General features: G+C 37.9%; 6 protein-coding genes across 6 annotated transcripts; 1 reads left to right on the plus strand and 5 right to left on the minus strand.

Annotated features, from left to right (window-relative positions):
• Positions 1 to 997: 997 nt before the first annotated feature.
• On the minus strand, positions 998 to 6507 carry kcnn1b (potassium intermediate/small conductance calcium-activated channel, subfamily N, member 1b). Its single transcript, XM_053322785.1, has 9 exons — positions 5377 to 6507; positions 4542 to 4964; positions 4323 to 4418; positions 3596 to 4014; positions 3250 to 3397; positions 2676 to 2786; positions 2375 to 2502; positions 2040 to 2109; positions 998 to 1382 (listed from the first exon to the last, which is right to left on the minus strand). Exons 1-9 carry the CDS (start codon positions 6505 to 6507, stop codon positions 1098 to 1100), a joined length of 2811 nt encoding a protein of 936 aa, XP_053178760.1. The 3' UTR covers positions 998 to 1097.
• A 3595-nt stretch (positions 6508 to 10102) lies between these two features.
• On the minus strand, positions 10103 to 13783 carry ccdc124 (coiled-coil domain containing 124). The gene is made up of 5 exons (XM_053322789.1): positions 13707 to 13783; positions 12686 to 12863; positions 10963 to 11161; positions 10749 to 10854; positions 10103 to 10591 (listed from the first exon to the last, which is right to left on the minus strand). The coding sequence occupies exons 2-5, from the start codon at positions 12842 to 12844 to the stop codon at positions 10387 to 10389; spliced, it is 669 nt and encodes a 222-aa protein (XP_053178764.1). The 5' UTR covers positions 12845 to 12863; positions 13707 to 13783; the 3' UTR covers positions 10103 to 10386.
• A 1564-nt stretch (positions 13784 to 15347) lies between these two features.
• On the minus strand, positions 15348 to 21074 carry cluap1 (clusterin associated protein 1). Its single transcript, XM_053322788.1, has 12 exons — positions 21019 to 21074; positions 20800 to 20911; positions 20308 to 20392; positions 20035 to 20214; positions 19576 to 19671; positions 19214 to 19297; positions 18983 to 19116; positions 18324 to 18465; positions 17795 to 17867; positions 17596 to 17706; positions 17035 to 17084; positions 15348 to 15595 (listed from the first exon to the last, which is right to left on the minus strand). Exons 1-12 carry the CDS (start codon positions 21038 to 21040, stop codon positions 15422 to 15424), a joined length of 1263 nt encoding a protein of 420 aa, XP_053178763.1. The 5' UTR covers positions 21041 to 21074; the 3' UTR covers positions 15348 to 15421.
• Positions 21075 to 25537: 4463 nt separating this feature from the next.
• Positions 25538 to 36771, minus strand: slc5a5 (solute carrier family 5 member 5). The gene is made up of 15 exons (XM_053322991.1): positions 36478 to 36771; positions 35040 to 35105; positions 34824 to 34875; positions 33950 to 34017; positions 33140 to 33294; positions 32326 to 32466; positions 31273 to 31402; positions 30615 to 30703; positions 29600 to 29712; positions 29291 to 29361; positions 28866 to 28952; positions 27534 to 27736; positions 27110 to 27207; positions 26749 to 26834; positions 25538 to 25657 (listed from the first exon to the last, which is right to left on the minus strand). The coding sequence occupies exons 1-15, from the start codon at positions 36769 to 36771 to the stop codon at positions 25538 to 25540; spliced, it is 1773 nt and encodes a 590-aa protein (XP_053178966.1).
• Positions 36772 to 43182: 6411 nt separating this feature from the next.
• On the plus strand, positions 43183 to 58566 carry jak3 (Janus kinase 3 (a protein tyrosine kinase, leukocyte)). The gene is made up of 24 exons (XM_053322784.1): positions 43183 to 43258; positions 46371 to 46574; positions 46814 to 46931; positions 47035 to 47152; positions 48051 to 48196; positions 48396 to 48699; positions 49206 to 49328; positions 49444 to 49601; positions 49686 to 49797; positions 50286 to 50466; positions 51133 to 51257; positions 51497 to 51628; positions 51733 to 51820; positions 52126 to 52250; positions 52449 to 52587; positions 52811 to 52962; positions 53882 to 54032; positions 54528 to 54652; positions 54949 to 55138; positions 55377 to 55498; positions 56141 to 56313; positions 56941 to 57058; positions 57191 to 57304; positions 57560 to 58566. The coding sequence occupies exons 2-24, from the start codon at positions 46379 to 46381 to the stop codon at positions 57677 to 57679; spliced, it is 3330 nt and encodes a 1109-aa protein (XP_053178759.1). The 5' UTR covers positions 43183 to 43258; positions 46371 to 46378; the 3' UTR covers positions 57680 to 58566.
• Positions 58567 to 67577: 9011 nt separating this feature from the next.
• On the minus strand, positions 67578 to 68720 carry LOC128362250 (N-acetyllactosaminide beta-1,3-N-acetylglucosaminyltransferase 3-like). The gene has a single exon (XM_053322992.1). It carries the CDS (start codon positions 68718 to 68720, stop codon positions 67578 to 67580), a length of 1143 nt encoding a protein of 380 aa, XP_053178967.1.
• Positions 68721 to 71272: the final 2552 nt, after the last annotated feature.

The following is a 71272-nucleotide window of genomic DNA, read 5'->3' on the forward strand; positions in this document are numbered from 1 at the left end:
CTGCGTTTAGATCAACATTAACAGATTTGTTGTACCATCTGAGGCTATATTCTCACAGGCAATTAACAGCTCTAAAGTCTTCCACGGATTAGTATTGCTTTGAAAGTAATCCTAAACATAAGAAAATCTATTCTCTATGCTGAATCACTTTTCTCTATTGGAAGCCTTTTCTGAGCTGTTAGTGCAGATGTAATTTACTATTCTATTGGAGCATGAAAAAAGAAAGTGATGAATTTGAGCAGAAAAAAAGATGTTTAAACTGATCTCTATCTTTTTTTTAAAATTGGGGGGGGGGGAAGTGAAAACAGATGAAGACTAAAAACTAAAGTCATCAGCTTTCTTCAAAAACAGCAGATATTTTCAATGTCACAAAAGTAAGGGGATTACAACTCTTTTAATGTTGCCTTTTAAAGCTGTTTTGTTACTTTATAATACTGTTCTGCTTTTTCTATCTAACATTTCTCACATTCACTCTTGGGAGCCAGTTATGCATCTGAACCTGCAGGCCAATTCTCTAAACCTGAGACTTCCATTAAAGCCTCACAACTTTAGATATTCAGAAAGGAATACTGCAATGTTATTTATTGGTATGCCAAAACCTGTGATGGTCACTGTGGGAGCACCAGAGTGTCCCAAGAAAAATATGGAGTAATCATTTCTTGAACTGCTCAGGGATTAACTTGATTATAATGTATAAGAATTAATTTAACCACCGACAGTTAAAATTCTATATGAGCCTAAAGCTTTACAAACATTATCCCATATGGAGTTTTGTTGGGCAAGATGAATAGAAGCTCTCTTGACTAATGTATATCTACTTAGAGGTGACAACCTGGTTCCTGCACTAACTGGGAAAACTTGAGCAGAGGAAATGAAGGAATAATGGTCTCCCCTTCCTCTACACTCTCCTGACTGAGGCACTTCCCCCTCTACTGGCATTGCTCATTATGAGACTGTAGTTGTAATTCCCAGGGGAGATTGTGTGTAACTGTATGAATGTGTAGTAAAGCAACACAAAAAAGCGTGTATGTTGAGAAAATCTTTCCCAACATGAATGAAATATACAGAGAAAGAGGAAAAGCCCTGAGTGAGGCCTTTCAGCTATATGGTGTCTCTGATGTAGTGGAGCCTGGACAGATCTGCCTTGCAGGGACTGAACAGCACTCAGAGCTCAGGGAGGATGACAGGAAGTGGACACGACAGGCTAAGTCATCCAGGAAATCTTTTTGTAGCTTTGTTATTGCTTGAGAAAGCACAACGGGCAATGACTGCACACTGAGGAGGATGGAGTCCAGTTTCTCTTCCAGAGCCACAATCCTCCGGTCCAGCTCCTCACTTCGATGTTGCAGCTCTGACACCAGATCATACATCATGTTCTGAGTCTGCAGAGCAACAGGGAGGACAGTTTAAACATCTGACTTTATAACATGCTGTAGTCAGTTTGAACAGACATCACACTGAGCGGAGTGGGGAACCTGTCTTTCTACATTCTTATACATTTTATATACAGATACAGATACAGATTACAAAATTAATTTAAGGCAGAAATGAGAAAGAAACAAACAAACAAATAAAAACAAACAAACAAAGAAATTGATGTTGTTTGGGAAGCATATACTGGGTCCTCTCCTCAGCCACAGAGCTTGTTTGCTGGGATACTGATTTGTTTATGGGATTACAAATATAGGTTTTTCAGGAAGCAAAAGTAAATTGGTGATTTTATCTAAAAATACAAAAGAAATACATATTTCCTGCATTAATGTGAAAAGATAAGGATCACACCAAAGCAGTTCCAGTGCTGGTGCTGGTGCTGGTTCGCAGTCGGTTCAACTGTGAACCAGCTGAGAACCAGTTTGCTTTCCCACTGCTCAAGGTTCTTGCGGGGCCAAGTAATGATGCGCTTTGCGCAGTCTTGTTTGCTGTGGTTGTGCTCAATAACCCCACCCCCTTCCCCTTAACGTAACCGGTTCCTTCTACTAGTCCAGCAAAGAACTGGTGCCACTCTGGAAAATTTGAAAAGTTACTGTTTAAGTACAAACCTTTGCAAGATCAGCAACTGTGTTGGCCTGGTCAGTTAGTTTCCTTTGCTCCATTTTTACTCTTCGCAGTCTAAAGTTAAAAATGAGAACACACGGTCACTTTCGTGCCAAGTCAAATAAGTGCATACTGCCCTTTATCCTGTTAACTTGCATAAGTACATAATTAAACAACCCATCGCATATTTCACCATAACAACACTGAACATTTATCAAAAGGAAGGAAGGTGCAAGAACTGCAATGTCAGCAAAGTATATCTATATATCACTGAAACTGTGATGGTGAGTTCTGTTTGTCTTAACCTTGCACTCATTGATGGTGACGCATTTATACCTACTCGTGGATGGCTTGCAGGAATTTGCGCTGATGGTGGCGAACTCTGGCACGATCAATCTTCTTCACCAACTTGGTGTTTTTGTAGATGAGCCACGTCTCCCTCAACACATTGGCTGCTGTGTTTTTTATCTGAGGATGGAATTACATGTGAATCAGTAGGAACATGATAATTAGTTTGAAATAGGATTTTAGTCATATTTGTGTCTTGAGAAAAAACGTATTGACCCAAAATGGTCAAAAGACAAAAAATAAATATATTTCAATGAATTTATATTTACAATACGGTTTGAGCATTAACAGACCTTTTTGTAGAGCTGTGTATCCATCATAAAGTTATGGACGTGCTTCTCAGCTCTGGTGAGCTCTGACTTTCTTGCAACAACAGCAACCACTAAAGCTGTGCAGCCTGCTCCCTGAGGAGAAGAGCAGTGATTAACATGACTATAGCACACTGTGGTAAAGAGCATTACATCTATATGGTCAGAAATCTTCAAGCAGACATAATCTTGTTAATAAGGTGACACCATAATCCAGATAAGTTTGTAGTCAATGAAACAGAATGCTGAGTCAGTGCAGCTGTAAAAATATGTTGCAGCATCCAGAACATAAATGAAACTAACAACGTAAACATTAGCGTCACAGATGTTTTATGTTTGTATTAGTTTTCCACTTAATATTAGTTTGTGCAAATTACTTATTGAACTGAGACTTATGAATATGACGTTATTACAATGTATACTATACATTTAAACACTGAAAATGTTGCTACACTGTGGTTTTAGTAATTAAGATGGTTGGTTGGTATAGGCTACTTAGTGGTTAGTGGGTTTACTTTCCACTAGATGCCTGATTCTACTGCATCTTTACCAATCTCACCATGATTCCAGTTAACAAGCAAACTCCTTTTCCACAGTAGGTGTGAGGGACCATGTCACCATAGCCGATTGACAGGAAGGTGATGGAGATCAGCCACATTGCTCCAAGGAAGGTGCTGGGCATCACCTCCTGGGTATCATGATGATACCTGTTGAGACATGATGCCTGACTGTAAGACCATTTGATGTTAAAGATGGAAAGAGACTGTGTTCAGTTATACCAAGGAGGAGATTTAACAAGTAAACTACCACTGATTTGATTATTTCAAAACAACATAAAGTGGAAACTACACAAACCAATTACTGGCATGGAAGAAAAGTAAGTCCTAATGTTTTTTTGCTGATACCTCTCACATACACGCACAGTCCATGCTGCAATGATCCAACAGGACACACTGAAGACCAGCAGGACAGTGCCGGGACAGATGGTCATCAGGGTCTTCATGACAAAGCGGGTGTCAAAGTTGATCTTGTTGAGTGCCCCAATGCTGCGGGAGGATGCATCTGTGAAGAGCTTACTGTGGAGCAGCATGACCCGGCCAATCAGGTAGAGGCGCAGGAACATCGGCACAGAGAGGATGATATCGACATCAGCGTCCGCTACTGATGCTGTGTAGCTGAAGGCCAATCGAGCCGTCCAGCTCAACACATACTGGCCTGGGATCGGATGGATGGCGCAGATGAGGAGCTCAAACACAACAAAGAGAATCCGCTCAAAGGTCATAGCTATCCTCCAATCATCTGCCCCATTGTCCACCATGAAGAGCTGAAGAAGAGAAGAGAAAAGAAGAGAAGAGAAGAGAAGTTTGCTTTTCCTCTCATGTAAAACATTATTTGGTTTGTTAATCTTATTTCATGAATCTTATCCAGCTCATTCAACAGATCAAACAACTGTTGTCTTAGGTGTAAAATGTATGATTTTTGTGAACCAGTTTGTACCACAAACCACATGACTGATTTATCAAATTTTTCCAGTCAGAGTACAAAGAGTACCTGGTGCTGAGTCACACAATATTAAGTGAAAAAGGGTAAATGGTAAATGTGGATTGCTGTTATCATCATTCATCCACATACCTGGATTTCCCTTGCATGGTACATCACAATGAGTCCAAGAAGAATAGCAGTAGAAAGGCTTATCAGGCCTTTCAGAACATATGAATATATGGAGTCCTGTAAATCATGGAGACAAACCATGAATATGGTGATTGCAGCTTATTGCATAAACCTCAAAACATATGCAGAAATATATAGGCATAATTGTACTATGAATAAAGTAAATATAAAGAGGACTACCTTGCTGTAAAATCCCCTTGATAGCTCTGTCTCAATCACCATGACTATGATGCCAAACATCCCGCAGATCAGGGCGTAGTCGCTCAGCTGTTTGCGCTTCCCAAACAGAGCTCTTCGCTGACCCAATCTATAGCTGATGTCCTTGCTCTTCTTCTGTGGTACACTACCTTCCTCCCTGGTCAGGTTCTCACTGTTGGCCTTGCTGGAATCTTCTCTGATGACCTTGGAGAAGGTGTCCTCGAGGATGGCACTGTGAATAAGCTGAAGGGGCTGATTGTTTGAGTGAAGATCTGCAAAACTGGATCTCACAATGTCATGGCTGGTCAGCGGATGCACAGCATCTCCATTGACTATGTCACTACTTTCTGTGGTGTCGGAGGACAGAGGATGTTTAGGGAGGGCGGGTTTCGATCCACTGAGTTGCTGAATGTTTGTCTGAAAATGAAAGTTAGACAGTCAGCACAGGTCATGTAATTTTTAGTGGGATATGCAGCTTATCCATTTGTAAGGAGTTTGCATGAGGTAAGATGGAAGAGCACCCAAGACTTTCAAGCTTTGTATTCAATCTAGTTGCTGAAAATAACTGAGACAATAACTGAGATTTTGGTTGCAAAACAATGCAAAAATTATTTCTGGAGGAGCATTCTGTCTGTTTTCTGTTTTCTTGTTTCTTTTGCCATCTTTCAGTGACAAACTGGTAAGATGTCCACCAGAATATTCTGGATAGTAAAGTCCACAATGCAGGCAAAGACTTTTAACCATAAAAGTAAACTGCATGGATTTTTGAAAGCTCAACAGAAGATCAAGAAACTATAGCATTTTTTAAAGAAAAAACCTGTACCTGACTTTGCCGCTGTCTTCCTCTCTCTTCCACTAACTCCTGGTTGACAAGTGAACTGTACTGACTGGTCGAGAAGGATTGGACGCTTTTACTGCTGGCTGGTGTAGATGACCTCGTCACCTGTGGAGTGCTTGTCAGAGGGCTGTAAGGGAGATGATGGCACTTGAGGATGATGGAGGGATCTCCAGATGACTTCCAGGTTTCGTCACCACTTGCAGAGCAGTGAGAGTCTTGCTTTTGACATTGCTGAACCAACAGTGGCTCTTTACCAAAAAGCTCTCTCCAGTTGTGGTCTGCACTGACAGCGGGCTGTGGCTGTCGGGGAAGTTTCTGATTTGTCTTAACACACTCAATGGAGTTCAGAGGAATGTTGAACAGATTTGGACAGATTGTTTGGCTGCTGTCTTTGAGTTTAAAATGATTGCAAGGCTGTTGCTCTTTTCGACCTTCTTGGTCACTGCAGTGAGGCATGAAATTATCCTGTGGATGGTTTGTTGCAGGTTTCAAAAGATCCCGTTGGTTTGTCTGGTGTGGGACAACCTGGCATGAGGTCAAAATGTGGGTGCTTTGAGAGAAAATCTTGGAGTGTGGTGAAGATGAAAGGCCTCTCTTGTTTGAAACTCTGGAGAGGCCATCTTGGACTGCACTGTGTTTTGAGTGTGGTTGAAAACTAGAACCCTTTGAATGTGCATCAGGACAGGAACAACCACATCTGTCACTGTGGTTTGGATGTCCCACACTGGTGCCTGGTCTCTCTGCTGAGTTTGAATCATCACCTACCCTGCTAACCTGGCCACAAAGCAGCAGCCAGTCCTGATCACTCAGCTGCGATAAGGTCAGGTTTCCACTTTTCAGAGGCGACATCTGGGCTGAAACTCTGGGAGGACTGATTCCATTGGATCTTTCGTGGGGGGCAGTAGAAACACAGCACGGACGCGTCTCCTGTGGGGATGAAGATGCTTCCACAGAGGTCCCTGAGTATCGATCACGCATCGTCTCAGGGCTTTTTGAGGGGGGTGACGGACCTCCTGAGGTGCAATGCTCATGGTCCCCGTCACGAAAGACTTCACCTGTTGAGTCAAGACGTCGCGTTGCGTTGGTGGGTTTAACCAGAATCAACCTCATGGCATCACTGCAGGGCTGAAATAGCATAACACACAGACAAGCAGAAAGATGAAAAAGAAGAGGGTGATGACATATAACACATGTCCTGAAACATATTTGGATCCAAGATGTCATTGTTGAATAATGTGTCCACATAAGCCATCTATTCGAGTTGTTTTTTTTTTCATGCTTTGCCACAAACATAAACCAAAAATGAGCATGTGGTACAAAGCCTGTGCTATAAAAGGATCCCTGAATGACCTGGCAGAGTAGACACTACATTTATGTTTGTTGCTCATCATAGAACATTGTGAAAAAACGGTTAATTAAACATTTCACCTTAAACTGTAAACATGAACATTGTCTATTAATTCACAGTCCTGAGCCTACACACAAGGACTTTGTATCCATTGAAAAATAATTACTTTAATAAAAGCAACAATTTGTTAATCCTTGTGGTGTGCTCAGCAGGTTGTGAATGTGAAACATGTCAAAAGCAGATGTGGCCCCCCCTCGAATTTGTCTACTGGAAATGGAAATCAGAAAGGCTGAGAAAATTATACAGATCTGTCTTGCTGATTAGCTATTTTGGTGGAAAGAAATCAGGATATTTATTAGCCAAAAAAGTGGATTTTGTCCTGTCAACCACTTTCCATTAAAGAAAAAGCTAAATCACTGTAACCTAAGGCTGGTCTAAAAATATAGTGACATTAAAATTAAAAAATATAGTTTTAGATTTGACAATGTATGTCAATATGTTGAAAGACTCACTAAATTAATCAAATTAAATATTGCAAAATCATATATATCCAGTTAATAACTGCACAATCTAAATACAAAAAGGATTAATGACACTGCATCAGTGATCATCACAACCCCTTAAACTAACAAATGTAAGTTTTGGAAAAGTGCTGATCTTAATAACGTGACTGATACTGCTTACTATGTTGCATACAATACATTTCAAGCCAACTATAAATAAATACTAACACAATTATTAAGCGATTAGTTAATGGCAGTTTAAACTGTTATCGAATAGTTAAAGTCTTACTATAGTTTACAACAACCATCTTCCATTGGTGCAAATAATTATTTGGGTTTTCTTATTAAAAATTCTTCCCTCTTTTGCAATTTAACACCTCAATTATTATATTCTCTTTAACAAATAATCCATAAAACATGAACAAATTGAACAGCTACCACAGGCGAGCCTTACCTTCTTCTTCCTAATGTTACTTTTCTCCAAACGCACAGAAGCAGGTGACTAAGAGGAAGTGTGCCCCGTTTGCAGAAGAGAAGTGTTAGAAGAACAGAGTGGGGGCTGGACACGGATTGCCTCCTCCCAGTGCATACACTTAATAAAGGAGCTTTGGAGACCCTTTCCTTTGAAAGTAATGATTAGAATTCAACATGAAGAAAGAAAAGGGCAGCAGCAGCTGGCCTGCTAAAGGGTTGCCATGCAAATGGACAGGGAGTGGGAGGGTACAGCAACAGGTTAGGATACAAAACCCCGTAACATCAGACCAGAGTGTAAAAGCGGAACATCACACGTACATGCTCAAAGATATCCCTATAAATTGGGAGTGGACTGATTGGTTGCTCAGGAAAAGAAAAGGAACTGGTCGCTTTCAATGCAAAGTGGGAAATAAAAGGTCAGTTGAACTTGTCATTGAAGCGCCACGGTTCAAAGGCCTTTGCATTCTCTTATCTGGTCCCCCACAAGAGCCTGGTTGGACAAAGGCGTCCATTTCTAAATCTAGTTCTGAATGCATCAAGCCAGGGAGAACAAGGCCTCATCAGACTGTCCAAGAAGATCTAACAAATGTTACCGCAGGAGCAATGTTGCAACAGATGCATTGAGTTATTTTGACAAATACAACTGTTTATCCAGAAAAAAGTATAAGTCCATTTCCTTAGATGTTTAAATTCTAGATCAGTCAGGGGAAGTCATGCTCTATTCTCAACCAAGAACTTTCTACAGTGTAATGTTTTGTTGCAGTAAGAACAGAAACATGAAACATGACTTATTTCTTTCATACATATCATATAAAGAATACAAACTGAGAAACAAAATTGTTTTTCTGGATAATTAGCCATGTTGCGATGTTAAACTCTGCCTAATAACATTTGATGAGTTAACTATGTTTTACTCCTGTACTTGTATTATTTTATGTTATTTATACTTAGTCTGCTTTAGCTCAGTTTTATCTGTGCTCACTGATTCCCCACCTGGCAACAGGCAAGCCTACAAAGCCTGAAGCTCTGCTGCCTCAGCAGCTCACTATATGAATGTTGCTGTGCTGGAGAAAACCTTTGTGAACAGCAGCAGCACAGGACCACTGTCGCTGGCCATATAAATGATACCAAACTCATTGAGAAGCAACAACTATTGCCATAGGTGTTATCAAAAACTAAAAAACAGTTTTGGAAATGTTCTAATGCAAAGAAAAAAAATATAGCATTTTCCTAAAAGTTGATTTACCTGATTGGTGTCTTTGACATTGCCTTCCAACTGAGATGTTAGACTCTAAATATTAGGGCTAAGACCCACTTCTGTACTTAATACGACTTATAATAAGATTAGTGACTAAAACATTCATACACTGCATGCATGAGTCCAAAAGTGTTAGGCTAAGACCCAAAGTGCTCTGTCAACATGCATGTTCATTTCACCAGCCCTCTATATTTGTGAAGCGAAGAGGACCTTAAAGCCAGTGGACTACAAACTACTCAGTCAGGTGAAGGGAGGTGAAATTCAGCCATTGTGTATGACCTGGAGATGTTTACAAAAGAAATAAAAAGATCTTGATCATTTTGTTGAAATAGAAAAGACTCTACAGTTTGTTATGTAAACCCGATGGCTTCATGATAAAGTTTTTTTTCCAGTTTCTTTTTTTTTTTAGTGCATCAGCCTGTAAACACGGCTGAATTACTTCCCTTATTTCTACAGGAGTTGCCATACACTGCAATCAATTTTCTTTTTCTACATTAAACAGACTCTACTCCAGAGCATCGTGGGTCCATGCTGTCTGGCTCACAGACCCAAGAATATATCCCTGAACATAACTGACCCCCCTGTCATCCTTTTGATTATATGAGTAACTGTTTATTAAAATGTGTAGACAGATGTTTTATGCCTGAAGCATTGTAAGGATGTCTTGATAGAAAGCACACTGTTCCTTCAGGGAAAGACTCTTCATCCACTGGCAACAGTGGCTTAAATGCTCAAGGCCACTGTTTTTTGCCCTTTAAGCAAACAACCAAGTATTTTTCAAAGGGAGGAAGAAATAGGTTAGTCAGTCTCATCAAAAACAGTCACACAACACATTAACACGCACAGCTATTTTAAACTGACTGATTTTGCAGGTGGTCTTTGAGCATTTCTGGTCTACAAAACTAGAGTCAACTACTTGCTTGCATATTAGGTAGAATCTGAATTGTGAACCTCTGACTTTTTTATGAATAAGCAACCACGTCAGCAGCAGTTGGCAAAACTTCAGCTGAGAACAATTTTGTATTTAAAAGGGACACGAGATGTTGATGATCGAGTGGTGAACTTTAATAAGTTACTCTCAAAACATCTGGTTTCCCACCTTCCCAGGAGTGCTAGAAAAAAAAAGTGTAATTAAATTTATTAGATGCTGAAATGTCTCATTAGAGGCCATGCGCACAGAAATGATGATCAATTGTGACCTTGATTGCAGAAAATTATTTTCTCCTTGCTAGTGAATGGAACAATGAAGCTGAGTCCCCTTGCACAAGATATTGTTTCTGTGCGAGCTGTGGTGAAGCTTTCATCAGCAACACTCAGTTTTAGATGAAATAACTGAATTTTCCAATATAAGTCTCCAATGTGCATAGGCATACAGTTTTCAAATGGAGTTTTGGGGGAAAGCGCATTCACTTTGAATTGAAGGTGGCAAAGCGTTGGTTCAGGGGGTTTTCTGGCGCCTTCATCCACTCCTTCTTCAGCTGCTGCTTCAGCTGAGACAACCTCATGTTGGGGTTCTCCTTTTTTAGGCGAGGCATGTTGACCTCCTCATAGGCAGCAAACGCTGCTTTCACCCTCCGCTCTGGGTGGCGATCCAGATCCTCAGGTCCCGTGCTAGGAGAAAGGAAGGAAATGTCAACATTCACAAGTCACGTATGCTGTCATTTTACAGTTCTTAAAACATCTTCATAGTGATGGCAAGGATTTTCTTCTGTGGAGATACACATTATTCTGAGATGCAAAAATGTATGTACATGGCAAAATGTGGTACCTGAGCAGAGCGATGGCATCTTCTATTGTTCTAGCTTCTTCAGTTCCTTCCTCGGGGATGATTCTGTTCACATTCTCCTCCAGTGGAGTATCCAGATGACTCTTTTCTGTGGGAAGAAATGTAATTCCAAAAAAGACCAAGATGGTGTCATGGGTAAAAGATGTTTACTGGTTAGACCTACAAAAACAGCTTGATTTTAACTAGCACACTTTACCTTTCGGCTTGAGCTGCTGCTGCTGCTGCTGCTCCAGCTCCTGCTGAAGTGTCTCCTCAATTTGGGCACGAGTCATTTTTGCTGCCGCTGCAGCCTCCCTCTGGGCTCTGCCCTTCAGCCTGGCATTCTCCTCATCCAGAAGTCGCTGGTTTTCCTTTTTCCTCTCCAGAAGTTCTAGCCTCTTCTTCTCCTTGTCATCCTGCAAAGGGGGAAAATTGTTCCATCAATTTGTAGATCTTTTGTACTTTAAAAAACAAACAAAAAAAACTACATACATAATGACACCTGCAATCACTTTACTATTATAATTGATTCACTAAGTTTCACTAACTCTCACCTGACATCACTGAGGATGAGAAAGTCAACAAATCGCCTGCAATACTCCAATGTAATACTACAGAGCCGTTGAATCCTGATAAGACTGTCCACTGTGGTTATTAACCTTCTGCATGTGCTTGATAAGAAGTGGCATTAGGTCAAACTCAAACTCAGGCAGAGAATGTCTAAGACCTTGACAGCAACAGTAAGTCCAGCAAAATAATTTTACATCTACCTCTCGCTGAAGCAAGACTAAATCTGCTTTGTGTTGCACAGTTGTTATTTTGTACAATATATAAACTTTTATATTTACGTTTACTTCAAACATTCTGACCTTGTTATTGCATAAATGCAGATTAAATAAGGCACAGCTCATTTGCTCCTTTTTTATTTTTCTGTTTTGTAACTGCTTGCTACTACAATGGCCCATTGTTTGGCTCGGGCAAAATAACACTTAATCTTTTCAATTAGACTTTAAAGTGTGAGACAAAAAAAGAAGTTGGTTGTTTTTCCTTTTCAAGTGTGACAGGTTCTGCCAACTTCTTTATCTTATTTGTGTTTTATTTAATTTTGAAAGTATTATTTTTTATATTTTCATTATTTAAAGTTAAAAGTATAGTAACAGCCTGTAAACACATCAACTTAGTACAGCCCATCCAAGGAGTGACATAGGCAGGATCATATCAAAACCTAATCAAAAACAGCAAGCTCTTGAACCTTAAAGGACAGGTTTACAACAACAGTCTTAAAAAAACAGTCAGATGTTCATATGAACAGTGAAAGTGGTTTTCCTCACTGTAATCATTACTCCTGTTCATACTGGCTATTAAAAGATCCCCTTCAAATGCACTATATATGCAAGTGATTAAAACTACAGCGCCCTCAAAGTCATTTTGTCCAAAAATGCATTTTAAAGTTGATCTGAAGCTTATTTGATAAGCTTTAACAGTCTGAGTTAGTCATATCAAGTGGATATCTGCCACATTTACAGCATGAAATTGCCTCCTTGTGTTTCTTTGGACAGTGTTTCTGTGCTGAGCTGTGGTGGAAGTATAGTAACAAAAAGAGGGACTTTGGCTCTGAAAAGACTGTAAAGTTGAAAGATATCTACTTGATTTGATTAATATGAATGCGTCATATTAGCGCCAGATAAACTTTCAAATATTTTTTTTCACAGAAGGAAGCTTGTGGATTTTTTCCCCCCATCACTTATATTATAAGTGCATTACGAAGGGGTCTTCTAATAGCCAGAATGACAAGGAAGAATGATTACAGCAAGAAAAACCTATTCAATGTTCAGTTTGGCGCCTGACTGTTGTTTTAAGACTTAAAAAACTTTGAACTTGTCCTTTAAAGTGTGCATCAACACTTTGACTGAAAAGTTCCAAATTTGAAGACAGCTCACTTTTCTCTGCTCTTTTTTGAGTACATGTTTGTCAGTTTCCTGCCACAGAGCATCGTCCTCCTCTTTCTTCTTGCGGGCGTCTGCCACTGCCTTGGCCTCGGCCTTGCGAGCTCTGGCTGTGGCCGCCTTGGAGTTCTCGCCCTGGAACTTCTTTGGCATCCCAGCAGCTGCCCCTCAGCTGAAAGAGAGAGAGGAGCACACACAGGACACCAATCAGAGACAAACAGTTACAAGGGTTAGGGTTAGGTTTATCAAGGCTGAGGATCAAACTAATAAACCTATATTTTAATATAATTTTATTTGACAGAGCCAAAACCTTACAATCATTAATCTTACCCTACATGTTACTTTTTGGTTGAATGGTCACGACTCCATATTTGTTCTTGTTTGCATGTAACATTTGTCCATATATATATATATATATATATATATATACATACATATACATACACACACACACACACACACACACACACACACACATATACACATCTATATATATATATATATATATATATATATATATATATATATATATATATCTATATCTATACACACACACACACACACACACACACACACATCTATATATATATATATATATATATATATATATATAGACGAATATTGTACAACATGCATTTACATTTAACTGGCAACAACTCTGTACGACTTAATTATTTTTAGGTGTGTAAATAAAGTGACACTAGCCAATTCAACCTTGTTAAACACTCTTATATGTAACTGAAGTAAGCGTTTAAAATGTGGCTTAACAAACACGGACAAGTAAACAAAAACACCCATTTTTTGCGATGAGATCAATAATTTAAGCAACAATTTCACACACGAGTGCAGTCTTGCTCGTCAGTGTGGCTAGCATTAGTTAGCTACAGCTAGCTCCAGATAAACAAGCCTAGCTTCTTATCAACAACACGGTCGTGCTCTCTTTTAATGAATTCGCCAAAATGTAGAATAACAATTACAAGAGACGAGTGTTCAAGTTATAAACACGATTTCATACCAGTACGAGAGGAAAATCAGGTCGTAACTAGACGACAGTTGCTTGTTGTTTCGAAGAGGCATCTGACACCTCCTCTCTGAAACCACCGCGCACTCTGATGACGCAGGCTCCCCATGGCTGCAGGGCTTCCTCAGCTGTACATTTAGGAAATATTTACTACTACTACTGTCTACAGTCATTAGATTAGTGTGGAAGTCCAGTTCCGCCAGTGTGATGGGAAAAAAATTATGGAAGTCATTATATTGAGATACTTTCTTAAAATAATGACTAATATCTCAAAATAATGACATAGAATCTCAAAATAATGAGAAAATATCTCAAAATATTTATTTAGTGTCTCAAAATAATGACATAGAATCTTAAAATGAGAAACTATCTCAAAATAATGACTTACTGTCTCAAAATAATGAGAAACTATCTCAAAGTAATGACTTAGTATCTCAAAATGAGGTACTGTCTGAAAAATATTGACTTAATATTACTTAGTATCTCAAAACAATGAGGTACTATCTCAAAATAATGACATAGTATCTCAAAAAAATGAGAAACTCTCAAAATATTGACTTAGTATCTCAAAAATATGTACTTAATATATCAAAAGAATGACTTAGGATCTCAAAATAACGACGTATGACTTATTAGTATCTCATTATTTTGACTTAGTTTCTCATTATATTGACTTACAGGATTTTTTTTCCATCACATTGGTGGAAATGGGCTTCAATAGACAAGTAATACAAGTAATACTCGGTGTAAACTCGCTGTATTTGACTCAATGTAAATAAATGAAAAAAAAATTAAGTTTTATTCTTAAGATCCCCTCTTGACATTTTTTGAGACACAAACAAAATAATCAGCTTTGAATATTATTTTTTTCTGATATGGGTTTTAAACAAACATACAAACAAAAGATTAACCAATTTAAAAGGTTCAAAATTAAATCTAGTTTATATGACAGTATTTTTAGTTGCAGAAGTTCAACTGCTGGACACAAGATGTCTCCAACTTCACTTTTAAAAAAATTCCATGCTAAGCATATGTGCACCATAGGCTTCACTTGTGCAAGTTGCATAGAACATGATTGGCTTCTAAACAAGTTGTAAAGCTACTTATCAGGCTTGTGGGTACACATTTTAATCACAGAGCACAGAGAAACTTTACCCCTTCAGCTGATTAACTTGGAAACAACCTTCAAGTGTCAAGCTCTGCGCATTCATTCAACTGATGTCAAGGCCAATCTCATGTTTGAGTGGAGAAGGACTTTAAGGAACATGTAATATATTTGTAATATATGTTAAGCTTTCTACAATTCATCTTTTGTAACCCAACTTTGAGTCAGTTACAGATGTGATAAATATGTGCAACACTCCTTTTTCTTAATGTTTATAAATTTAAATGATGAATATCACACATATGGGCCTAGTGTATATGTGAGTGGATTCAACACATACACACTCTGCAGTCAAATTTTGTGCTGCTGTCATACTTGAGTCAAAGGATACAGAAGAGCTGATATATTTTTAACATTTTATTAAGATAAACATTTTACATAAATATTAAAAATAAGGACTATAATAAGGACTATATTGATGTTCTGTGCTCCAATAACACCATGATATTCCATCATGGATGGTAATAGTCGGTACATATTTAATAAGAAGAATTGAGATGGTCTAATTTGAGCACACATGACTGACTGTGTGTGTGTTCTTTATTCAGAAATCATTGTCGCTCTCCTCCAGCAGAGGGGGTCTAATGCCTCCCCTTGGGGGGCGAGAACCCCTGGACACTGGACCCTCCAGACTGTCATCCTCCAAATCCTTGGTCTCCTCCTCCTCCTCCTCGCCTTCCTCATCGTCCTCGTCCACATCAATCTCACTGTCATCCGTCTGAAAGAGCAGACAAACAGGGGACACATAATAACCACAGCTACAAAAAAGTTGGTGTTGGATTCAGAGTCTAGTTAAACCATCAAACACAAAATGTACTTTTCTAAGTAATAATTCTACACACTAATAATTCAACACACCCTGACGAGCTACAACAAGGACAGACATATTTCCATTTCAGCTAAACACTTGATCAGCTAGTTTGTCTGGATAACGTCAGTCATTGAACCCCCTCTTCGACTCAAGTCCGGAGTTGAAAGTGGATTCCTGAGCTAGTAGAACATGTCCATCTGGAACCACACAACAACAGGGACCTCTTAAACCATAGACCTAATTTAAAGGAAAAATCCTTCCCACACATGTCAACACTGTAGGAAATATGTTCAAACACTAGAGGAAGAGTAGCAGAATGCAGCACAGCCACCAGAGTAGTCGCACTTTGAAAAAGGGGCCTGGCTGTTGTGACAGATAACCATCAGCTAAATGATGACACTCTAAAAAGGGACTCATTGGCCCATCAGCCCACCCTTAACTAAAAGCCTTAAGTTCACAGACCCTGATATGGATTCCAAAAAGGCAATCTGGGAAATGTAGTGAAATAAGTAACTGGAGGACAAGAAGAGAAGGCATGTTGAGGGTAAACGGTTTTAAAAATGGTTTCAAAAATTAATGTCAACATGTCTCACTGAGATATTGGGACCACATGTGTATATCTACTGCTGCTTCCTGACAGTGGAATACATTAAATACTGCATGAAAGTAAGCTTTAGCAAAAATGTCTGTTGTTCGCTATTTTACTAATTCTTCTAGATTTATACTGTCTATGTGCCTCTGCTATCCTATGATGCCATTACAGAGTGGTTTTGTTTGCATTTGTTTTGTAGAATAAATGTGTAGCTTACAGAGAAAATAGAGAACATGACAAAACAATTGCAACTGATCTGTAAGCTTTGTAAGAAAAGTCTGTTCAACCTCGACTGTGTGAACTCGATTTAACTTAGGTGGACACAGGCTGCGTACAAAAGCCCTACAGTGTTGAAGAATGTAAGGATGGATTTTTCTTTTTGACACACAGAGGGGAAAAAGGAGTGAGCTACAGTAAATCCCAGTCCTGCACAAACCTGTCCTGTCCGTCGTTTTTTGGCATGAGGAACTGGCCTTCTGGAAACAGCTATGGAGGGCTTTTAAAATTCAAATATAAGAGATGAGTAAGATACAGAAGAGAGCACAAGCTGGAAATACCCCAAAGGGCGAGAAACTGACCAGAGATGGTTCACAGGACACATGCCTGAAAATTACAAATAAGGGTTAAAAACAGAAAGTCATTCTGTAGAGAGACGCCACAGAGAGCACCACTCAGGGGTAGCTTGCTACATCTGGCTTCATTTAGCAAGAAGAGTGAGGGAGTCTTGTATTGATGTTGCTATGACAGTACTAACCTCATCACTGTCACCACCCTGCATGTTCCCGATGAATCTTCCTCCTCTTTCTGAAAAAGAGACCTAGAAGTTAGATAATGTTATTTTATGGATTTAGTATGTTTGCTTTCACTCATTATTCTTTTTTACTCTGACACTTATTTGGTTTAGTTGGGAAATACCTTCCTCTGGAGTTGTGTAGAAAGCAAAACTGTGCTTCCACACAATAGTTTCTCTTATTAAATGTCTGTTATATTTGGTTTGGACATGATTCAAATATTCATTTGCAGGGATTTGACTTGTATCTATTTCCTTAAAATTGTTTTGTTAAAGACAGATGCCAAAGACTGGCCTTGCAGAGCTTCATATAATCATTTAATATTATTTTCTCACAATCTGACCACTGGCTGTCAGCTTTAATGAAATTATGAGTCAAAACCAATATTGGCAATCTTCACATCCCAGACCAGCGTAGTTCAGTGTACAGTGTTGTCTGTGAACTGATTACTTAAACCTGAACTTTTCAAGAAACTAATAGTTGATCGTGACATGAAGGACTTGACACATCAGTTGTCTGCATACCTGCCATAACACCATTTCGGGTGGGCCGTGGCTTAGAAGGCCGACACTCCTCCATGTCGCTGTCTGAACCTTCGTCCTCAGGGACGTCCATGTCAGAGTCCTCATCTTTCACTGCAGAAAATATTTTATAAAAATGTTAAAAAATAAAAAAGATTCAATGTGATTATTGCTTTGCTTTCATTGTTAATGGTTTTCTCACAGGAGCTCCTCATCAGATCCCTTTCCTCCTCCCTCAGTTTGTGCTGCATTATCCTCAAAGTGTTTTCAGCCTCCTGCAGAGGAAACAAAAGGACAAATAAATTCAGAGAACATGCAGAGGCCCATTCAGAGAAGACAAGAATACACTTGCATGTGCCTTCACACATCTGTTAAAAGCTAAATCCAAGTACTGTAAGTCATAATGTCATTCTCCTTTATCCAGAGCAGAAGAGTACACCTTTTTTTATCCATGTGCAGCTCTACTTTTTAAAGAGATATGTTAGTGTAGGCGTGTAACTGTGGTTTAGTTAACTTCCAAACACTAGAGAAGGATAAACTGTTCTCTCCTTAGGCCACCAAGTGATACTAGAGGCATACTGAGTCAAGTTCATGCTTTCGTTCAAAGGAAAACTGGCTACTTTCCAGTGTAAGCAAAAGTAAATAACAGTATTGGTTTTATGCAAGCAGCCCAGCAGGAAGTCATTTTTAAAATACTAAGATCTCCTGTGCTACATATCATATTCACCAACCTCAAACCTCTCTTGCTCCAGTCTATGATATTCTTCCAGCTGAGACTCCAGGAAGCAAAGGTTCTTGAACTTCTCCACATAGGTGTCATATTGTTTGTGCAGATCTTCCTCAATCTTCTCATACTCGTCCATGAACGCCGGCCTGAGAGATTGAAAGAAGAACAAGTGTGCAGTGAAAGATTTGTCGTGAGCCAAATAAAGAATATTTTGAAATGGTTAAAATTTTAGCAATAGCTCTGCTTGAATGATTAAAGATTGCCAATAATTCAAACTGAACTGTACAGCTGTCCTGTTTCCAATACTACTATATACTTTAAAAAATATATTAGTGTGTGTGTGTGTGTGTGTGTGTGTGTGTGTGTGTGTGCGCGTGCGTGTGTGTTGGGGGGGGGGGGGGGGGTTAATGGTATGTTTTAATGTTTCCATGTTTTTGCTATTATTGGGTTTTGGGCTCAAATTGCATGTTTTTATGTTTTTTGTTTCCAATTCTTACTGTTAAATGTTTGTTTTATGTAAAGCACATTGAGTTGCCATTGTATATGAAATGCGCTATATAAATAAAGCTGCCTTGCCTTGCCTATACTTCGATTTTTTGCTGAGGCACATGGGAGTAATTTTTCTCATTTCATTGGCTTCTTCCTGTGAGGTTGTGAACTGACCTCACACTCTGCAGTGTCTGGAGTCTTTTACGATTCCTCTCCAGTTCCTGCTTCTTCTTTTCTATTTTGGCATCCAGGCTGGTCTCATCAGAAACAACGTTACTCAGCATGTCTTTGGTCTTCTCCACACTTTCCTTGACGAGCAACACAAAGGCATGGTGGCAGAGTCAATGCCATTTCATGGATAAAAGGGGTCATGTGTGAATTTAAAGTATGTATTGCAATACATACCAAAACCTCCTTGATGGCAGCTCTCAGGGCCTTTTCAGTCTCATTGATTTCCAGAGGTCTAGCAATGGCAGCAGTTCTCATTTCCTATGAACAACAAGACAGCAGAGTAACCTCCTGCACCACTATCACTGATGTCCTCAAACAGATTGCTTTACAATTGTACAGCTGTTATCATCTAAGAGCAGCAGCTTTGGTTCACTGCAGAAAAACAAAGCCACCTTCTGCTACCAGCTTCTCCAGCACTTATGGTAGAAAAGCTAAAAGAAGTTCCTTGACTGCCAACATTGATTGTATGCCCGATTTATCTTGAAAGAAGAGGTTTGAATGTGTCTCTGTTACTGAATGCTTGCACTTCCGCTCACCCTTAGGTCCACCTCCTTTCCCAGTAAATCATATAGAGATGCTCCTTTTGACGTGACCTCGGATGCCAGCTGCCGAGCTACTTTCAGATCTGAAATCTTAGATGAAGACAGAGTGGGACTTAATTTGCAACTGAGGACACACACACACACACACACACACAAACCGCTCTTGATTTAATCCACATAAAAGATGTATACATTATATGTAAGGGCAGCAAAGATTGCACAGTTGTAATGCTGGCTCAGAAGGAAAAAATTGAGCTTTCTATTCCACCGACAATTTGATATAAGATACATTTTTCAAAGAGAACAGGAAATAGGAAAGGAAGAAATATAAAGTAGAGCTCTGATAAGAGCTTTGAAACTTGATAGCGAAAAATACCTAATCTATTACAGTGACTTTACTAGTGACCTTTCGTGCAGGCCCCACCCCTCTCTCTGTCTGCATCTCCATCTCACCCGTGAGCTGAGGTCAAACTTGAATTTGTTGTTGTCCTCCTCGACTCGGTCTTCCAGGGCCATCTGCTTAGTCTTCATGGCATTGTACAGCACTGAGGTGATCTTTAGCATCTCTTTCACTGCGTAGCCATCAGCCTGGTAGAGACGCTTGGTGTTCACCTTGATGTGAGCTTTAGTCGCCTGCAACCGAAAGAGACAATGATAGACCGACTTATGACCAGTGGGCCTCAAATAGCTGAAATATATTAACATTAACATAAAACAATATGTCACCATGAACTGAGCCACTGCCTTGATGAAGAATATTCGGTCTGATTCTGTATCCACATCAGTGGGAATGTCCATCTGAGGTTCATATCTACAAAAAGTGGAGAAAGAGAGGGACAAGGAGAAAAAGTTTCACAGTTATACACACTATTGTCTAAATATCCATCAAAAAAAGGAGCCAGGTAGAAAACAAAGAACACAATGAAAAAGGTATAGAAACAGAAAGGCATAAATAAGTAAATGAGAGAAAAAAATAAAATCACAAAATAAAAAAAAAGAAAAGAAAAGAAAAAGAAAAAAGAAAAGAAAAGAAAAAACTAACAAAAACAAAAGAAGCTGACTTTGTTTGTCTGACTTCAGATGTAACCCTCTTTGTAATCATTAAAATGTTCATTTACAGTTATATTTATTTTGTAAATAAATTACATTGTTACATGTACTCCCCAACACTGATAGTTACAATGGATAGTAGCTGCAGCCTTTATAAAAACAGCATACCTCTTTACAAGCCATATTAGGATTTCTGCCACCAGAGGAAAGTTTGGTGTCCTGAAGTTCTCCATGGATATCAAGCGAACATAGCCCAATGCCCTCATCATTTCTGTAAAATCTGCCAAATGACATGTGACTTCAACAATCAGCATCCATATCACACAAAACTCACACTTCAGTGCAGCAGGACAGTTTTATTATGAGTAAATGGTGATATTCACTTACTTCGCAAGTCTCTGAAGGACATCGTGACTAGTGAGCACTGTGCACTTTTTTCTTCCCCTGCCAGCAAAATGTAGAGGATGTAAATTATTATATCAGACGAGTGAAGAACTGATTCTGCACATTAATAATCTGCGAGTGAGAACAAGAAAATCACTATCCATCCATCGTTACGAATGGGGTTTAACACCATCTCGGGGTTAATATATCGCCAAAACTTCATCAACACATAGTATATTTAACTATATATTGCATGTTTGACCAGAAATAAACAAGCGTGTCACAGTACAGGCCAGTTTAAATAGCACATTACAAATATACACTAGCTTGGAGATGGCTAGTAAAAGAAAAGCTAACTTAACGCTCAGTGCTGCGTGTGGTTTATAGTTTACACATAAAGCACATCACAGCCAGTAAAAAGATCGTCGTGCTGAACTATGGGGTTAACAAACGTAGCATTTTGTCTTTATTTCGGTTTTACGGGGTAGTGATAGCGCTTACCTGCCGAGCTAACTGTCCGTTAGCAACCTAGCATAGACGGTCACTATGGAAACCAATTCTCGTTCTACGGAAGCTCGACGCAGTCAAACAGATAGATCGATAGATAAATAGGTAGATAGTATTGTCTTTATAAATTGGTAATAAATTGAATTAATTTACCCCTCTGTCTTGTGCAAACCTTTGTATGAATAAAGGCATAGCCTATATATATAATTGATAATAATAATAATTTTTTTATTTAAAGGCGCCTCTCTGTGCATTGTACATTAATAAACAAAACAATAAGAAACAAAACAAATAAAAGACAGTGTAGAACAGACAAAACAGAGTAAAGTGACGTAGTCTAAATAAATGAGTTTTAGCCTCGATTTGAAGAGAGGGAGAGAGTCCAGATTCTTGATATCTGGAGGAAGTTCCAGAGTCGGGGGGCATATGGATATTGGAAGTTGTGTGAAGTTTAAAGTGGCACTCCATCAAGTTCATACGTAAAGTTTAGTTCATTCCTCATGAGGAGTATACTGGTGCAAATGTGGACCTTACAAGACAATAACAAGAGAATAACGGTGACGGAAGAGGTATTCATATAAAGATCCTCTGCAGACAAATGATAAGATGTATATGAAATAACCAATTTGAATAATAATTTGTGTCTGATATCTTGTTTCCACACAAAAAGTGTAATTATCTTGTTAAAATCCTTAAATTGACACCTACTCTTCTTCTATGTAAAAAAAGAAGAAAAAAAGTAATTTCTAAAGATTTTGTGCTGGAGACAAGATGGCTTCTACCATTCTCAGTGTGTGTGCACCACAGTAGAGACTTCAGGTTTCCACATCACACTTGTGTTGTAAATTGAATATTGGACCAGAAATGGCTCCTAAACTATTTTCCATTTATAGTAGATTAATCTGAAAACAGCCTTCTGGTATCTAGTGTATTTATCTGTTTTTATTTTCATATTAAAATAAATAAATAAATAAAAAATGTATGATTTTATTTATTGTTGTTTTGCAATTGTCAGTTGCTGAAAAGAGTAAAATGATCATTGATATATACAGCTTAAATATAATCACCTGATTGTAAAGACTGTATTATGATTTGCTTATTTTAAAAAAAGACAAAATATGGGATAGGTAAACCACAACTTTGTACACCTAAATGATAAGTGGAGATGCATTTGCTCTGATTGCTCAAGCACCTATGATTACTACATGATGAAGGATGTACAGTGTGTGTAATGGCGCAGTTGCAGTATCCTCTGCAGCCACAGGGAGGCGACACCTCTCAGTCTGCGCCACAGCAGTATTTTATTTCTATGGTCTGCACTCCTGACGCAGAGCATGATGGAGCAAAGTGGTGAGCCGCCTCATAACAACAACATCCCGGCTGAAAATGAGACTCCCGCCTGCGGCCTCCACAGTAAGCGCCTGAAAGAGCTGGAAAATGCCGCCCTGCAGACCACTTTAATATCACAGATGGAGACGGAATCCGGGGCGGACGCCGGTAGCTGGACGGAGCAGCAGTCCGGGGAGAGTGAGCAGGTGAACGGCTTGTCCTTGAACCACCAGCCGGCCCCTACGCCGCTCAGCGCGGACACCGAGGTGGAGGAAGTGGAGTCGGATAGAAATGTCGCCAAGGACCGCGTTGAAGAGGAGAGAACCCTGACGGACCATTTAAACAAACGACTGCTCTCCTCGTTTCTGGAGAAGCTAAACGAAAGGGACCTGGCGCTTCCCGGTGTCCAGCGCCTGGACTGTGCTGTAGCAGACGAGGACTCAAACAGGGCCGCAGATGAGTGGTGAGTCACCGGGTTGAAGAAAGCTGGAACATGGAGGTGTTCGGAAGGATTCAGGACCAATGTGCACGGAAGCACAGTCCCACAACGTCCAAGACAGACTTGCAATTAGGCCTACCAGTTTGTTCTGAAAGATGGAGTGTCTGGAAATGATGTGCTTACTTTTGTATAGTGAGAATGGGTGAAAGACGTGCAATTAAAAAAAAACATAAGATACCAACTGCTTGTGCACTTATTGGCTGCATGTGTCTGGCAGCCATAATGGATGTGTGGTAGTGAACTGAACATGTGTGTGCAGCTGTATTATGAAGTGACTGTCAGCAGGTGTCACTGTTTATACATAGTCATACACCAACATAACCTAACTAACTATTAGAGACGGAAACAGGTGAACACTTAATTAATTGATTAGAAAGAAAGTTCATCTAATTTAGTAATCATTTAAATGTTTGAGTCATTTTTCAAGCAAAAAAGCAAATCTGTCCAGTTTTTATGCTAACATTCTATATGTTGTGGGAAATATAACACATTTTCAATATTTGTATAGAAAGTGGGTCTGCAACTAATGACTATGTTCATTATTGATTAATCTGCCAATTATTTTTATGATTAACTGAATAGTTGTTTGGCCTATTAGATGAGGGACAAAAAACAAATGAGATTAGGGTTGCAACTAATGATTATTTTTTATTAATAAATCAGTTTATTATTTTCTCAGTTAATCAATTGGTTGTTTGGCCCATGTCAGAAAATAATGAAAAATGTTGATACTGTTTCCCAAAGCACAAGGTGACATTTTCAAATGTCTTGTTTTGTCCCTACCCACAGTCTAAAGAAGATATTCAGTTTAATCTCATAGAGGACTAAGAAACCAGAAAAGTTTCATATTAGAAAGCTGGAATCAGAATTTTTACATTTTCAATTTTCTAAATAGTTGCAGATTAATTTAGTAGTTGGTAACTAATTAATCAACTAATTAAATGACCAATCGTTGCAGCATATTCTCATGACTATAATAATGACTGCAGGGCTACTCTTCTACAATTGTATGCCTTCTCCAAAACACAACATTTCAATTCGAAAATACATTTCAGTGAAACAGAAATTACACTAATTGATACCATACTTATAAAACATAAGAGCACAAAAACACTTTACACAGTATTTAATAAGATTAGATTAGATTAGATTTCTTTATTTGTACCCGCAGGTAAATTTGGCTCGCAGTGAGAGACATTCATACAATACAATAAAATGAAAACAGTAAAATAGCCACACAATTCGTCATCATCCCCATCTAGGGAAGAAGACTTATAGATACTCTTCATTGCAGGTTGCAACACAATTTTTAGTATATATTGTGTTTTGGTTTTTCCATTTGGTAAAATATTTTATAATTCAAATCTACAACCTGATTTACAGACCCACAAAACATTAAAGTCACTGAAATATGAATTATCTACAAACAACCCTGAAAGTATGTCAAATTGTTAATTTAAAGAATCTTAATGTAGGCAAAAATATATTTAGAGGAATATTTGGATCTTATCAAACTCTCGAAGCTGCATTCTGAAACTTTTCTCAAAAACAGAAAATGTACTATAACATAAACTGACAGCACTGGAATCATCCCCATTGATAACATTTGCGTTATGAGCTGTCTACATTGAAACTGCTTCCTCAAACCCTCCATGTGCCTTTGAAGAGGCATACAGTTTCATGACACAATCACAGGAAGGGACTTACAGCTGACATAAGCAGCCATCTTCCAATAGATTTTAAGCATGAATGTAGAAAAATTACAGCAAATATGCATACCAATTCATGTGAAAAAATCAAAATTGTCCCTTTAAGTGGAAGCTTTAGGTTCATTTCAGTAACAAAGACAATTGAAAGACATGTCTGCAGAGGGAGAACAAGGAAAGAAGAGTCTAATTACCATCGATGCACACATAAAGCCCAGACTCAGTTCATCCTGACACTAGTCGAAGAACTGTGCATTGCTACAAATGAACTTTGTGATGAAAGAATCTTTCTAAGTACTATATATTTATATATATTTAAAGCATGGGTTTTGTAAACAGGCTTGTTTTAACTACATGTAACACAAAATGTGGGGCAATAGGTATAGTAAAGAGTTGAATTGAAGAGGGGGGAAAAAGAGCTATACATGCTATCAGTGATTGCTGCTACTATTTGGATTAAAACTCCTCAATTGTCCAACATCTACTCTTTGAGAGGAGATCTAATATTCCCCACATTTGTTGGTTCCTCTTTGTTATTTTCATCCGCTTTGTGCAGGTCCCTCAAAGGTACAAGCTGTGGTTTATCGGTCACCTTGTCACCCTGAAACAAAAACACAATTTTAGTTTTAAAATAATAAGAAACTAAAAGTACCTAGATGCAAACATAACATAACATAAATACTAAGGTGAAAACTCCCTGAACACTAAACAGTCTTTTCACAGCTGAACATGAATTTAATTTCAAAACCTGGATATTAGTCTTCAAAACTTTCCTCATTTCACAGTATCAGATATACAATATGCTATAGATACTATGCTATGGATGTTTTCCTACTGAAGCTTTTACATTGTGGAGCTGACAAACAGACTTAGTTGCAATACTGTACTTCACAGTAAGTAAGCCTTTTAATGTTGTCCAGGTGCAATGGTGCATTAACATCATTTCTACTATGCATATGCCCAATACATTGCACCACATTCATACCATAAATAAATTGCCAACTGAATAAAATGGTCATGTCAAGCTCAAAGAAGTGATTATAAGTAGCAGGCTCCAATATCTCTCACTTGGCATTGTAAATCGCATTCATGTATAAGTACGTGTAACTACGTAAGCAAGGGAAGTAATAATCATTCATTAATTTAATTTATTTACCCGGTTAGTCCTGTTCAGGCTCATATGGGGCTGTAGCTGCTCCCTGCATGTATTGTGCAGAAGGCAGGGAAACATCCTGGACATTGTTCCAGTCTTTGAACAAAAACACACAACCAACACATTTATACATGCAGGCAAATTCTGCTCATAAATGATCTGTTACCAACTATAAATGAAGATGAGCTGCATTATGGGTTTGGGTCTTAGTCAGGTGTCATTTTCTTGCACAGTTTGTAAAATGGATGTATATTTTGGAACAAAACCCAGTCTCGAGTCCACTTGAGAGAGAACCAGGAAGAATCTGGGGAATGTTCATAGGGAAAAAACTAACACTACAAAGAGAAATTTGAACCCATTTTATGAGGTGACAGAAATGTCAAAATCAGTGTCTGCATCACCACCACCACCACTCCCTCTAAAACGTTTCTACATTGTGTAACTGTGTCATCATAAATACAACAGCAGGGACAGGTATCACATGTGTTGGTTATATATTTTACACATTTCTAAGCTTGATGATATGGTAGCCTACTTACTCTGCGCTCTGGTAGAATGTCCACTACCTTGTTATTCAAGTCCCACCATAACAAACCCTCTCTAATTTGATTCCTCTTTTTTGGTCCTGTGTGTAGAGAGAAATGGAGGAATTTATTCAGCTTTCAGTATCATGTATTGCAATTCATTCTCAGCACTAACATCAAAATTATATAGAGATGAATCACACCTCTGTGGTACAGTATCAAAGCATTACAAGCGTCACAAAGCTTTATTGAACAGAACTGCATTTTATTGCATTATAGCTGATATTAAAACCGGCAATTCAGTGTAGTCAATTGACCTGAACAATGTGCCATTGTGAGTTGGCTGATTAGTGTGTCCTTAGTCTTGTTACCTTACCTGTTGCATAGCTCACTATCACTCCAACTATGATGACCGAACTAGTTGCCATGGCACCAAAGTAGAGGTATGACACAGAGTAGAAGTTAAGCAGGCCCCTGGTTTTGGAAAAGATTGGGTATTGCTTTTACATCTTTTCAATTGGGTATCACGGAGATCTGAAATTCAGTCTGTCAAGTTACAGCTTATAATATTCTTAAACCACAAAACTAGGCTGAACTGCATGCTCCTCTGCACACTACTGCACAACCCCATGCAAACTAAATCACATTTGCTGTGGAAATCATTAATCTTTCCCCATTTTTATTCCTACTCATTTTAGCACAAATCAAGATTATAGGTACTGATCTCCCTCCATAAACCAACATAAAACCTTGGAAGAAAGAAAGGGTAGCTGTGTGTCAGCACAGACGAGCTCACTGACCCTTGGTTATCAGGGTGAAGTGGAATAGAGATGGAGTGTTGCTCCTGTTCAAGGGTGCTGTTCAGGGTGGTGTTGCTGGGTTCACACTCGCTTGTGTAGCTGGGCAGGACACCCATGGTCTTATCGCTGGGTGGGTAAACAGTTGAACCAACAGCCAGCCACAGAGAGACACAGAAGCCCGCTAATATTCCTGAGTATGCCCCCTGGAAGACAGAAATTGATTTTGAAAAATGGAGCAAAGATAACATCTACGGTAAAGGCACTGACACTCTGAGCTGACAATGACCGTCAGGTGTCATTAAAGTGTGGTTGTGAGTCTGTGGTTGACTACTGCCAGACATATTCATGGTTTGTCTGACTATGGTGTCTAGCCTTTAGCCTGGGAACTGGATGGATCTGCTAAGCTATACCATGTTTAATTTGCTCTCTAGCAGCTGTCTTATCCATGTGCTCAGATTCAGCATGCTAAATAGGTGACAGGCAGTCAGTGACTGGGTACTCAGATTGGTGAATTTCTCTCATTTAAAACAGTTTCTCACCTTCGTCTTTTCCTATTCTTCTTCCACAAACAGAATACCTCTGATTGACAAAACCAGTGCAAAGAAAAGCAAAGCAAAATGTGACAGTGTCAGTTGCACTATTTTATTACCCAATTGTATTCCAAATGTACAGTATGATAAGACTAATAATTCAGACTCACAGTGGTGTGAAAATGATCGGTTAGTTTGTATTTCTGTGTTGAACACAGACTACAACAGTGCAACTTTTAATAGCAGATGTGAACCAACATGAAGGCTTGACATGTCAGTTAGTCTTTGTCAGCATTAACTGATGTGTCAGGAGTTAAATACACAAGAACTTTAGACTTAAGATCTTTGGAAACTGTGGAAATACACCAACATAACACTGACAATGTCGATGAAAAGATGCCATTAAAGCGTCTTCACTATTTGCTGCTGATAACATACCCTTCTCAGGAAAGACTTCTGAGAAACCTGATGATGGTCATGTGTATTTAGTGTGACCTTCCTGCTGATTGTCTCAACATTTACAGGAACAGTGAAAGTTGTCTCAAGGAGGAATTAAGTTAATGATTTTAATCTGTTTTTTAGTGACAGTGACATCTTTGATTGAGAAGTTGATAATATATAAAACTTTCTATAAAACCAAACTTTCCACCTAATTTTATGCAATTAAATTAAAAACGCTCACCTGACAACTGACTTTATCCAAGAATTTGAGGTATGACAATTTTGAACATTTCTTCTCCTGAACAAGACCATCAGCACACTACTTCAAAATGTACAACACAGGAAAAATCGGGCAACTCACCAGCCTATTTGTTGCTGGGACAAACATTCCCAAAATGAAGACACCCAGTAATGGACCACTGACCACACCCATGACTGTGAATGACCCCTGAGGAGAGAGGAGGGGGGGGACTCAAGAAAAGTAACCAAACATATGTATTACAGAATAAAAGTAGTTCAGTCTGACCCAGAGGGTTAGGGTTAGAAGCTACTGTTTCAACTTCGACTATTTCTTGCCTTCCACGCTCTTTTAAAATGGCATTATAACGAAGACACAGACAAAATTTGCTATTATGATTCAATTAGTACAGTTTTTGATGAGCTATACAGATAAATTGTAAATAAAAACACTAAAGATAGTATTCACACATGGCTTGTATGATGCTTGCCTAATTTATCACTGATAAACAGTTGTTTAAAACTACTCTCCATATCAAAGTATTATACCTGAAGAACTCCCCAGTCCATGAAGGAGGAGAGAGCAGCCACAGTGATACAACCAACTCCATACAGGAAGGCTTGAAGTAAAAGAAAACAGAGTAAATACTGTCTGATGAACTGTGCAGTCAATGAAAGTTAGCTTGAGCATTTAACTGAGACCCAAAAACAGTATGTGATATATGATGAAATGATGATGAAACATTGATTTGTACATTGAAAAAAGTGACAATTAGTTTCAAAACAAAAGTGTTTTTTATAAATACAAACAAGAGTAAAACTTTTAATTGTATATAATTTCAGTGAGTGTCAACCTACACAGTCCTTTGGAAATGAGGATCCGCTTTTTCTGGGGCATGTGCAACAGATGAGGTTGCAGCAGATCTTCCATCGTTACTGCAGCCATGGCATTGATACTTGTGGAGGCCGTGCTGCGAAAGAGACATTTGGTGACACAATTAATTTTCTTTCATTTTTAAAATTTATTATATGACTGTCACAGCCACTTTGAAAGGCTGCTCAAAATTGGAATTATTCTGACCCCTATACCAGTATCAGAAATATCTTTGTTGCCTAAAATACCGGATCTTGTATCGGCAAGTATGCGAGTCTATGCACCAATCTGCTATCATGTAATTTATTATTAAAATTTAAACTAGTTTCACACCTCTAAAAGAAATAAATTCTTTGCCACTCCAAAACTCAACCTACACAGAAAGCTATGCTGTGCAGTAACTGGAAACTTTTGTTTTGAAGAAGAATTGATCTCCACTGAAAAGTATAACAGTAGTCATTAGCAAAATGCATTAGCAATCTGCCAATATTTTACCCTGGAAGGTCCCACCAGTAAAAAGGCAACATGTACAGTATGCTTTACAGTTACCAGTTTCAATGCCGTCAATCTTATAAAGCATTTGAAGACTCATTTCGTGAAAGATAGCAATCATACAGGGTTAGTAGTATGCAACGCAATGGTATCACGTCAGTACTTCATATGAGCTAATGCGCAAGTTCAGGTATTAGAAAGGAAAAAATAGTTTTGGAACATATGTAGCTCAAATGTGTGTCTTTGTTTTTATTTTTTAATATCCTTAAAACTACAAGTATTAGTTAAAAGAAAATTGTTTTTAGTAAACATATTTAACCAAGATCATGCACCAAATATAGAACCAATAGGGAAGTGGCATGCATGGATGCTTGTCACAGTATCTTTTTTGGTATTACATTTGGAGCCACTAAATGTTGAATTTGAAAATTCCAACACATTGTGACTTCAATGGGCAAAAATATGTCTTGGGGAAATCTAATTTGGTGAAAACAAAGATTCAAATACCTGAGAGTCCCGCTGTATGCACAGGCAAGGAAAAGACCAGGAAAGCCAGGGAGATGTTTGAATATGTCCAACACGAAGTACGGCATATACTTCATCAAATGAGAAAGGAGGGAAAGGGGTTGGAAAAAGTCCAGATGAAACAGCATTTCAAGGATATCTCATTTCCATATTGTGATGTATTTCCGAGTGAAATGAGAGACATGTGAGACGTAATGTTGGGAGGAATTTGATTCAAACGTTGAAAAGTGGTCTCTGTGCTAAAAGCTGATGATTGATTGATGGTTGAATGTCATATTGATTGAAATTGGTTGGTTCAAGCCTACATAAGCACATGTCAAATTATGTTTCACAGGAAGAAAACTGTAAAAAAGGTACACAATACACAATATTGGATGTGATCTTAAAGTGTTAAAAAGGTTGTTTCATTTCATCTTAACTTTATCAGAGGTGTGGATATTTTTCTTTGAATCTTTAGAAATATAGACTACAGATTGATATAAAAAACTAAATTTGCTTCACACATCTGAAAATGTCAAATTTAAAGACAAGTGTTTAGTAAGAATATGTCTTATCTATAGGGCCAGCACATAATACCAGTAATCACAACACAACAGCTTTCAAACTCCCAGTACACAGTATCATATCAAATCTCAAGTACCTCATCAGGGGCAGAAATTCTCCCAGACTTCAGGGGATCACAGTGGCTGTAATAAGCAAACATGACGATGCCACAGGTTCCTGCACTGGTCACAATCAGGCACAAACCAACTTGGTTCACAAACAGCGCCCTGCAATCAAAAGCAAACATCATTATAATGACCCGGGTTTATTTCTTTCAATTAACCTTTTTAATTATTATTATTAATTTTTAATTTATTTATTTAGTTAGCTGGTATAGGAATAATTCAACATCAACTTGTGTTAGTAAAATTTACAATTTCATGCAATTTGGTGAAGGACTGATGCATCTTTTTAATCCCATTTGTGTAATTAGATGCCTTAAATGTAAAGTAAAAGCTTAATTGACAATTGACTTTTCCGCTTCAACAGGCAGAATTTCAATGGCCACAAATTCCTGAAGTCAAAATGGAAGCAGTGATGACTTCAACCCTTTTAAAGTGTTCACGTTTACTCCAACCTTGCCTTCCTCAGAAGTACAAACAAATACTTATTGCGGAACATCTTGATGAAAATACTTAAAACCGATGTCCTTAATTTACATTAATTTATCGTATTACTGAGGAGGACTCTTTTGTGCTTTTGTGTAGAGAAATGCTAAGTATATCCTTAAATTAAAACCTTAACATGGTAACAGTGAGTGAAATACTTCCAGGTGGGTCCTCCATTCAGCCAATCGCAAAGCTTCAAATTCTCTATTTCAAATTCAAATTATCCCTGTGGTGTGCTAAAATCTATATTTTTTATTAAAGAAAACATCATTTCTGTTACAGAAAATAATGCAAATATAAACAGCTCAGACATCTACACAACACAAAGACAATGATTCAAACAACACGCAATATGTGGTTTCAGTGATAGCAGTGTCCATAGCAACAACCATAGCAGTGATAAAGAAAACCTGAAAAAAAATCTCGGCAATAATTGATGAACTAAAGATCATCACAAAAATTATGAAGACAAAATGCACATTTCCTGTCCGAAATGTAGAAAAATACATTGTAATGCCAAAACTAACTTTGTCTCTACTCACCACCGAGCCGCACTCTCTGATCGGCAGGAGATGTATCGCTGGACTTGAGCTTGGTTTACACTATACATGGACAACCAAACCGATGTACCCCCAACGCACAGGCTCCAGAAGGTATAGCGTTTCCGTGGGTCAACGTCAAAGCTATTGAAGAGCATCATTAAACAAATTAGTGACACTCCGGTCTTTACAGCTGTCTCATTTGAGTAGGATAACTGGAATCCAAATATAGACTTTGGAGACCAGTTAGGCTAATGGCGGTTCATATGCATGTGACATAAATGATATATGGCGTTCCTGCAAATAATTCCAAAAATTTAAATCATAGTTTGACAAAAAAATATCAATTTAACGTCCATCTACAACCACCTGTTATCTTGTTCCATACATAGGTCATATACATACATAAGTCAGTTGATGAAAACTAAACTACCCCCATCACAAGTTAAGATAACTGTTTGATGTGACAAAATCCCTGGAAAATCTAGACCTTGAGATATGTTTTTCTTTCTTCTTTTTGTCAAATTACTGTTGCAGAAATCAAGAATTAACTTTCACACTCAACTACCAGTATAGGGTTTTTGTCTGAATAGAGAAAAACTTGTGTCAGTGAACAATACAAACAACCTTGCCAGGTTATAAGCAGTCTGAAATCATAACAACTTAATGCCTCGACTGATGGTAAAGCATCATCAGTACATGGTAATTCTGTGTAGGTACCGTGATAAGATAGTACTATGTGATCATCCAGTTGCACTTACACAATAAATGTGCTTCTCCAGAGGTTGCTATTGAAATATTTTTAAAAAGCTTTTACTCATCAAAATTAATGCGCGATCCATTGTTGGCGATCTCCAGTACCAGCGCTGGACAACCGACCAGGACTGTGCCCTGGATGAAAATGGCCACAAAGCCGAACAGCATGACACTGATCTGGAAAACGTCAGTCCAGATCACAGCTTTCATACCACCCTGATGACACATGATGGAAGAGAGAGGCAGATGGACAGAGTCAGGTTATTTTGTGAATTTGGCCAGGGAGATGAACACCAACCGAAACATGTTAAGATACACACATTGCAGGTTGGTTGCTATGACATCTGCAGTTATGTTTGTAATGTCATTGAATTACTGTAATTAAAAAAATGCTTTGGAATATCATATTTGACTTGCCTTCTTGACAACATGCCATTGAAATGTGTTGTCAATCCAAGTCAATCCCTATATTAGGTATATTTTCATTTAATTTTGACCCTGGTTACAAGATGAAAGGTAATCCAACAACTACAATCCCAAAACTACAGATTTAGGTAAACATGGATGTAGGTTTAGGTTTCGGAGAAGATGTTCTTTAAAATTTGTATTTATTCAAAAGCAAGAAAGGCTGGGTAGAGCTGAGGTGATCAAACATCAAACACCATGGAAAACAAACCTTTCAGAAAGACTCAAGTTGTGGAGACAATAACACTGACATACACTGCATGAACAGTGTATGTCATTTCTATCGGGTAGGTATCTACTTGAAAATATCCATCTTATTGTAAAAAAGAAATAGGGCTGATCAATCTAGACATTTGAGACAGAAACCGGTTCAGTGTGCTCATGAGACTGAAAAACATGTCTTTACCACAGTTGTGTACACAGTGCAGATGATCCCAGTAGACAACAGAGAAAACCACATGTTGAGTCCAGCAGCTGAAATTAAAAACACCATGAAACACCTGCACATACTGCAGCACTTTCGCAGGTGTCCAGTTCCTTAAAAAAGTGGTATTTAAACATTTTTTTATTATGCACAAAAATTTGATCAACTAGTGAAAGTAAACTTTGCATTGGTGTGGGTTTTTGCTTAGCAGCTTATCTTGAATATTAGCTGTGCATATCAAGTAATACCTGCAAGCTAATAGAGGTGTAGTCTGCAAATCTTGTACTGTTTGATGGATAATTAATAAAAAATAAACTAATAAAGACTTTAATCATTTGGATTTTGCTGGGTTGTGTCTTCAGAACATCTGATGCATCTTTGATGGGCCTCTGCTGCAGACCTCTGATGTTGTCAAAAAACTATATATTAAAAAACATGTCAATGAAAACTAGGTGGCATGTTTCCTCTCCACAAAGAGTATGGGCATGTATGTTTAGAATGCCACTGAGCATGTGCAGGAATGTAGTCCTGTTCAGGGAGCTTTGCTAGGTTCTTGTGCTTCATATTACCACCTCTTGACTTTGTGCTGAGGTTCCTTTCCAAATTTACTTTCTAGCACAAAGTCAAGAGATAGTGATATGTTGATGACAATAAGAGATATACTCCTATACATATACTCTTTTTTACTTAACTGGTATAACGTACATACAAATCTGAGGTTATTTTGATTGGCACAGACTGCTAGGCTGTAGTACTTAACCAAATATCAAAGAAACAAATATAACCAAAAGGCCAAATGATTGTGAATATTGAATGAATTTAAACATACAAAGGGCCATCAAGTAATCTCCCCTACCTTGGTTGAGGATCAAGGCTGGTGCATAAATGACAATCCCTGTGTAGAACAGCTGAAAGATCAGAAGGAACACAGGGAGATCAGCAAACATGCATAAAATCACACTGTTACAAAAGTTCCAGTCTGTAATTTGAGAGGTGACACTAAAACATTGTCTACATGAGCAGTGAATACAACTTTGACTTCTAAGAACACAACAATATCTGTCTGTTTTACCGTCGCCACGAGAAACTGGACACTCCCCAACAGCTGCATTCCTCTGCCAAACCTCATCTTCAGATACTGTGACAGTCAGACGGCTGGAGTTATAACACGGCAAAATATCTCCACACACATCACTCATCCTTCCTCACCTCTTATATTCACCATGTTTGATGACCCACAGGTGCATTTCATGTTTTTGTCAGAGAACTCTTGGCCCCGTTTCTATACTATGATCGGCTAGAAACTCTTACTACTCTGTTGGTATTTCAATGCTTAAAGGAAATGTCTGGCAGTTTTCTATATTTTCCATATTGTCAACAAATAGACAAACTATGAGCCAAATTATGAACTGATCTAAGTATTGTGTCTGTTTCCAAAGTGTGATATATCGTATCCCTCTGTGCTGTAAACCTCCACTGTTTCTATTCTATTTTAATTCTAAAGGACATGTCAGTGAGCCTGCTGGGTGACATGTTCCTTCACACTGAAGATTACGAACATGTTAGTTTATTTTTTTATACGGCTCCAAAGACTTATAACAGAGATCATATTTTTCTGTCCCCGAAGAGTGGTTCCATGTAAGGCAGAGGCCTCTTGACCTCTTGACTTTTTACCCTGGGCACCATTTTCCATTTTTAGTTTTTCACTACAAAGACAAGAGGTTGTGATATGTAGCACAACAAGTTTATGAAGTTTTGTAATCAGAATCACATTCCAGTGTATGCGTCGTAGTGTCTGACTTAACCCTTTCATGCATGAATTATGATAACCTTAGTCAATGTTTTACCTTTAGGCATTTTTTCTCTTTAGACATGAAAAAAGTATTTGATATTAATTTGTTCAGATTACAATATAATTACAATTACAATACATTACATTATAACAAATGATTCAAAACTAAAAATGTTATCTGCAGATAAAGTGGTAGTGTATGGGATGACCTACTAGTGTCCACTGTTGTGGCTGAAATGCAACTATGCCATCAGAATCCATTCATATATCAGAAAACAGCTATTGAATAGCTGTCCAATGCATACTAATTATACATTTATTGTTGGTTTGGCTCTGCATGTAAAAGTTGTTGAAAATAGGAAAAGTATTGCTAATTGCCAGCCTTATCCATGGTCTTTAGTTAGTTTGAACTCTTTTCTCTGTATAACTCTGCTTATAAGTCGGATATTTATAGTGTGGTCCAAAATACACAATCACTAAGAACGGAAACTATGAGTTTCTGGACAGGAGCAAAAACATTCTGATAAAAAAAAAAAAACATTATCTTGTCAACTCAAAATTACATGGACTATTTTCTCTCAATTGTGGATAAATTAAATAATTTCAGTCATGATCAGAAATGCAGTCATGTCTGTGTGGGTCAGTGGACATGGCTTTTCATTATCATTTTCTGTTCAGTTCATGATAATGGTATTTAGGTATAAAAACTCATTACGACCTGATTGGTGCTGGTGATGCCAAGTCGAAAGAAAACTGGCAAAAACAGGTAAGCTGTCAGCACTGAGTTGATGCTTTGTCCAAGGCACATGTAGAGGAATTTAAAGCCATGGCGGTAAGCCTCAGCAGGAACACCCAAAACCTGGACTGCTGACATAAAACTGGCACACAGCGACAGCCCAACAGGCACTGCTGGCAAACTCCGACCACCAGTGAAGAAGTCATCGACACTGGCATCCTGTGGCTTCTTCCTCAGGGCCTGAAAGAGTCCAATGGCCATAGAGACCAACAGCATGACAGCAAAGACTGCATAGTCAGCCAGGACAAAACCTGATCTGGATGGCTCACTGGCAGACTGTTCTTCCATTATTTTACTGTGATGTTGTCTGCCTTGTAGTCTGGTGGATACAGGTGTTTGGTGGATCTGAGAAAGTGAGGGACAGTCTCTTTTAGTGACACACAATGACAATGATAGAGACATAAAACACAGGCTTATCTTATCTATTCTGGGTGAAAACTGCAGGTTATCTCTATTCGTAAGATGTTTACAGCAGCTCTGAACAATAGTGTCTTGTTCATTGACTGGAATATCATAAAACTGTCTGTAGGCATGTTTATTACCATTGCTAGTGTGCATACTAGGGGCAAAGCTTAAGTATATGTATACTGTATATATATATATATATATATATATTGGACCTTATGAACTTTTTTTTCATACAAATATTCTTTAAATGATTTGTTTTCAGGAAGAAAAAAACACATCAAATATTTCAGTGGGTATTTGTGCTCAGCCTGCTTGTGCTGATGTGACAGTGGAGTCTCTCTCTCTCTGTGTGTGTGTGTGTGTGTGTGTGTGTGTGTGTGTGTGTGTGTGTGTTACTGCGTTAGCCTATGTAAATGCATGCATTCACAATGTTCACATAGGCATTTATTGGTTTATTGATTTAAGTGTGCATTAGGAATTGAATATTAATTTGGAATTTTTTTGGTTATATGTGTTTATTGCTAAGTTCATTGAAGAACACTTATTTTAACACTTTAACATCCTAAACTTAGAAATATAATGAAAACAAAGACAGGATTGTTACACTTATGTCCACTTTTATTCAAATAAAAATTTCCATCACAGAAAAGCTGCTTGTAAGAAAACCCTAAAATATACTGTTCACAAGTGTGCGAAAGAAGCATCCAAAAAAGTAAATGAACAAAAGACTTTTACAAAAAAATAAACCTGATATCACAATCATCAGGTTTGAACAGTCCAATAAAACAATGCAATCAATGGTTTCTGTTAGCTCGTCTATCATGTTTCCCTAAACAAATCTTATGCAATCCTAACTTTACCAGAATGGCAACTTATCTGCCAAGTGTTCCTCTTATTTATGTCTAAGACAGTGATCAGACAGGTTTTAGTTGATCCAGAATGATCCAGAATGCTGCAGCCAAGGTTATAACAAGGACCAGAAAAGCTCAATATAACTCCAGCAGTCAAATCACTACATTGGCTACCAATGTCTCAGAGAATCAACTTTACTGAATGGTTTAGGCACATATCAGATCTTCTGACCCGGTATGAACCCTGCAGACCTCTCAGGTCGGCTGGTTCTGAATTACCTTTTTTCTTCCAGAGACAATTAAGTAAACATGTTGAATGGGTCTTTCACCAATGTGTGAAACAAACTGCCACAGGAACTAGGACTGCTGGTTATTTTCAAATCCAAGCTAAAGACCTACCTGTTTGCCATTGCTTTTAATAACATTTAATGATCGTCTGTATTTTGTGGTCCCATAAAAAATGTATACAGTAGGCCTACAAACTTGCACTTTTTATTGTCCTTATGATTCAGCATGCTTTTATTGATCTATTTAATTTGATCAAATGTATTTGTTTGTTGCTTTTATTGTTTTTATGATTTGTTTTTGTGCTTTTGCCTGTATAGGCTACTCTATTTGAGTATCAAAAATGCGCTATATAAATCTGTTTTCCTTGTCCTTGAGGAATTTATTCATGTTTTTGCAACACCCCCAGCTTAAAAAAAGTGGGACATTCAGCAAATCTTACTGCTAAAATAAGCAAGGCTGTTAAAACATTAGTGTGTGGTTTAACAAACTCTGGACTTTAGCCTCGTGCCTACGATAATAACTACATATATGTTCAGAAAAATGAATGAAAACTGCAAAAACTCACCACTGGTTCTCCAGTCAGTCCAATTGCTGCCAGTCACAGTGAAGTAGGAATATCCTGAGAACCAGCTTCACCACTCAGCAGCTGCTGTGCTCGAGAGGGTGCAAAGACGAGTAGTGCGTGCGCACGCCCTGCAAAATCCCTTACAGTCCCCATTCCTAAAGAAGCGATTCTAGTGTGTATGGTGAGAGGGTTCAGGGAAGCATCGCAGTCAGAAGTTAATACAGTGGGTAACTTAAAGGAATGTTAAGGAGCGCAGGTACGAGCTGGAGAGGGAAAGTGTGATGTTTGTTCCTCCCCAGTACACCATGTTTGCTTTTGTACGTGTGCTTAAAAAGACAAGAGAGGAGGAGAAGAGTGACAAACAAGGGTGATAAATAATGAAGTACAACCAGAACATAGTCCTCATGGAGTCCTCATACAATAAGTAGTCCTTACTGCACGTTATGATGTTACTAATTATTATTTTCATCAATTAGTTTATTACTTATTTGTTATGTCAATAAAATGTAGGGAATAATCATCATCACAGTCTCCTAGAGCCCAAAGGGACACCTTTCAAAGACTTGGCAGACCAGACCATACATTGTAAGTCTGTGTGAGTATTAACGCCAACATGTACTTTAAATATCCCGTGAGTGCATGCATCAATGTGCTTATTTTAAGAACATTATAGTTCTTTTTAAAAATGGTTTTGTTTATCTATTGTACGGTGTCCTTGAGTGCCCAAAGATGCGTCTTTAAATAAAATGTATTATTATTAATTATTATTATTATTATTATTATCATTATTATTATAGTTTCAGCTACTATATGCAGCTACTAATGTGTATTCTAGTACAGTACTTGAGTGAATGTTGTGACTTTCCACCCCTGTTGACCAATGGACCAAAACCAAAAGATATTCAGTTTACCATCATAAAAACTAAAAAAAACATGTGAAGCTGGAAAATTTAAGACATTTTGCCATTTTTTTCCTCTAAAATAAGACTGAAATGATCAATTTTCAGAGTAGATTAGATTTATTTTTTTTCAAAAAAAAAAAAAACATAAAAAAAGAAAGCACAGTGGTCTCTCAACAGTGAACTTACACCTAACAGAAAACATGATGCAATGCTATGTCAACCACATTCGAAAGGGAGTGGGATGTAGGAAGAGTTGTTGCTGATTGACTTCTCAATTAATCAAATATTCATTTCAGCTCTACAGTTAAGCTTGCACAGTATTCAGTGCATACAATTTGTATAAGTCAAACAACCTTGCAGTATAATAATGCATATATACTGCCACTACCTGCATTTGAAATGTACAATGTAATTGTTATTCTCCTCCCATCACTTTCTCCATCTGCAGCAGCAGAATAAAGGTTCTGCCAAGCTCCTTCAATCTCCACACAATACAACCAACATGTATTTAGATTTCTGAAGCTACCCAAGCTGCATAAATGTTGAATTGTGCTAAATATATAATATCCAGATGAGGGACACATGAAATCATTGATATGAATCTCACCTAATATATAGAGGTTACATCTTAAGAGCAGTGGTTGAGATGAAAAAATGTACCACTTAATATCTGTGGAATGACAGAACAAGCAGAAAGAAGCTCAGGAAGAGATTCAAGTGAGAAACAGCAGGAAACAACATAGGATATGCTGTATCATTTTCCACAACTATCATGGGTTAGGGTTAGGGTTAGGGTTCAGTGAGCAGTATACGCAGGTGTAGTAAAAAATCAAATAAAGAAAAATCATAAAAATATATACATCAAACAAGCTTATAAAAGCAGATCAATGATTTGGAACAAAGCCCATATATTTGTAAGCTGTTTAGTTTATTTAGGTTATTAAATCAAAGAAAACAAACTTTAGACCATCTTTGAAGGCTTGCTCTCATTGTGGTTTTTAAAGAAGAGATTAAGAGGTTACACAGAGTGTGTTTGTGAGTCTGACCCCTGGAGAATAATTCAAAGTCCAGAGACCTTAACTGTAAAATCCTACCTTTGGTCCTTTTTCTGGTCCTTGAAACAACCACAAAAGTACCATCATGAGATCTAAGGCTATATACAAGTCTGTTATGTAATACGGGAGAAAAGGGGGCAAAGAGGGTTTATCTGTTAAAATCTCAACAGTTCACAGCCTGCAGATAGATTTAATAGTTGAAACTGGTAAATTACAAATGTAAGATTAACAAAATCCTGTGGATGGTTTGCTTTGCTTTTCAGCAGTGCAGGAAATGCAAACTAAATCCATGTGAGGTGTATCAAATGGAACTGAATGCGTGACTTGGTGTGGAGCTGTCCATGCTCTACTGAAGTTTTGTTTCCTCTTTCTGGTTTTGCCTGTTGTTTTCCAGAGCTGAGCTGCCATTCATTGTTGACCTTAAAGTCAGAGTGTTGTCCATTCATCCATCCATCTTCTTGCCGCTTATTCGGAGTCGGGTCGCGGGGGCAGCAGCCTAAGCAGGGAAACCCAGACTTCCCTCTCCCTAGCCACTTCGTCCAGCTCTTCCTGGGGGATTCCGAGGCGTTCCCAGGCCAGCCGAGAAACATAGTCTCTCCAGCGTGTCCTGGGTCTTCCCCGGGGTCTCCTACCGGTGGGACGTGCCCTGAACACCTCACCAGGGAGGCGTCCGGGAGGCATCCTAACTAGATGCCCGAGCCACCTCATCTGGCTCCTCTCAACGCGTAGTAGCAGCAGGTCTACTCCAAGCTCCTCCCGGATGACCGAGCTTCACCCTTTTCCGGCTGAGGACCATGGACTCGGATTTGGAGGTGCTGATTCTCATCCTGGCCGTTTCACACTCAGCGGCGAACCGATCCAGTGAGAGTTGGAGGTCATGGTCTGATGAGGCCAGGACCACATCATCTGCAAAAAGCAGTGAGCCAATCCTGAAGTCACCAAACCGGAACCCCTCAACGCCCTGGCTGCGCCTAGAAATCCTGTCTATAAAGGTTGGCAAAATACAACTGGGTGGCAAAACGCGTGCTAAAGTGCCTTCTTGGGAGGCAAAAATGCGTGCTAAAGTGCCCTCTTCAGTGTCAAGAATGCGCTATATGTGCCCATTTTTTCTTTTCGCCCCTGCCCTTCAAAAGGTCTGTGCACGCCACTGTTCATAGCCTACATGAATTATTAATTCATTATAAATTAGTTTTTTTTTTTAGCCATACACAGTATTCTGAATTATACTGAGCTCAGCTTACACTGCAAAAAAGTCTGAGTAGTTTACACAGACATTTCTCTCCTTTTTCTGTTTTTGTATTAATTGTAACCAAATTGACCGCAGTCACTTCTCGTGAAAAGTGAAAAGAATGAGGGCAGCTGGTCCTTTAAATATGTTTACTGAGAATATCACTTAATGTCTATCTTAACATTTTCAGAATATAGAAAATCAGGAACATTTTCAAACAACAATTAAGAAAAGAAAAAAGAGTAAAACAAAATGTCGTACAAAATGGCTCAGAAGACAGTATAAGTAGTTACAGAAAGATGCAGTTTAGATCAGGTGGTTTTCTTACAGCTATAACAGGAAACGGATAAGAACCTCACTGCTGAGCAAGGAAACCACAGTTGTCAGCTGGTTCTCTTTTCCTGTAATGTCAGATGAGTTGATTTCTGCATAGAAGTTTATTTGCTTACACTAGAGTAAGACTCTATCATGGATTCTGATTTTTTTATGTGGATGATTGCATTATAAAAACACTACCGAACCACTGATGTAACATTACATCACTGATCACTTCTACTGACTCTTGATGATTCAACTGGGAACAGTAAAAGTGTTGAATAGACAAACAAAATACTGGAGGATTCTGCTATCTTAGAGTCTTTCTTGTAATGCAGCTACAATTAAAAGTCATTACCAAGGGTGGAGTTACACAGAAGGTCATGGGGATCATTAAAGTAAAAGTTAAGTTTACATGAAAGTGCAGTGCAAATGTCACCGCAATAAGCAAATTACATTATAACATACAATACCTGTGTGTATGTTTGTTATTTTGAGGATGGTACTGGAGGAAAACACAGAACCCAATATGAAAAGGGCTCATTTTCTAAGGATAAATGTGCTGAGTAGATTTCATGGTAGTTTGATTCTCTTTTGCACAAGAGATTGATTTGAACTAACTGAGGTACCTCTCAGTTAGTACCTCTTGGTACCTCTGGAGATCAGAGGTCAAAGTGAAGAAATGAATGAGACAATTTATTGAAGTTTTTCAACAACTGTGGCATATTTTATGTCACATTCCCATTTGATTGTTTAATAGGGCTTGTTATTGAGATCTTAATTGAAGAAATGTATTTATGATACAAGTGAATGTGTATAGCACAATACTTACCCTGACAGAAGAAGCTACTTATTCTAAAAAACAAATATTTTGTAAAACTGAAATTCTAGTCATTAATGTCTTTGTAAGTCCGTGGGATGGTGGTGAAAAAGAACTGTTGTAGTGTCGCATCTGCTGGTCTAAAACAGGAAATCCTATTGAACACTTCCTGTTAACACACACAGAGTGTAAACGCAGAAAACAGAGAAGAAAGTCTTGGTTTACGGGAACAAATAATTCACACGAGGACATCTGACCTACAAATGTAAAGGTAACATTACAGACAATGCTTTCTGTAACACATAATATTGATTTTTAGCTCTAGTATAAAGCTGTTTTTACATATTAATTGTTAAGAATTGTCAATGTTTCATTTTATACTAAGAAGACCCACAATACATTGTGGAGAAAGTGCTTGCTCTGTGTTTTAGCTCTGTTTATAACTATGTTTCAGTTTCTGTTCAACTACTGGTGGCCATAACGACGACTATATGTTTTCAAATTGTTTTCATCAACTATTTCATAAAGACTTATTTACAGATTATACAGATCTTTTTTATTTTAATTTTGTTTATTATTCGTAGTCATTCACCAAGTAAAAGTAATCGGATCTGTATTGTTGTCCAAGTACACAAACTATTTGAAAACTTATTATGTAAACATAAAACAATATCATGTATTCTTACTACCTATCATATATATTGTCATCTTGATTCAGCCACAACAGAACATGGTGAGCAGTTTCGTCACATATAACGGGAAACCCCACAGATCTGCATTTGACATTTAAAGACATCATAGAGCGTCGTGGTGGGAGTTCTCTTTACGTCATGTGGCTGTCCACACTTTAATATGGTTCACTATATATGGTATAATAGAGACCCCTAAATGGGGTTTTCACAGATTAATCATAAAGTTTTGGTGGGTAACATGAATTTAATCATTTTATTTTAATGAACCAGTGTGTAAGATTTTGGGGAATCTATTGGCAGAAGTATTCACCATAAGTATGTTTTAAATAGCATATAATCAAATGAAAATAAGAATAATTGTGTTTTTGTTACTTTAAAATCAACCCCTTTATATCTTCATGGGGAGCTGGTCCTCATCCCACCATTTTGCACTGCCATGTTTCTACAGAAGTCCAGAATGGACAAACCACACACTTAGTCTAGAGAGGGCCTTTTATGTTTCAAGTTTAGTGGCCACCATAGGCTTTCCTGCATCTTGAAGAGAAGGGGTATTCGTTGGGTTGTAACCTGCAACTCCACTGCTAGATGCCACTAAATCCTACACACTGCTCCTTTAAAAGGGATGTATCATAACATTTTACAATTTTACCTCTATTTTTGCTTTGTGATGACATTAGATTGTTCACGGTTCATCTGCAGCCATTGTCGCTTATGTTGTCGCTAATGTGTAATGTGTTGTTTGCAATGTTCACTCAGGTATTTTGGATTCAGGCTCAAATTTGTATAGCATGTATTTGAGAAGTTCACATTTTGAGCAAAGAACAAGAAAAATAATTGAAATCCTTCTACTATAGATTAATAATGTAGTCCACCTGGATGTCTGACGAGCTGCAGCTTCAGGGAGCTATCCAATCAGAACAGAGCAGACACATTGGGAGGGAGGTCATTAAAGAGACAGGCGCTAAAATGGTCTGTTTCTAACAGAGGCTAGTCTGAGCAGCTGTATGAAGAGACAGTAAAATAAAAATAAAAAGCTTTTTTGAACTGTAAATTATGCAAAGATATTCCAGCAGAACCCCAGAATATAAATATAGACTTGAAAATATGCGTGATATGTCTCCTTTAACTCAACAAGTACACCAGAGTTCCCTATGACCAGGGCATACAACAAAAAATTCATTCGTATCAGTATCATCAGCCCCTCCCTGGCTTATTGCTTTCTTGCTAAGAGGTATGATGAGAAGACTGATGCTAGATAAATACGAAGCTATTAGTCAGCTGCCAATTATTTCATGAAATAGGTAGAGACTAACCTGGCTAACAACACACCGCGTGGAGCCGTTCATTTCCTTGTATTTAAGGCGGGATCAACGAATGTCGATTAAATGCTTCTGTACGCTACTGGACAAACTTACAGCCAATCATTACAACAATAGACGATGACGTATTCAGAGCTTGTAGGGAGCAGCGCAAACACATCCTTTTTATGACGGGAAAATCATGTAGCGCAAGTTTTTGTTCTATTTTCAAAGTGAACTTGCCTTCCAATTTATTTAGCACACAATCTACTGCTGCTTTGAACGATTGCTGCACTTCCTTGGCCGCCGTGCTGGATGTAAACAGAGTCGCTCTACAGTCGTCATCACCTTGAGCCCGCCTCCCCGTTCTGTGATTGGTTCCCTATCGCAGGCGAAAATTCTGTCTTTTCTGAGCGAAGTAGAATCTCACTTGAATGAGAGCATGGGTATACCCAGGTTAGGTAGACACACTAAAACCAAATTATAATAAACGACACATTGTGGTTTTAGGAGGGTGCCAGATGTGATGACTTTGTGGCATGTCAGCTGGTTGCCTGGCAACACAAAGGCTCCAGGAAGTTACTGTGCCCAAAAAATAGAAATAGTAAAGAATGTACTACCTTAAAAAAACGCAACTTGTTTTTCACACAGACATTGCAGTGATATCAATCTTCTTATCTAACCCTCAACAAGAAAATGAACAAGCATACTTCCCAAAATGTCAAACCATATTTTTAAAAACATAATCACTCAGTTTGAAGGCAGAAGCTGTGTTAGAGATCGAAACTCTTCATTAGCTATACCCAATAAAATAAAATAATTATATCTCATGTGTGCATATTTAAAATTTTGTCATAGGTTTACAACAATCAAATTACCACTAGAAATTTCTAAAGTAAAATCAATTTCAAATCCTAGACATATCACTTTTAAATATTGTTTGATTAAACTGCTGTTGTAACAGAATAATTTCCAGTTCCAGTGTCAATGACACAAAACAGTAAGGAACTGCAATCCTCACAAAGCATGCTCATGTTTATTGAGAAGGATGGTTTGTAATGCTTCATATGGAAGTGACAAAAGAGGAAAATATTGATCTTAACAGCTCCACAAAACATTTGCTGGTGTGTCATTTCTATGGCACTCTTTTTTTCAGTATTATTTCAGCATTTTAGTTTTAACACTTCCTGTGGTAGATTTGAGTTTTATATACAACTTTAACAAACCTACTTGCCAAATATGCGGTTTAAGTTCATGGATGTTAAGAAACTGCACATAATTATCTTAATTTTAATTTACTTACATTTCAAACTAGTCAACTTAGGTCACCCTACTCTAAATAACAGTAGCAGTTTCTTGTTACAGCTGTTGAGTCTGTTGATTTCATCCACAGAAGTATCCATGGATCTCAGCGAGGAGGAGTCAGCGCCTCTGATGATCAGAGATCGGGGAGGCAGCCAGAGGTCCAGTTCTAGCGCTGGTCACAGTTTACAAGTACATCTCTACTTCTTCCCTGCCACAAAGGATGCAACAACGATAAACATATCTGGCCCAGTCTCTGCTGAAAACGTCTGCATCCAAGCAGCCAAAAAATGTGGTAAGCTCTCACTGACAGGGTCTAACTAAAGGCTTTTTATGGCTTATACTAAAGTCTGAAAGCCAAATACTGAACCATGTTATATGTTTTAGACTCAAACATTCTGTGTCTTCACAGTCTTATAAGTGTGCAAAGGTTAGTTGCTAGGAAATGTCCCCCTCCCTTTTTTTAGGGGTTAGTTATGCAGTCGTGTGGTCATTATGTTATTGTTATTAGATTTTTGTGATTTCTTTATCCAGGAATCTTACCTGTGTACCAAAGTCTTTTTGGTTTGGCATCTGGGGATCTCTCATTTTGGTATCCTCCGTCACACATGTTCAACACAGAAGAAAACTTACAAGTCTACTTCAGAGTCAGGTAGGTATTAATTCATTAAAGAATTTCACTACTTTATTCCACATTACACTATCACAAGTTTTTTTTCTGTATGATAAATAATAGATTCCTCTTTGGTATGCAGGTTTTTCTTTGAAAACTGGTTCGGACAAGGAACAAGGACATCTTACCGCTACAGTCTAACCAGAGACAGAATCAGTCCAGTGCTTGACTACTGTGTCATTGATTATCTCTTTTCTCAGGTAAATAATAGAATATTTCAAAACATGGTATTTATTTACTCAGTGAGATACATAATTTTGGATTGAAATATTGAATATTATAAATATTGGGCAAAGTATGGAATAATTAACATCTCTGACTGGCTTTATTATATTAAAGGATAGGTTCACAATTTTCCATATCTTTCTTAAAAAAAACTGTCAGGTCCCCTGATAATGAAACAGGTTTTACTTGCTTTAATTGTTCCTTCTGTTCATACTTGACATTAGGTTATCCCATCATAATGCATTTTTCAATATAAGTGAATTTTCAATTAAAGTTATAGGGGACAAAATCCACACTCCTCAGTCTTTAAAAAAATTATTTAAACTTTATCTACAGATTTCAGCTGTCTGGGTTAGTGGAAGGATGTTAACAAAAATAGAGAATTTGGCACTACAAAGACAGTAACTTTGAACACTATTGACTTGATTTGGCTAATTTGAATTGCTGAAGTCTCTCAATAGCTCCAAATAAACTTAAATACAGTCAAATAAATTTTACAGAAGGAGGACTGTGGATTTTGTCCCTCACCACTTACATTGAAATGCATTATGAAAGGATCTCTTAATTGCCAGTATGAACAGATTAAGAAATTACACCAAGAAAAACATGACATAGTTTATTTGGGCAGCAGACTGTTGTTTTAGGACAGATTTTAAAAAAACTGTGAACCTATCCTTTACATTTGAGACACTAGTGTAATGTGCAAAACATGTACTGAACTGGTTCACAACAAAAAGGAGGATCCCTTTAAGAATAAAGACAAAACAAAGGGGACTGAACAGTAAATGTCAAACAGTAAAATGCCAGAAACTGTTGTATGTAATGTTCACATATTCAAGCCTGTGTTAGTGACTGATATCTTTTGGCACATAGTTACGAAGTGACTTCATCGCAAGTGAAGCAGGGGTGTCCCCACCTTTGAGTGCCCAGGAGGAGTGCCTTGGCCTTGCAGTGCTAGACCTGTGGAGAATGGCTAAAGAGCGCCATCAGAGTGTAAGAGAGCTCTGCAAGACTGTCAGGTAATTACAAATTTAATTTAATTTTTGTTTGTTATATGAACCAGTACATTTGGATGGTGAGGGAGTCTGAATTCCTACACATGATATCAATCATAAAAACATTTTTTTAAACTATGGGTTTAAAAAAACTTTTTAAAAATTACATTTTCCTCTTTCAGAAATAGAATATGACATCAAATTATATACTCTTTCTCTTCAGCTACAAATCATGCCTTCCTAAGTCACATCGCCATGACATCCAGAAACGCAACCGGCTGGATCGTTATCGAATTCGAAACACCCTCAAGCGTTTTTTAAAGAAGCATGGGAACTGCTCGGTGGACGAGTACAGCTTGAAACTCAAGTACCTGATTGAGCTGGCTGGCATTGAGCCTTCTCTGGGATGTGAAACCTTCCAAGTGAATCCATCTTCTTCCAATTCAATATCATCTTTTACTCTGGTGCGGGTCACTGGGGAAACTGGAATTCAAACCAGTGGAAGTTGTCATCCTGATGGTGCACTGGTAAGAGCAAGATCAAGTTAAGTTTGAGTAGTGGTTAGATCTTTTTACTTTTCAACAATATCTGTCTGGTCAGGCTTCTTTATATTGAATTTACTGTCCATTATATATTTTACCGTGGCACCTATTGCACTCTCAGCCATCCAGGCAAAACCTACTATGAACTGGCCATGCCAAGGTTTCCTCCATTTTCCTCAATATAAGTTTTCCTTGGAGGTGTTTCAGCTTGGCTAATGGCGAAGGTCTTATTGTGTTTTGTTTCTCTGTTTATTTTCCATGTAAACTGTGTCACATCATTTGGTTCTATGTTTTTGTTGTGATACGTTCATCTTGTAATGTATTTTAGGCCTTGCATTCATGATGGCTTGATTTTGTCCCTCCACAGTGTTCGTGTGCAAAATGTAACTGTATAAGCCTGAGCGGTGTTACCTTGTAGCTGCCCCATAGTTAGGAAATGTTATTGACTAAAGTAATCAGTCGCTATAAAGACAATTAATATTTGTTTTTAGGAGTGGCAGACCTTCTGTGATTTCCAAGAAATCATTGACATCAGTATAATGAGGGGGTGCCATGAGCAGGTTCCTCAAGACAGCAGGACAGTGACAATAACTCGCAAAGATGACAGATGCATGGTAAAGGACATATTTTACATGCAATGGTCTCCAATCAATGTCAATCAATTCTGTTAACATGTGAAAAAATAAAATTTTACTGTACATATTTATGTATCCTTGATTTGTACTACAGGAAGCCAAGTTCCAGAGTCTCAAAGAAGCATTTTCATTTGTGTCACTTGTTGATGGTTACTTCAGACTGACCACAGACTCCAGTCACTACTTCTGTCAAGACATTGCCCCGCCTAGTATTCTGGAGGGCATCAAAAACCACTGTCACGGCCCAATCACGTGAGTCATTTTGATAAATTCTGAATCCAATAGCAGCATTTACATACGTGTCTTAAATGTTGTTTTCATATCTTGTTTGATCAGATCAGAGATCGCAGTCAACAAACTGAAAAAGTCGGGATTTAAAGGTGGCACCTTCCTTGTCCGGCAGAGTCCCAAGGACTACGACAACTTCTTCCTCACTGTTTGTGTTCAGGTATAGCTTTCTTTTGATGCAACATGACAAGCATTAAAGAAGGCTGTTTGAGGTTTTACTTCGAAGAGCAACTTACTAGTTCTGGCAGTGCAGGTTTTATGCGCTTCATCAACCTGATGACAAAAAAAGATATATATATGTCATGCACTTAAAGATACTCTTTTGGTATGTGGTCAGTAGATTACAGGCCTCTGTCTATGGGCTTAGCTTTATGCAGATGATGCACTTGTGTTTTCTAAATATTGTTTCCTGACAAAAAAAACCCTCACCCACAAGTTGAGGTGCAGGAACTATAAAAAATAAAGTTTGCTTATAGCAAATTGATACTTAAATGTGTGTCACATTCACTTAGGGTTTTGCGCTTACAACTTTTTCCAAATAAAAGTGTGTGGAATGTGAATGCATTTTTCTCAAGTCTACTCAGGAATGTTGATACAACAACTGAGTCAATATTGTGAAAATGTAATGTAAAATGTATATTTCAACAGACCTCCCTCGGACATGACTATAAAGATTGTCTCATTATTAAGAATGAGCACTACAGCCTCCCTGGTGTCCAGAAATCGTTTTCCAGCTTGCGAGAGCTCACCAGCTACTATCAACACAACAAGCTGCTGCTAGCTGAAGTACCTGTCAAGTTAGCCCGTTGCTGTCCACCCCGACCCAAAGGTATGTTTCCATGTCCATGGCTATAATATTAGTGAATATACACTCCTAAACATATAGTGAATCTTTGTTGATTGGTGCCTGATAATGTCTTATACTGTATTATATACAGCAGTGTCCATATTTGTATTACTGCATCTCTCTTGCAGCCATTATCTCAAAACAGCACAATCTCATAGGTACTTCATTTTAACAGGCAGTGACTTTTAAATAGAGACAAAAAACAAATGTACCCATATCAAGCGAGATTAAAGTATGTTTACATGCACACTAGTAGCACAGATTACATAATTCCATTCAGGTTTTTTTGCATATACATTATAGCTGGTTATAGCAACTTGGATAAGCCATTATCAGTATTTTGAGAAACTCATGTATATACTAGCAGTGGTTTTCCAAAAGAAATCAGGATACTGTTACAAGTCTGTACATCTTCAATTCACGTCATGTATAATCTACATGTTGGAGTGAATATTGTTATAAATAGCATTTAATATATAGAAATACTTCTAAACAGGATACATGTAAATACACTCACTGTCCACGTACCATGAAATCAAGTTTCAATTCAACACCAGAATTTCTTGCTTGAACAGACATGTACTATATGCCTCATATTTTCAAGCTGTGCAGATTTAACAATAAATATCTTTTCTGCTATTCCTACAGAGCTCACAAATCTCATCATCATACGCAACAGCAGCTCTGTAGAAGCTCAAGGGTCGCCAACACCTGAAAGGAACAGATTCAATCATATCCAGTTCCACATGATCAAATACGAAGACCTGAAATGGGTGAGTGCTTTTTCCTGATATTACTACTTCTCCTCAAATTACAGCTATAAATATTAATTTATCTACCTTTTACAGTTATTGCCACCAGTGAATTTATGTATTTACCACTATTACTTCATATCCTAGAGCTATAGTTACTTGTACAGCTAATATAAACATTGCAACTATTGCTGCTAGTAATCCTACTACGCTGTGGTCAGTTTTTTTTATGTTATTCTTGTGTGTATTTTTGCTGTAAGGATGAAAGCCTCGGACAGGGATCCTTCACTCGAATTTTCAGAGGCTATAAAACAGACATTCATGATGGGGAGAAACACAAGACTGAAGTTCTACTGAAAGAACTTGATGTGGGTCACAAGAATTGCTGGGAGGTACGTTTCTTTAGATCAAAATATTCATATTTGTGTGGATTATTCATAGATCTAACTTGTTCATTTTAACATTCTGGTGTTTGCTTGTCTTTTCTTTCTCTTAGTCATTTTTTGAAGCTGCCAGTTCAATGAGTCAGATTGCACACAAACACCTCCTCCTTGTTTATGGTGTTAGTGTTCATGGAGCAAAAAGTAAGTTCAAACCAAACTGTGGATATACTACACTTTTTTTGATTGTGTGCTTACCAGCTTGATGAAGCTAATGTGCTACATGCTTTCTAGATGGGATAATATGCTGTGAATGAATAAAAACATTAGCAGTGTTTTGCCATTCAGAGGAGATTAAATCAAATTGTATTAGGTTAAAGTTGGCTCAGCTGCATTCGTGTGCTATGTTCCTTCAAAATGCTTAGTCCCTTTCCTGTGGGGTGAGCATTTCTGACTTTATGTTTGGTTTAAAGTACAGCTGTAGAAACAAATCTTGCTGTGCCTTACAGACATAATGGTGCAAGAGTTTGTCAAGTACGGGGCCCTCGACCTTTACTTGAAGAGAGGGAGATCTGTGTCAGTGAGCTGGAAACTTGACGTAGCCAAACAGCTTGCGTCTGCCCTCAACTTTCTGGTAAGATAAACTCTCTGCTGATGCAACAAAAACACAATATGGAGCAAGGTTGCCTTGTTAAACTGTCAAATCTTTACAATGTATGAAAGCATGGGCCCTACTTTGTTTGCTTCAATGTTGACCAATGCAGCATTATTGTACAATTAATTAAATGTCTAATAACTAATCAAATGTCTTTACATGTAACTTGTCTTGTAGGAAGAAAAGAGCATCATACATGGAAATATCTGTGCCAAAAATTTGCTTCTGGCCAGAGAAGGTGACCCATCACAGAGCAGCCCTCCTTTCATCAAGCTGAGTGACCCTGGCATCAGTGTTGCAATGCTGGGCAAGGATGGTAAACAAATCTCCCTCTAACCATATGTCTGAAACCATCATACAGAAGAACAGTGTACTGAAATAAGTTAATAATATTAATTGTATTGTATATAATTTATGATGAGACCTTACAACATAAATAAGAACAAATAAATATCCCTCTACATGTTTATATAAAGGGATTTAGTCATTTTGTGTAATTATTAATACATGTATGTGGACTTCTGTGTATACTTTTGTAGTTATCCTGGACAGAATTCCCTGGGTGGCCCCTGAGGTGCTGGAGGCCCCAGATAACCTGACCCTGGAGTCTGATAAGTGGAGCTTTGGTGCCACTGTGTGGGAAATCTTCAACAGTGGGAACGCTCCATTGCGAGGTTGGGACCTGGACAAGGTATGCCTACTTCTTCTCACATTCTTTTTTCAATCACAAACATCCAGTGTACTCTCTAAGCCAGTGGCCACCAACCCTGCTCCTGGAGACCTACTGCCCCGCATGTTTTAGGTATCTCCCCACTCTAACACACCTGATTGTAATAATTAACTTGTTATCAAGCCCTTGGCAAGCTTCAGCTGCTTGAAAACAAGCTAATAATTAGAATCAGGTGTGTTAGAGTGGGGTGATACCTCAAAGATGCAGGGCAGTAGGTCTCCAGGAGCAGGGTTGGAGACCACTGGTCTAAGCTTCCAAGTAAATAGACCTTTGCTGGAACATTAACAAGCCAAATACTCACTGATAATAAAAATCTCTGACATATTTAGCACATCTGAGGTGACAGAAGAAAAGAAAAACCTTTACCAAAAATTGCATGCTCACAATTTAAACGCACCTTAAAGTACACATTTGTGAATGCTTGCTACAGGAAAAGAGAGATGAGACCTTCATTTGCACTAATTTGGAATGCAATATACTGTAAAAACTTTGTCACCTGCTAGAGTGCAACATCCTGCTGATAAACCTGTAAATATTTGACTTTATGAGTAAATGTGGGATCTTTGACCTCATTCTCATTATTTGTGTTTGGGTTCTGTGAGAACCGTCTCAAGTCAAGTTTGGCCTCCTTATCTTTCCAATGAACTTCCTTCATGGTCTCACTTCACTAAGTGGTACATTTTTTCAAATTGAGCAGTGACTAAATGGGTCTTCACAAAAACTCAAAAATAAAACAAGATTAGTGTGAACTGGATCAAAAACATACAATATATAAAAAGATGGGTACAGGAAAGTATACTAAAGCTCTATTAAAAAGGAATAAAGCTCTTAATTATTAACCAATCGTTAATGGTGTGATACTGATGTTCTTTTTCTATAGAAAAAGCGGTTTTATGAAAGCTTCCAGCAGCTGCCTCCCTCCCAGTGGACAGAGCTGGCTGATTTGATCAGTCAGTGTATGGACTACCAGGCATCCTTCAGACCTTCTTGTCGTAGTATTATCCGTCAACTCAACAGTCTGATCACCTCAGGTAATGATGTGGCTTACTACTCAGCTAAAAATAAATATCACGAGGCTACAGTAGGTCAGATCACCTCATCGCCGTTTGCCTGGAATAAAGTTTTTCTGAATATGATACAAATCAGCAGGAGCAACAAAAAGCAGTGTTCAAACATGCTGGTGTTAGTATGCATGAAATACTGGGAGCATTTGTCAAAGTGTCTGGAATATAATGTTCTATATAAAAATAGAGACAAGAGATACTACTCGTCATAGCTGCAGTAGATAGCATGTAAATTTAAAGCCTGCAAATGTGTCTACAGATGATTTTATAAAACTTGTTTGGGATTTGAAAAAGTTGATTTTCAGGTCTCTTCGTTTGAATCTGAAAGCCACCATCTGCACACATTTGAAATATAAATGTACCATTTCACATTAATTATCATTAATTATTATTATAAATCAAGATATTCAGATAAAGAAAACAAACTACCTGTCATTAATTTAATTTCTTGTTTCACAACAGACTATGTGATACTCGCCACTGAGCCCGTCACACAGAGCCCAATGTGGAGAGCCCTCAATCCCGCTCAGCATGACCAGACATTATTTGAGGAGAGACACCTGCGTTACATCTCCCCACTGGGAAAAGTAAGTCTGAAGTACAGCAGAGCAACATTTGGGCAATCAGTCCACTTTTAAAAGTTACTATATTAGGTTTTATGTGCACAACTTACAGACAATTAAAGTTAGTGTTTAACGTCTATTTGAAACATCCAATAATGTAGTTGTGACGCATATCCTTGTGGTGAAAAGAAATCAACATTTGATTAGTGGTGATACATAAAGATTTGTTATAAGATATGTCTGTTTGCATGCAGGTTTTATTGTTTTCTAGTGTTTTCTGCAATCATATGGCAAGGCTTGATGTTTGGACATTTTTCCAGGGAAACTTTGGCAGTGTTGAACTTTGTCGTTATGACCCACTGGGTGATAACACCGGCGAGCTGGTCGCTGTGAAGAAACTGCAGCCCAACAAGCAGTCAACTCTGGAGGATTTCCAGAAGGAGGTCAACACCCTCAGTGTTTTGCACTGTGATTACATCGTCAAGTACAGAGGGGTGTGCTACAGCATGGGTAATAAGAACACTCTCCAAACATATCACATGATGAAGTGTATAAATGGCATGTTGTAATTTTCTGGTGGAGCCTTCCTGTCACTGTGAAGGTTCCTCTTAATAATAATCCTGGTTTACATTTTGAATTTTAGATGTTGATTGACAGCGATTTATGACTTATTTATGGAATCAGAGAGGTTTGGGAAGTGTCTGCTGGGTTTTTGGATTGATTTTAAAAACTGTTTGCCTGTTCACAGGTCGCCTCAGTATGAGTCTGGTGATGGAGTACCTACCCTATGGCAGCCTTATTGGCTACTTAGAGAATAACCGACACATCAACACCAGGCGCATGCTACTTTTTGCTTCACAGATCTGCAAGGTAGGAATCAGATACAATATAGGAGGTTTGAATGTGCTGTAATTTACTCATTGGATGTCACTTTTAGATATTTCAAAAAATGAAAAAAAGCTCCTGTACACTCTTTCAGAGGTCAAATAGACCGAAACTTAATAAAACTTAGCAGTGAGTGAGAGTGTGCAGGAACTTGTTTTCATTTTTTGATTGCACTTCCCTCCTACACTCCTTGCACTACTCACATATGCAGATATTTCTTTCTTTAATTTTTGGACATTTAAATTGATGAGCAACATAAAGTAGTGATATTTACAAATAAAAAAATCATATTTGTCCCTCTCGAAATTCCAGCAGGAATTTAGATTGAATCCTATAGAAACATAAATGTATTATAACAATGATTAAACCTGCAGAACCATGTCTCTTGCTTTACTAACATGATAAACCATCCAATAGTAAACAGGCAAAATCACTGTGCTGAAATAATTAAAGCTCTGAATCATATGGTTGTATAATGTTTTGTAAAAAGTTCAGCAAGCTCATAAGCCTAAACGAGATATAGATCATAGATCATTCATCTTATCTGGAAGATACGATCAAGGATCCAAACCACAGCCAAATATAAATGGAAAATAGTTATTTTACTGTTGTTTTTCATTTTTCTAGGGGATGGCGTACCTACAGACCTTACGCTATGTGCATCGAGACCTTGCAGCAAGAAACATTCTTGTGGCCAGTGAATCACTGGTGAAAATTGCTGATTTTGGGCTCACCAAGATTATTCCTTTTGACAAGGAGTACTACCGAGTCACACAGCCTGGAGAGAGCCCAATCTTCTGGTAGGCTTCTTCGTGTTTTAAGCTTCAAATCATTTAAAAGGGATATATCATGCAACCCCTATTTATCTTACGCAGCCCCTCAGTTCAGCCTACTCTGCAGGCTGTTTTAGCTCCTGCCTCTTTAAGGCCCCCTCTGTTCTGATTGGTTAGCATCCAAAAGTTGCCCACTTCTTAAATGAACAATAGTAAGTTCTTTTTCTCATTCTGCTTAAAATGTCAACTTCTCAAATATATCCATACATGTTCAGACCTCAATTTGAGCCGAAATAGGTAAGTGGACAACAGGGATAGGCCATGGAACAATTGTAACAACAAAGGCTACAGAACACGTGGCCATTTGTGGACACGTGCACAACAATTTGACGTCAGTTCAATGAGGAAGTAGGGTTATCTTTGATAATGGAGTGTTCAGAGTAGGCTGAACCTGGCTTTTGACTTTCAGGGAGAATTTTAATATACATTCATTTCCAGTTTTGGATCTTTGACCATGTTAAACATAAACATCTTAGAAACTATATATTAGGCCTGGTGTTTCTCATAACTCAAAAAGTTATTTAAGTGAAGTTATTTAAGTATCATAATGTGAGGCCCTGAAGGTCTAATGGCTGCTCTGCTCATTTTTTGTAGGTACGCTCCAGAGTCCATAAATGAGTCCAGATTCTCCCATAAATCAGATGTCTGGAGTTTTGGAATCGTTCTTCACGAGCTCTTCTCCTACTGCGACATGAACACCAACCCAAAAAGAGTAATGTTTTTATCTATGTATACAGTACATGTATGGAAAATATTTCACAAATGTTATAATTACTAATAATTATGAAAAAAAAAGTTATCTTCTATGCAAACTACAGTACCATTTTGGTTTCCTTGGTTTTAGCTATGCATGCAGGAGATTGGACACAATGTGCAGGGTCCGACCATTTCAGTGCATCTAGCAAATATTCTAAAGAATAACTGGAGGTTGCCTTCTCCTCCAAGCTGCCCACCCAAGGTATGTATTGTTCAATAATTTAACTTTTTATGAAGTTAAAGGTCTTTTGTGTGGCAAAACCCCCTCTAAATGGTGTCTCAAAGTGTAAAATACATCATAGAAGCGGATAGTCTGACAATCTTCTCAGCTATGTAAAAACTGTTAACATCTTATTTTGACCCTCAACTCTTACTATACTATACCACACAAATCTCAACATTATCATGCTTTTGACCATAAAAGTAACTCTTCATATTTTTCTCATTGTGACACCAGGTGTACAGTTTGATGAAGCAGTGCTGGGCGTACAACTTTGAGGAGCGGCCATGTTTCTCTACACTGGGAAACCAAATTGAAACTATCATGCAAGACGAGAGAGACAATCTGAAAGGCTGACAAAGAGCCTGTTAGTACCTCACAGTGGAACTCATGCTGTACAGTGAGATACAATTTCATTCACTATAACAATGGAAATTCAGTTTATATGGGTACCGATAACATATCTAAGAAGCCACATACTGACAGATAATAAACTACTCTATGAAAAGATAAAAGCCACAATTGGAGTGCTTTGGCAGCTGAGTGGTAACCGTGCATGCCACATAAGTGCAACGTCCCTAACCGTAACCCTAACCCTTTGCTTCAGGTCAGTCTCCTCTCTCTGTTCCTATTTCCTGTTAGCCTCTGTGCCAGCTACTCTCTAATAATGGCAAAAAAAATCCCCAAAAATACATTTTAAATCCTTTTCCCACTTCTACTATACTTAAGGTCTGCGTGGCCACAAGAGAGGAAAGCAAATGGTACCAGAAACAGATGAAAAACAGTGTACGAATATGTACTTAGCCCAGTAAAGGGTGTGACACATATGAAAATAAAGAATTTATTGTTCACAGCAATGGGGCAATAAAAACTGCCTACTGTGTAAGATCTTGATGCAGTACTTATCACACATGCTGAGTTGGAAAACTGCATTAATGCTCAAGGCTAACATTTCTACTTTACATATGGTAAATTTAAAAAAAAAACATTTAACTATTACTCCTTTCTCTTGAGGAATGTGACCAAATAAAATGTGTATTTACTTCTTTTATCATGTTTGAAATAAAGAAATATCTTTTTGTCCAGTTAGCTGGTTGAAAATGCAGATGTTTTTATGAAGACTTCTGAAGACAGTTTGCAGGTTCAATACTCATGTTCTAAGAATAGAAAATGAGTTAATTTCAAAATTTATGATCAAACAATTATTTTATGTTAACCACATTTAGACTAGTAGTTTGAAAGCACATGCAAAAACACATTTCTAAAGCAATCAGATCATTGTGGTGAAACATTAAACCACACAGTTCATTGGGAGACATCAATAAAGGTTAAACAACTATTACTTATATTAGGATAGAATATAGACATATCCAGAAGGAAATGACCAATGCAATATCACCAACATTTAAATATTGATGTTAATTATCTGAATTATTGAGCTCATTCATAAGGTGAGGTCAAAAGTAATTAATTTAAAAATCATCTCTATGGAATAAGTCTATATGGTTCATCAGCATAACATAAAAAGTATAAACTGATAGATATGTATATCCACTTCAGACAGTGTGATTTTATTGCTAGCATCTGTATTGATGCAGCATGTGGTCTCTTTGCCAGCATACTAAAACTCATATTTTGAAATAATAATAATAATAATTTAAAAAATAATCAATAATCAATACTTCTAATATTTCTAATTCAAGTAATATGCCAACATATTCAAAACACTAATCACTTCAGTGTTGATAACAAATGAAATATACACAAAAAAAAGTTTTTTTGCAACTTCTTCTGGGATCAGCAGGCAAATGTCACACCTGGAAGCAATACATATAAAGCAGCTTCACTGTAAGAAACATCACAGCAAAAATGTTGTTTGTTTTTTAAAAATTTGACTTAGAAGTTGTAAGTGGGTTAAATAGGGACATCTGAATTTGTGTAAATCCTTTAATAAGTTTAGAGCCACCAAACATTAATCTAATAATTTACTGTCAAAGCCTTCCCTGTAATTCAGCACAAAGTAAGATGTGAAATTGTCTGTGTTGGCTAAGACGTCATCATGACCATTTAGCAGAAAACAAGCGTTCGGAGAGTTTCAGTCCATCCACTCAAGAAGAGAATCTGCTTCAAGGTGAGGTTGTAGAATGAGTCACTGAAGTCCCATTGAAGGATGTCATTGTACTCAACGGTGCTCAAGTTGAAGAACTGTGTTCAGTCTCTCCTTCTCAAAACCTGCACCCATCGTTCCTGAGATGAAGATCCTTCTGATCCACACACCATTGTGTAATGGTAAAACCTTTAGCCCAGGTTTTGCGCAGCTCTCAGGAGAGTTTTTAATGACCAGTAAAAGGAAGACTTCTGCAGATCCATCCTCCACATTTGTCAAGAATGTCCAGTAGCATGGGGAAATGGCGACAGTGTCGGTGGTAAAGAAAGTCCTTTATAGTATCAGGAAGAGAGCTGAAGTCTGAGATTTGGGGAGCAGCCATATTTTGTTGACATCTTGGCCAAGAATATACATAAGAGTTGTTTTTGACACGTAGCTTCCTTTGACCAGCATTTCCACTCACATCCACTTGCCACAGTGTGGTTGCAGGGTGAGTAAAAACACTTCCACAGATGGAAAGCCAGCAGACCAAATATCAGGAGAGTTTTTTATGGAGTTAAATTACTGCCAAATCTCCATAAACACATAAAACATGTTTTACTCACGCCCAACGATTCATAAACAAACTCAGTGTGGTTTGTAAATATTTTTCTAATGTTTGGATTTTATTTTTATTTCTCAACTTGCATGTTTTGATAGTTTTTTGTTTCCAATTCTTACTGTTAAATGCTTGTTTTATTTAAAGCACATTCAGTTGCCATTCAGTTGCCAAATGTAAAGCTGCCTTGCCTTGCCCTGCCTTGATTTGGCTGCTCATTGTGTTAAATTGAATCCGCCAAACTAGCATTTCTCCTGCGATAAGGTGTCCGTGTGAGTCAAATGTGGCTAGTCGAAATGAATGAATCCTGGTGGCTCCTGTACACATTAAATAAAGATTTGGGAGGGGTCGTCCTGGCCATAGACACATAGACATTATGGTCTATGCATAGCTGGCCTTAAATTGACTCAACAACGCCACCTGATGTTGTGGAGTACAAATTACAGGACATTTGTGTGATTTTTTTTGTACTTGAAATATTTTTGTTTGTACTTGAGGGATTTTTTTTTGTACTTGTATAAATTCAGTTATAATTTTTTCATTAAGTAAGGACAATGTTTGCATTTACAGTGTTGAAATGATGAGAAATTATGTAAAATATAGACTATGTTTCTTGCTGACAGCTGACTCCCCCTTATGTTAATTTTATCCATAGCCTAATAACATATGTCATATGATATTAATCCATAATAACAGTTAGTCAGTGGGGGAAATAACATACCATGAAAAGAAAATCTTTCTAATAAATAAAGCTGTTTATGGTTCTTCAGTTGATCAGATGGACAATTTAACTAGATGGTAAATCAAGAAAACAAATAAAATATAAAGCCTGGGAGATATACACTTTGAGTTTAATCTGTAATTTTCTCCACCCGCACTTATTTATTATTTCTATGTTGTATTTTTACTTTTATTTATGCACTTGTTTTTTATCCTGGAATGCTGAGAGTGAACAACAACTGTAACAAATTCCAATCGACTATGTCCACATGGCAATAAAGTATTGAATCTTGAATCTTTATTACTCATTTTAATTAATTAATTAATTCTTTATTTTAGTCTGATCAGCTGCAGCCCAATCAATCAATAAAGGGGTGTGTCTTCGCTCATAGCTCCTCAGAGATCCCTCCTCACTCCTCGATCCTCGGAGCCGAAATAAAAGAATTGAAATGTCCCCGTGGAGGTTTTTATTTTATTTTTATTTAATTTAAAATGCCGCTTGAATCGTCCCTGAATAATTACGATGGCTTTTAGAGGCGGCCATGCTTTGACTTCGCAGCCAGGACGCAGCTTCACCACCAGCAGCTAGAGGACGACACCACACCAGCTATGGAGGAGGACGTCACCTGTGGCAATTCTGGTTTTTGATTGATACGTGTTTATAGTGTTTTAATTCTATTTTATATGTTTTAATATTTTTTCTATTTTTTACTTTACTTTTACGCTATTTTATTAGTATCATTCTATAAGTGTTATCTTCAAATTGATTTTATTCGTCTGTTTATTTTCTTTTAATCTCTTCTTAACCTAGTTTTTGAATCTGTAAATACCAATTTTATTAAAATGTTCTAAACATTTTTATCATCCCTATTTTCTCTTGCATGCAGTGGTCTCAATTTTTGTCTTTTAATTTGTTCTTTGCTTTCATACACTAGCCTGTATGAAAGCTGCTATGGTGATGCAAGCTTGCTTGATTGATTGTCTCTGTCACCCTGACGTTGCTCAACTCTTCAGCAGACTTCCTTAGAAAACTTCAAGTTTCCATATGATCATCTATTCGTGTGCTTGTATGGTCATCTGAGTATACAGGAATCCAGGCTTTGGATGTATAATAAGAAGAAACAAGAAACGGGCTGCAAGGGAAAAGCCTTGCTACCTGCCTGAGGATCAAAGTAAGGACCCCCGTGGCTGAGATGGACTACCAGAAAGCCCTGGAAGTCTTCTTTGAGAGACCCAGAAGGATGACATGTAGTGATCCAACATACAATGTGCTACAAAAATAGGAGAGGCCAAATGATACATACCTCTTAATATCAGTGAGCCTCTGTCTCCCTTGGCTTTAGAGTGATCAGTCTGAATCTCTTGGTTGATTTTTGAGGGGTTTTTTTTTCATTTATTGTTATTTATCAATGTGACGAGCATTATTAATAAGATTCACGTGCCATCAGGATTTTACTTTAAGTTATTAAGTGCAAACATTTATTTATTTTAATTGTATTTTTGTATTAAACATTGGTGTTGAACAGTACTTCAAGAGTGGCGCTTTTGTGAGAGTTGGTGCTTAATTATTGTCAATAAATGTCTTATAATAACACATGATTACATTGATTATTACATTAATTTTTCAAATTTCCAGTCAACTTTTAACGTTGATTTAATGCAAGGCAGTATGGAATCACACCCTCTAAATTCTACTACGTCATGAATCTGTTACCTATAGGACACTGCTATCAGTCAGTTGCTGGCCTGTGTCAGGCACCTGTCACAAAAAAAAAAAAACATGGTTCGCCGCAGGTGGGCTACCCTTCCAACCTACCACCAGGCTTAGCAAGTTTTCTGGGGGAAACCCTGAGCATGTAAAGTAGAGTGTGCAGACAATATGTGGTGTGACATAGTATCCCACCACACAGGAACTTGCATACATGAACAGTAGATTTTATGATAGAGATTTGTTTCATAGTCTGTGTATGGTTGAGTACTGTTATCTGCAAGCAGGTGCATGAAAATCAAGCATGATTTGACAATATGCTATATTTTCTTGCAGGAAAGAGAAAAAGACCACAGTCACACCATGTCACATGATTATGGATGAGGTGAAGGGATCTATCGAAGGATCAGTGGCACTTTGCAGAGCTGTTTTCATATATAAATGCAGCCGTGCTTTACAAATAAAATACCATTATTGTAATGACATAAAATGTTGCATGAGGCCATTTCAAACATTACAACATGTTGTTGACGGCGTCAACAATATCTGCCTGACATATTAGCAGCACCATCGTATGTCTGGGCTCTTCACCCAGACATGGGAATATATGAGAGATATAGTCATGACAGCGAGCTAGCCAAGTACTGAGACGTACATCATCCCTGGCTTTGAATTTCAAAAGCTGAAATAGATTGCCATCTTGCGTCTCATGGCCACGCAGGGCTGTGCCCTGCCTGGCAAGGTACTGTATTGATCCTACAATATTTTGCAGGCAGTACCTAGAATCCTCTTGTTGCTGCTCTTGTGTCTATTCACTTGAGAGCTGTGAATCTATTGGGCTTCCTTCTTGAGCACTAACTGTCATGGCATGATGGTGGGATGTGCTATTGCCGCTGAAAACTGGCAAATTTCTGTTTTGTGATATCGAGCTGTATAAATACTATGTACACAATAAGCTACATGCATATAAATGCCTGGACTTGAACATCATGGTTGAACAAAATAATACAAAATAACTGAGGCGTGGTGGTACAGTAGGGTGTCTGGAGGAAGTAACACTTGGTTTAACTGAAAAAAACAACTTTCTGTTAACTGTGTGTAACGGAGTACACTTCCGTCACATGTGCATGACTCCTATTTTCAGAGCAAAGGGTAGTCTGTACTATCTTTTCATATTCTCTGGCTGATAATTGAACAGTTTTGCTGTCAAACAAACAGTAGAAATTTCATACATGCTATTATGGCAAAGGGGCCCCTGTGTCCTTAATTTGTGTTCACTTGTAAAAAAATTACTTATTGGTGTTGGAATGTGTACAGCTGTGCATGGGGTTATTTCTTATAGGTGTAAATAGATACTGTATTTAAAGAGACATTACTAAACTACTAACCCATTACTAAATTAATGTTTAAAGATACAATTTCCAATACACCTTTGATACGTTTCCCATTAAGTGTGCTCTGAGAAATTACGTGATTAAATGCATTAAAAATACATTACAGTACACAATTTTATCTCAAAATCTTTTAATCCCAAAATAACACAATATGTAATCATAAACATCTTCTTAGTAGTATGAAAATAAAATATATTTGGACATTTCTGCAGCCTAAAGTAGTATATCATCCCTAACACCTGATTAGGATTCCTACTTTATAAAATGGAAACATTGTTCTGCAATTCTAAAGCCGTGTTCAGACAAAAACCTCAGTACATAAAATACCACAACCCACAATTTGAACTGTGTCAACATTCACACAGTGAGGTTGCCACAGCACATAGCTTTGCAAAAAAAAAAGCAGAGATAATCTGGCAAAAGTTGAAAAGGGCTCAACTTTTGCTCTAATGCAACTTGACATCAAGGCCCTGTATTGATTAACCACATACATACATAACATGAATGCTGTATTCACCTGTTTACCTCACGATCATTGTGACAAAAAAATAAAAGATCCTGCTTGTGAGTATTATAAACCACTTGGCATTGTTTTGGCTTCTGACGTTTTTAAATGCAATTAATCCAACTCCGAGATACTCCTCCTTTCCTGAATTGTATTTCTGAATATTTCTGTCTGAACACAGCCTAACAGTGGCGAGGAGAATTGAGATGTAGAAAGGCACAAAAATAATCTCTTTCTGAACATAAAAATCACATTTCCAGATCAATATTTATATTCTGAAGCTCTACTGGTATATTACAGCATTATTTACAGTTTTTAAAACTCCTTATCTTATACTGGCAATTTGTCCAGCCGCTCAATTCAGCCTCTGAAACTGAGCATTTTCCTCTTTAAGCCCCCCCCCTTATGATGAGTCCACTCTTTTTTGATTGGTTAGCTTCTGGAAGCTGCCAATCTAAAGACTGTCATCTTCCCAGGAGGCTATGTCAAGAAACATTAGTAGTAGGATTTCTATTCTTCTCTTGTTCTTTACTGGAAATTTACATTTATTTTTTACAAGTTATTTTTTACATAACTTATTTACATCCCTACAAGTTCAAGCCTGAATCTGATCCGAAATATGCGAGTGGACAGCATGTGCCATCGCAACTTTGGGACCTTTGACTATGTTTAAAATACATACCTGACATTATTATAGTGCATAAATAACAGAAAATCACAAAAAACATATACCCCCTTTAAAACAAAATTATACAGGTTACACGCCGTCTCCATTGAAAAAACTATTTAAGTTAAATAAATCTGTAAAATTATGCAGACTTGCATCTTAAAGGACCAGTGTGTTGGAAGGGAATCCATTGGCAGAAATTGAATATAATATTCACGAGTACGTTTTAATTTGTGTATAATCACCCGAAAATAAAAATCATGTTTTCATTAACTTACAATGAGCCCTTTATATCTACATAGGGAGCAGGTCCTCCTCCATGTTTCAAAACCCTCTTTCTAGAGTAGCCCGGAACAGACAAACCAAATACTGGCTTTAGAGAAGGCCTTTCATGTTTTTTGAAAGTTGGCCACTGTAGGATATAGATTCAGATTCAGATTCATTTTATTCTTTGTCCAAAAGGGGCACTTAGTTTGCAGCAGGAATACAGAACACAGACTACACAACTGATTAAACACAACAACAAAATTAATTAGTTGCAGTTAAAAACATGAATTTTATTAAAGAAAAACTAATAAACACTAATAAGTACGTCCAAACCGGGGACAGGGGGGACTAGGATGGACAAGGACTATCTCCCTCTACTATCTAAACGCTTGGAAGTGGAGGGGGAGGGGTTATCAGTTTGTGGAAATCTGCAAATTCACTCTAGATGCCACTAAATCCTACACACTGGTCCTTTAAGTAGAATGCTAAATAACATTACATGAATCTACCAATGTACCAAGTCTGAAAACCCTGAGACATTCTTTCATTTTAAGCTATATTTTGTGTGACTGTGGATACCACAGCATATCATACAGCTAATTATAATTGTTGATTTAAAATATCAGATCAAACAATGAGTGAAGTATTTCATACCAACTTTTGTTAGTTGACAGTTTTAGGGACAATGTGCAATAAATAACAGAGTGGGTAGAATTTATTGTGAATTAGTCCAACAGAAACTATATAAATATGTATTTCACAAAACACACTCTGCCTCTAATAATCACCATTAAAGGAAAAGTTCACCAACATCTGTGATCTTCAACAAACACACAAGTTAGTTTGTCAAATATTATAACTTAGTTTGTTTTACATTCTGCTGAATATCCGGTATCAATGTGACCACAGCCCCATGCACAGTGATTTAACATTAATTGGAGAAATCCAAAGTTCATCAGGCCTGCAGTGCGACTGGTGATTGGATTTAATGCTTGGGAGAAGAGGTTAGTGAGCGGTCAATTACAGACGCACTCAATGGTGCATCCGCAAAATGCATCTTGCAGCTGCTGATTTTTGAATTATTACAATGTATTATCTGCAACGTCTATATGTATTTCTTTCTGTATAAATGTTTATTATATTATAGTTTGAGTCTTAAGGGCTCAAACTAAATATGACGATATTCTTTAAATGTTAGCTCACTGTCAACCAAGGCCTTGATAGGATGTTGTTAAAGGATAAGTTCACAATTTGTCAAGTCTGTCCTAAAACAATGGTCAGGTGACCAAATGAACACCCACACGTTTTCTTTCTGTAATCATTCTTCCTGTTTATACTGACAATTAAGAGGTCCCCTCATAATGCTCATGAAGTTATGGGGGATAAAATCCACTGGCCTCCTTCTGTACAAAAATGTGTTTAAACATTTATTTGAAGATAATATAAGGCTCCAAATGAATATAATCAAGTAATAATAATAATAATAATAATAACAATCAATTTAATTTGTATTGCACTTCACATTTAAGCAATCTGAAAGTGCTACAGAGCAGAAAATAAAAAAATAAAATAAAAAGAAAAGGTTAAAAGAGAACATATAAAAGACACTTAAAAATAAAATGCTTTAGATAAGTTTTTAGGTCTCTTTTAAACACATTTGCAGTCTTTAAAAATTGCTGTTTTTTCAGTGCCAAATTCCCTGTTTTTATGATACTTTCACTGTGGCTGAACAGGGAAATGCTGTTGAGACACAAGAAGGTATTTTTTCTCTATAACTACGGGAATATCCACTTTGAATAACTTAGAAAGTTGGTGCCCCATATTACTATCAGATAAACGTTTTAATACATTTTTGCTCAAAACAGGGACTCTGTCCCCCATTTTTTAAATTGTAAGCACATTTGGAGGGGATCTCAAATGATCAGTATGAAGAGGATGTCTGATTACAGCAAGCAAATCCTGTTTCAATGTTCATTTGGGAACATGACTATTGTTTTAAGACAGATTCGAAAAACCTGCAACCACATGGCCCTTTGTGGAATTGTTTGGACATGCCTGACCTACACCATTTGTGTCTGGCTGACTGCCTGCCCACATCAATGACATTAGGATTAAATAAATTCTGTTGGACTTTGCTGAAGCCTCATGAAAAGCTTCAGAAAAGCTGCAGCTGCAAATCTATAGAATACTGTTCAAACATCTTCCCATGACAAAATGAAGAATGTTCTGCCAAGTGCTGAAAGTGAAGTGACAGCTCTGTAATCACTTGTAAGTTTAAGTGTGGTTTAACTAAAGCTTCTTCTCAGAATTACTACATTTCAGTTTGGGGTCATGTATTCTGTGCCACATAAGATACATGTGAGCAGGAAGAAATCTGTGTACCAGTAAAACCTCTTTATAAAAGCAAGGGTCATATCCATCTAGTGTGCTGGAGGGAATGTGCAGTCCTGCTGTCTTCACACCCATATGGGAATCAGGACCAAGCCCTGCTTTAGCCAGACACATCCCCATGTAAACATCATCAATGGGAAGAATGTTAATGGACTGAGACATTTTGTATATGACCAAAGCTGTGTAGCCAGATAAGAGGAAGCCCCCACCACCACAGTAGGGGGGGTATGAGTTTGACTCCTGCACCTGAACTGGGATAAAATACTTGCTCCCTGATGATCTAATGGGGCCCACATTCTGGATCAGATGGCCAGTAAAGAGGTGCTTACTTCCATTATTGTCCTTCAGGCTTTGAAGATACTCAACCATGTTGTCTGTGTTGGCAAAGACGTCATCATCACCATTTAGCAGAAAGCGAGCGTTTGGACAGTTTCTGTCCATCCACTCCAGGAAGAGAATCTGCTTCAAAGTGAGGTTGTAGAATGAGTCACTGAAGTCCCATTGAAGGATGTCATTGTACTCACGGTGCTCCACCTCGAGGAGTTTGTTCAGTCTCTCCTTCTCAAAACCTGCATCCATCGTTCCTGAGATGAAGATCCTTCTGATCCACACACCATTGTGTAACCTCTCTTTAGCCCAGGTTTTGCGCAGTACCTCTCTGCGTTCATAGTTCACAGGGGAGCTTTTAATGACTAGGAAAAGGAAGACTTCTGCAGATCCATCAACTCCTCCACATTTGTCAGGAATGTCCAGTAGCATGGGGAAATGGCGACAGTGGCGATAGGAGAGGAAGTCTTTTATACTGCCAGGAAGAGAGCTGAAGCCTGAAATGCTAGCAGCGGAGACATTTTGTTGACATCTTGGCCAGGAATATACATAAGAGTTGTTTTTGGAAGGTAGCAGCTTCGTTTGACTGTAATCCTCTCTCACAGCTACTTGGAGGCTGATGGTTTTGTGGTCAATAAAATCTTTACAGAGATGGAGGACCAACAGGGCAAGACCTCCCACTAGCAAACACGTTCTTAGTCTGTTTTTTCTCATTGTTGAAACTCTGCAATGACAAAACAGATTTCTTATCAATACATAGAATAACTGATAAGACTAATCATTAATTGTTATGGTAAATTAAGGAGTTAAGATGAAGGATCATTCAGACCTTGAAGCATTCCAGTCATTCTGTAAAAGTGTGCACTGCCTCTCAGACTGAACCCAAGCTAAAAGGTGAATATTGAATATACATTTGTCAGATACGTGCTGCGCTGCTTCAGCTTCAGTAGGCCCCTGTGAACTTGATAAGACCATGCAGTTTGAAGGGTTGTTGGTTTTTGTTTTGGAGTTGTGCTGTGTCTATTTGGTCACATATAACTGAATACAGTTTGAGCATAACTGGATTAACATTAACAATTCAAACTTGTATACACATGTTTTAAAATACTTAATATTCAATTACATGATGGACATATTAAAACTAGAAGTGTGACGAGATCTCATGGCACGAGATCTCGCGAGACGCGACGCATGTTAGTGTGCACCCTAACATGCTAATCTCCCTAAACAAGAATCAGTAGGCTGGAGTTACTTTACTTTGCTAGGAGTGGACAGTCACCGCTGTGGCCTTTACGTGAGTCACTCTTGTTGTTTTATGAGGCTCTAGTTAAATGGGTATGAAGTAACACTATCTCCGTCACTCTCCCTCTTTCTCTCTCAGCTAGGTGCATTTTGGAGTCGTTTAATGTTATATTTTGGCAAAAACTGTCAGTCCTGAGTAATATTCCATTTTTTGATTAAGTTGTTGTTAGATTTGATTTTTTTAAAAAAATTCTTTCTTAAAGAGGCTCAATTGTGTTTAAGAGCGCTGTAGTGATTGATATGTGAAGAGGTCTGCATCGGAGATTCTGACTCAGCTGCTTTTATGATTATCTTTTTTGTTTGAGCTAAACAGTTGAACTTTCACTGTCTTGTCGAAGAGGATTGTTGGGGGACTACAGGTTATTGAAATACATATTTAATTGAGGAAAAACACACTGTATTTTGTATTTTCATGGCATTTTTAAGATAAAAAATAATGATAAATCGTTAATTGATTGTCAATCAAGGACTGGCTCAAAGATTACACTCCATAATTTCCCAGCCTTCACCATTATGTGTTAAGCAGTGCACTGGCACACTAAAAAAGGATGGACCCAATCACAAGCTAGAGGGGAAAAAACAGATAAACAAGCTAGGAGTAACCATGGTTAGTGATGATTATCCATTCATTTTTCAAGATTAACTGAAAGTGAGTGAGACTGCAAAACAAGACATACACCTATTTTGTATGTTATGTATTGTTATGTTTTGTCCTGATGAGGGAATGGGGGTCAGATGAGTTACAGTTTGCTATTAAATGTAATGGTTTTACACACTTTGTAATCAATTTTGTTGATGTTGGTGTTGCTGCTTAATGTTGTTTTTGTTTTTGTCTGTAGCAACTGTCTTTGTTCGCTTGCCTGTGTATGTATGGATTTTTGCATTGTTTTCTGCTTTTTAATCTTTATTCAGATTCAGTCTTCTTATTTTTTTAATGTATGTAAACTAAATCTTATTATTTTAGGGTGACTACTTAACATCAGTCCAGGGAGAGCAGATGTAAAATAGCCTTTTGGCTAATTCTGGCATGTTTACATTTGTTAAAATGTTTTATTAATGTGCAGTTTCCCTGATCATTAAACCTTTAAATAAATAAATACATTTTCTAAGCCAAGCAGCTGCTGTGATACTGTCAGTGTAGCCCATCTGATTGAGCTCACTTAAATTTGCAACTAGAACAAGAACTCGACTTTTAGCGTCAACTGCCCAAGTGTAATTACAGGACGCTTTGGTTTAGTCCAAAGTATGAGGCACCATAAACTCACACTGTGGCATTACCGCTCTGAACAAGCAGAAGCCAAGAGGACTGAGCAGACGAAGCCAAAGGCAGACATGAGGTGGCTTGGCACCTGCCTGCAGAATCCTTAGATGCTGCATACAGTGTGGGGTGGCAACAAATAAATGCTGTAATGTCTACTCAAAATGGGTGGAATATGTTACATGGGCGTTGTCAGACAGTTCGTCATTAGAATAAACTGAATACTTATCTTGTGAAACATGTGCAAAAAAGGACGCTCCTGTGGAAAATTGGAAAATTGACATAAGACTAGCCTCACCCTGTTACTCCATTGGAACTCACGGAGCAATAAGTAACTGAATGAAAGAAACCTTTTAACCTCCAGATTAACATGCTGGGAGTGCCTACCCATAGGAAAGCAAAATCCAAGAAGAGATCTCGTTGTTGTTTCTTTCATTTCTCCTAGAGACAAATTATCTATTTTTGATACTTTGTTGTTTGGAACCTCTTCAAACTGAATAAAGCGCTCGATACTGTTGCCAGTTTCAGTGACATACCTGAGGGACAGAGAGAACTGATCTATTCTGGTAATGTCAATTGTGGAGTCGACAATAACGGAGTAAAACTTTGCTCCTTCTGTTATGATGTAGTTCAGTGTCTCGCTGGCAAGGGCTGAAATCAACTCATTCTGAGACTGGTGGCTCAGGTAGGGAACGTGCCCCACAGG

This window comes from Scomber japonicus, chromosome 7 (assembly GCF_027409825.1).
Source record: "Scomber japonicus isolate fScoJap1 chromosome 7, fScoJap1.pri, whole genome shotgun sequence".
In the NCBI taxonomy this organism is placed as follows: Eukaryota; Metazoa; Chordata; class Actinopteri; order Scombriformes; family Scombridae; genus Scomber; species Scomber japonicus.

Coding starts and splice junctions, on each gene's coding strand:
- kcnn1b (XM_053322785.1), bottom strand. CDS start 6,507: ATGAGGTTGATTCTGGTTAAACCCACCAACGCAACGCGACGTCTTGAC. Junction 2,503..2,675: donor ATACACAGCTCTACAAAAAG/GTCTGTTAATGC, acceptor TTCCATCCTCAG/ATAAAAAACACAGCAGCCAA. Junction 2,110..2,374: donor TTCCTGCAAGCCATCCACGA/GTAGGTATAAAT, acceptor TTTTAACTTTAG/ACTGCGAAGAGTAAAAATGG.
- ccdc124 (XM_053322789.1), bottom strand. CDS start 12,844: ATGCCAAAGAAGTTCCAGGGCGAGAACTCCAAGGCGGCCACAGCCAGA. Junction 11,162..12,685: donor TCAAAAAAGAGCAGAGAAAA/GTGAGCTGTCTT, acceptor CCCCCTTTGCAG/GATGACAAGGAGAAGAAGAG. Junction 10,855..10,962: donor GCAGCAGCTCAAGCCGAAAG/GTAAAGTGTGCT, acceptor TTCTTCCCACAG/AAAAGAGTCATCTGGATACT.
- cluap1 (XM_053322788.1), bottom strand. CDS start 21,040: ATGTCCTTCAGAGACTTGCGAA. Junction 19,672..20,034: donor AGTTTGACCTCAGCTCACGG/GTGAGATGGAGA, acceptor TCTTCATCTAAG/ATTTCAGATCTGAAAGTAGC. Junction 17,085..17,595: donor CCGAAATGGTGTTATGGCAG/GTATGCAGACAA, acceptor TCTCTTTTTCAG/AAAGAGGAGGAAGATTCATC.
- slc5a5 (XM_053322991.1), bottom strand. CDS start 36,771: ATGCTGTTGGTCTCTATGGCCATTGGACTCTTTCAGGCCCTGAGGAAG. Junction 34,876..35,039: donor TCCAGTTTCTCGTGGCGACG/GTAAAACAGACA, acceptor CTGATCTTTCAG/CTGTTCTACACAGGGATTGT. Junction 29,713..30,614: donor GCATACAGCGGGACTCTCAG/GTATTTGAATCT, acceptor TCTCTTTCGCAG/CACGGCCTCCACAAGTATCA.
- jak3 (XM_053322784.1), top strand. CDS start 46,379: ATGGATCTCAGCGAGGAGGAGTCAGCGCCTCTGATGATCAGAGATCGG. Junction 50,467..51,132: donor CTGTCCACCCCGACCCAAAG/GTATGTTTCCAT, acceptor CTATTCCTACAG/AGCTCACAAATCTCATCATC. Junction 57,059..57,190: donor TGAACACCAACCCAAAAAGA/GTAATGTTTTTA, acceptor CCTTGGTTTTAG/CTATGCATGCAGGAGATTGG.
- LOC128362250 (XM_053322992.1), bottom strand. CDS start 68,720: ATGAGAAAAAACAGACTAAGAACGTGTTTGCTAGTGGGAGGTCTTGCC.